The sequence below is a fragment of the Schistocerca americana genome, chromosome 6 (assembly GCF_021461395.2).
Source record: "Schistocerca americana isolate TAMUIC-IGC-003095 chromosome 6, iqSchAmer2.1, whole genome shotgun sequence".
Classification (NCBI taxonomy): domain Eukaryota; kingdom Metazoa; phylum Arthropoda; class Insecta; order Orthoptera; family Acrididae; genus Schistocerca; species Schistocerca americana.
In genome coordinates, this window is record NC_060124.1 from 198350889 (window position 1) to 198422977 (window position 72089).

Here is a 72089-nt window from a genome sequence, read left to right on the forward strand (position 1 = left end):
CTTACAGTATTTTTCATTTCTCTTCATGTCAAAGTTTTTCCACACTTCAATTTTTTTCCCGTTTGTGGTCCCCTGTGGTTTGATATTTGAATTTAAACACAATGTAACTCTGAAATACTATCCTTTCAATTGAAAATACAAATTGCTGTAACCAATTAAAATTATTGTATAATACTGTACACTATCAATTTTGGAGGATTTACCACAATCACCAGGAGTATTTTATTTCAATTAAGAAAGCATGGATTCAATGCATGTATGACTTCTGAGTAACTTGTGAGCACTAAAAGTCATTGCCACATGCCACCAAAAAAGTAGTACATATACTAGATCCACACCTTATTAATTGAACTAAAATTCACTTGGTGGAGGTATAATCCTTCAAAACATGTAATGGAAAGTATTGTATAATAAACGTGATTGGTTACAGCAATTTCTATTACCACCTGATTTTGATAACGATCCCAGTCAAGTCAAGCCTAGCCTAAAATGTTTGCATTTGAAGATGCTGTCCTTTAATATGTGTTATTCTTTCATCATTCTAAGTGGTGTTTGTCCAACTTTTCTCTTTCTCAGTAAAAATGATTCTTTTTTCACCTTATGTTTTTAGGCCTCTGGAGACCTGACTACGTTTTTTAAAATTTTTCACTTTTTTTTGTTACACGTTCCTGAATTTTACTATATATTCATTTCCTCAGTACACCCTACGCTTTCTTTCTCTTAACTTGCTTCTAATTTTGCTAACAATACTGACTACAGTTTCCACCAGAAATTCCTTAAATACAAAATACAGTTGCTCATACCTCATATTCAGGAAGTTGGTCTGTGGTTGCTATCTGATATTCGAACTTCTTTTTTTATCTGGGGTTATGGCTCATATTTGTTTTCTCAGCATGGTGTTCACTGAATTGGCTGCTAGAAACCCTTATTCACTGTCCAGACTTCCTTCTGGTAGCATTTTAATGTCACTAATGTATGCTCCAGCCTCAGTCAAAGATTCCTGTTCCTCATACAAGCTGTACCTTGTGATCTTATAACTCAGCTGCTTTTTAAATCAGGTGATCTTGACTAGTGGACTGATTCATAAGCAAAACCTAGGGAGGTGTTTCATAAGCAAAGGTCAAGGAGGCATTCACTCCTATGTTTTCCATTGCCGTAGTATCAATTTCCACCAGAGTATGGAGGTTTTCCATAAAAAAAGAGTATCATTTTGTTTGATGTGGTTGTCTGCTTCTTGGTGAAAGCCATCTTCCTCTTTTTGACTACACTCTGTCAAGCATGAAAATGGACAGTGTGTTTTTGTCAATTTTCTGGTGCTGCTTAATAATTCATTACTTAACATGTTCTATATCATAAACATTACTGGTGTCCTTACTAATTATAAATGCCACAATATTTTTTGCTTCTTTCTTTTTTCCATGCTAGTAATGTGTGTGTGTGTGTGTGTGTGTGTGTGTGTGTGTGTGTGTGTGTGTGTGTGTGTGTCAATCTTTCTTCTTTCTATGAGATCTGCAAGATACTCACATTCACCATTGAAGGTTACAGTATTTAATGTCACTATTTTCAATCTGCTTCTCCATTTTCGTCTTAAAATAATTCTGTGTAAGTCTTTGCACTGTCATCCTTACTTCAAAGGGATTTTGCTTTCCATGTAAAATCATTCTAAGTACTCTGAGACAAATACTAGCAAGAGATAGGTGGGACAAAAAGTTTATATTGCATGTTTGTCTTCCCTGGTGTGTATAAACATCTTTAACTGTGTACTTAAGTGTTCATAACCTATTTCAGTTTAAAACTGATGTTGAATGTGCATTCTACTGTTATTATGTAGAATTTTAATTCAGTCTTAATGCAATAATTATCAAAAATATTAGTACATTGACTAAAACTAACACTCAAAAAGTTTTAGTATTAACTGAGGGCCTCAGGAAACATCATTTCTGCCTAAATTGTGGTACTAACATTTTGTTTAAACAGAGATGGATTAAAAATCTGCCGTGTAAAATTGTTCATGTGCTATAATGACTGGCATATTTAGAGAATATTAACTTAACGTAAATGAAGCAGCAATCAAATTGTTTACACTATGTTTGTCTGATCCTCCTGTTGTCAGGGGAAAGAGTTTGAAGTTTCAGTATTCCTGATGCTCAGTCATTAATATAATTCATGGCAATTTTAGACCTACAAGTAAACAAAATCTTTGGAAGAATTTGCACATACATGTTTCAGTCTTTATTTAATACAGTCTAATTTACACAAGTTATTTTTTTATTTTTTTAAGCTGAATGCATACAATGACTATTCACTGCAACAACTGCTTCTAATTTGCTTGCATTGTAAGAGGAATTCTGTGTCACTTAGCATGCCAACAGCTGTCCACCAAGAGCTAGCATCTTCAACCTTTAATTAAAAATTTAAGCATTCTTACAAGGATAGTTCTGCCTAAACACAAACAAAAATTTATTCTCTCGTGTCAATATAACAGTAACATTCTACAATCAACATTTTTCAGTTTCAGATTTCATTATCAGACCATAAAGGGCAGATCAAGATTTCGCTTTCCTGAGCCAATATAGACATATCCATGGTCAGGTGTACCAACAGCATGGTATCCCACTGCACCTGGCCACAACAGATTCCTGAGCACAACTACATGACTTCCACACTCCAGCTGAAGACTCCAGCAACCTGCAAGAATTGTGCATATGTTCTTTTTATTCTCACATTAGCAGTCATGAAGAAACTGTGCTGAGAGAGAATTCAAGGGAAATGATGAGAAAGGAGCTATTTATCTACCATTGACAAATAAATGTTGGATGATGGACACGAAACACAAAGTGATAGAAAAAGGCACTTTTATAAAGAGCAATCTGAATAACAAATTTATTAAATGTTACTGTAAATTTTAATAGCTTTTGTTTTATGCTTGCCATATCTAGAGTTGAATGTGAAGTTATTTGTTTGTTCTCTTGTCATGATGGCTACTAGTTTTTACAGAAAGATCTATATAAAACTGACTGGGGCATGTGATTCAGTCCACATAAAAACAGAACTCCATGTTATTTTTTAAAGAAATATGCTAACATATACTTCAAAAATAATTACAAATATGAAGTGAACGAAATTTAATTTATGCAGTTATGATCAAAGTCCAGTGACACTGTTCTGATCTCTCAGCAGAATAATATTGACACATTTGATTCATGTAGTGTGGTGTAGTGGTTAGAGCTGCTAGCTTATGTACCACACATTGCCAGTTCAAACTTGACCACCACCAATTTTTTGTAGTATTTATCATTTCTGAAAGGTTCTCAGAATTTCTTATATTTTTATATTCGTGAATATTTAATGTTTGTCTAAATAAGAGCACTCGCCATCCAGGAAATCTGTTCTCGCTACAGATTGGCGTTCACAATAAAAGTGGTTTCAGTGCCAAGTTTTGTACTTTAATGATAACCCTGGTTTTGGATTTGGACTTGATCCTTTTTATGGTGTGAGATTGTTTGCTGGAGGCGCAGAGTACTTCAAAACATCTACTTAACCTGCCACCAACCAAGCAAAGTGAAAGCCATTGCCTACACAGACAGGAAGCGAATATAAACAGTATATAATACCCAGTGTCCCTATATTCAAGGAAACCAATGGATTCCAAAACACCAAAAAGTCAGCTGCACATTAGGCAACTGTTGAGGTTTCCTGGAGACACTGGTAGGGATCTGACTAAATGACTGAAAGGATTTGACCAAGTTGCCACATACAATAGGTGGGATGACACGATGTATTTCGGCAATGTGCACTTTTACTTGGAGACCATAGCACAGTGTTGGTTTGAGAACAACATAGAGAAGCTTGACAACTGGGACAAATTCCAAGTTGAACTAAAAAGAAAGAAAAACAACTTAGGAACATACAGCTGCAAGTCTGCTTGGTGAAAACATTTGAAGAAGAGGGCCAAACAGCAAGGGGGAACAAAGCAGTTCTACATATAGAATGTTTGGGCCCTGTGCCATGTTGTGAATGAGACAGAAGGCAACGAGATTTCAAACTTGATAGAAGGGGTCATAGAAGACAAGTACCAAGCTCTTCTGGTAAGGAATGTCACATCAACTGATGAATTCATCAAGACATGCCAATGTATTGAGAAAATGCAATACAATAGAGTAGAATGAAAGAAGTATGATCACTTCCGTAATGTATTGGAAGACTACTGCGACCTTTCTTGTTTGCCAGGTTGTCAGAAAAGAGGTACAATATTGTGTGGCAACCAGAATTGTTGGACTCAGTAAGCAAGAGAGAGTAGGCATGAAAGTCAACTTGATACATCAGTAGGTAGTAGAGAATGCTGAGGATGAGGTGTACTGAATTTGAAGTTTAACATATCACTTGATAAAAGTGATAAGATGCCACCTGATTCTGTTAGCGACGAATGATCGATAGTCATTTGTGCATAGAAACTGTATTCGGTGTATAATAAATACAAATATGTATATTGTCCGCAAATTCATTTGTATGTGCATAAAAGTGGTACACTCCAGAGCTCAAGCAAATGAGGACACTGCTACTTATACTAAAAAATAATAGTGTTAAAAATGAGGAAGCCAGGAAACACTATGTGACCCTTAAGAAGTTGTACAAATATGAAATAAAATCAGCTAAATGTAAAGTAAATGATGAATATATTGCAGGCTCAAAAAATGCCTGTCAAGCAGCTTGGAATATAATAAAAAGTGAAATCAATATGAGCAAACAGGAAGCCACAGTGTCTATAGATTGCAACATCCTTAACGAATATTTTATAAATTGTGCCATCTCTCATTCTTCTTCTTCTTTTGGTAAACATGATTCTGATAATATTTCAGCTGCTGTAACCCTTCTTAAACAACAAACATCAGCAATCAAGAAACTCTCTTATATGTGATCGGAGGCTTTCCTGGCTTACGTGTTGTTTCCAGGGCTCTCGATTGTCCAGCCGGATACTATCATTGAAGTACCATGATATTTCGGCTAATAACCTTTCCACCATCATCAGGTGGTTCTGATGGAATGCTCTGCCTGCTCATTGTCAGTGTTATTTATGTCCGTCAGTCAGGCTACAATTCCCTGCGCCGACGGTCCAATTGCGGCCGCCGAACATTCTCTTGGTCAAAAATCACCTCCGGCCATATTATCAAATCTATAAAGAAACTTAAAAACTCAAAAACAGTGGACTATTACGGGCTTAGCAACAGTATTGTTAAACACATAGCCACTGCAATCTTAATGCCCCTAACAAATCTGATGAATCGCATACTTGAGGAAGGTGTATTCACTGAATGGCTGAAAATGACAGTTACACTCCCAATCTAGAAGAAAGGTGACAGAAAAATGCCAAACAATTACAGACCTATATCAATAGTTCCCATTATATCAAAAGTAATAGAAAACTGTGTATATATCCAAATTTACAATTATTTTGAAAGTAATAAATTATTGAGTAACTACCAGTTTGGCTTTCGATCTGAACTATCGACAACCAAAGCAGTTAAATACCTCCTTAGTAATATATATGAAGGATATGAAAACAAGAAACTCACTTGTGCTACACTGTTAGATTTAACAAAAGCATTCGACTCAGTCACACATGAAATAATGATAAAAAACTAGAACATTATGGTATTGTAGATAAACCATTACAATTTTTTCAATCATACTTGAGCAATAGGGTACAATTAGTAAAAATAAACTATCAAAAGTCAACACCCATGAAAGTAAAGAGAGGAATTCCACAAGGCTCAGTGCTTGGCCCTTTCCTGTTCATTGTTTCCATCAATGACTTCTCAAATTATATGCCATGCAACAATGTACTGTATGCTGATGATATGACACTTATAACAGATGGAGAAAATCTGCAAGATATCATAGAATACAACAAAGTAGTAACTGAAATGAGCAGTGACTGGTGCAGAGCCAACCTTTTATCAATAAACAAATTGAAAACTGAAGAAATTTACTTCACCCTGAAACCAATTGAACAGAATACAAAAAATGTCAAGTTACTAGGTTTACATATACACTCCTGGAAATTGAAATAAGAACACCGTGAATTCATTGTCCCAGGAAGGGGAAACTTTATTGACACATTCCTGGGGTCAGATACATCACATGATCACACTGACAGAACCACAGGCACATAGACACAGGCAACAGAGCATGCACAATGTCGGCACTAGTACAGTGGATATCCACCTTTCGCAGCAATGCAGGCTGCTATTCTCCCATGGAGACGATCGTAGAGATGCTGGATGTAGTCCTGTGGAACGGCTTGCCATGCCATTTCCACCTGGCGCCTCAGTTGGACCAGCGTTCGTGCTGGACGTGCAGACCGCGTGAGACGACGCTTCATCCAGTCCCAAACATGCTCAATGGGGGACAGATCCGGAGATCTTGCTGGCCAGGGTAGTTGACTTACACCTTCTAGAGCACGTTGGGTGGCACGGGATACATGCGGACGTGCATTGTCCTGTTGGAACAGCAAGTTCCCTTGCCGGTCTAGGAATGGTAGAACGATGGGTTCGATGACGGTTTGGATGTACCGTGCACTATTCAGTGTCCCCTCGACGATCACCAGTGGTGTACGGCCAGTGTAGGAGATCGCTCCCCACACCATGATGCCGGGTGTTGGCCCTGTGTGCCTCGGTCGTATGCAGTCCTGATTGTGGCGCTCACCTGCACGGCGTCAAACACGCATACGACCATCATTGGCACCAAGGCAGAAGCGACTCTCATCGCTGAAGACGACACGTCTCTATTCGTCCCACCATTCACGCCTGTCGCGACACCACTGGAGGCGGGCAAAACGATGTTGGGGCGTGAGCGGAAGACGGCCTAACGGTGTGCGGGACCGTAGCCCAGCTTCATGGAGACGGTTGCGAATGGTCCTCGCCGATACCCCAGGAGCAACAGTGTCACTAATTTGCTGGGAAGTGGCGGTGCGGTCCCCTACGGCACTGCGTAGGATCCTACGGTCTTGGCGTGCATCCGTGCGTCGCTGCGGTCCGATCCCAGGTCGACGGGCACGTGCACCTTCCGCCGACCACTGGCGACAACATCGATGTACTGTGGAGACCTCACGCCCCACGTGTTGAGCAATTCGGCGGTACGTCCACCCGGCCTCCCGCATGCCCACTATACGCCCTCGCTCAAAGTCCGTCAACTGCACATACGGTTCACGTCCACGCTGTCGCGGCATGCTACCAGTGTTAAAGACTGCGATGGAGCTCCGTATGCCACGGCAAACTGGCTGACACTGACGGCGGCGGTGCACAAATGCTGCGCAGCTAGCGCCATTCGACGGTCAACACCGCAGTTCCTGGTGTGTCCGCTGTGCCGTGCGTGTGATCATTGCTTGTACAGCCCTCTCGCAGTGTCCGGAGCAAGTATGGTGGGTCTGACACACCGGTGTCAATGTGTTCTTTTTTCCATTTCCAGGAGTGTAGATCAAAAACTTACGTGGGACAGACACACAAATTATCTATGTGGCAAACTTGCTCCAACTCTCTTTCTATTACACAAGCTGAGACACATTATCAGTAAAAATCTGCTAATATCCACATAATTTGCTTTTTTCCATTCACAACTGTACTTCTTTGGGCTAACTCAGTGGGTTCAAGTACCATCTTCAAGTGGCAGAAGAAAGCAGTTTGGTGCATTTTAGGACTAGCACCAAGACAAAGTTGCAAAAATCATTTTAAAGAACTAAAGACAATGACACTACCTAGTATATACATTTATAAGTGTTTAATATATGCTAAAGAGAATGTAAAGAACTTTAATTTAAGATCTGAAGTGCATGTTCATAATTCTCAAAATTATAATAAAATAGATGTACCATACACAAGGCTGACATTAACACAAAAGAGGCATAAACGCCTTAGCTTGAAATTTTACAACAAACTCTCAAAGGCTGTGAGCGAACTACCGATGAATAACTTTAAGCAAACAATAGAAGTGTGACTCAAATGTATGCCATATTACTCACTTGATGAGTTTCTAAAGAGTGACACAAAAGAGATATGCTACATGAAACAAAAAACTGTCATATCAATTATAACTATATGTTTGTGACAGTAATGTGCCAACAAAGTCTTTTACATGGATACGTAAGATGTACCATAAATATATCTTGATACTATTGTATATTTAACTGTTATTATTATTATTATTATTATTATTACTACTGTGAATGAATAATTGTTTTATTATCAATATTACTTTAGCATGCATATCTGCTTGCTCTGCGCAAGCACAATTATGTACAGTAATCATTATTGTAATTTTAAAAAAATGTATTGAACACACTGATGATGCCAATTGTATGGAAAACATACTGAAAGGCAAATAAAGATTCTATTCTATTCTAATCAGAAGGCTGGATGCTGTATTTCTACAAGGCAGGGCAGATGTGACAGCTGTTTACCACCATTCATCACTTGCTGGGTTGTCAGCTGCTCTATGGAGGTGCATCCCTTCTCAGAGATATGCAGCACCCCAGAGTATGCTGAAACTCATGACAATAAAAAGGATGGCATCACAGGACAGTGGAAGAATTCATTATGTCTCTATACCATGAAGTGGAAAGACTGTTCAATGAATGTAATAGATATTAATGTTCATTGACAGAAATTTATTAAAAGAAATGTTTCTGCTGTCTCATTCAGATAAAATATAATGTTTCATGAAGAAGCTATATTTCTTATTTCATGAATCCAAGAGATCGTTTGGATTTATGCTTTCAGCCTCAAGATTTCAGTCCATGGAGACAAAGTCAATGAAAGGAATAAGCATGATACGTAAGCACGTCAAAGCAACAGAGGATCACAGGTGACTGTACTACAGTTCCTGTACTCTTTCAGCTCTCACTTTTAATCTAACTACAGTTAGATGAGGGAGAACACATAACACTTCAAATTTGAACACCAATCTCAGCCACAACAGCTCTCACTTTTAATCTAATTACAATTTTTTGAGGGAGAACACAGGTGACACTTCAAACTTTAGCACCAATCTCAGCCACAAGTTGAATGCACCAAAAAGAATGGACTCAGCCAATTCAGACTTATGGCATAGCTGTCAAAAGACAACCCAGCATCTGACCAATGCAGGTACAACCAACTCCACCACCAAGTATAATACCCTGCACCACAGACATTTGGATGACAGAGAACAACATGCCAGTGTGTTTCCACTGTGTACACTCTGCACATGTTGTATCTTGTTGCAGAGAAAGTAGACAACTTTTTGACTACTACTACACCCCAGACATCAACTGTCAACAATTCTATTTGCTGAACCCAAGATGAGGTCACTCCCAATGTGCTGCCGCTGTTCCCCGTCACTCTAAAGAGGTGGCAGCACTGCACTAGCCACTTAATTTAGAAAAAAATCTGTGTCGTGACCATCTCTGGGGGTGAGGCTGTCACAGATGGACCTTCTCCTTGGATGACAGTTGCTAAGATGTCAGGAAATTTTACTGATATTGGCATCAACAGCCAACTTGTCATGTACTTGTTGACTCAGGGGCTCTCTTTTCTGTAATGTCAAATGCTTATCATTGTCAGATGAAGATGACTGTGTTCCCTGACATGAAAGCAATTGTGCTGAAAGTCACAAATGGGAAATATGCCCAGCTGACAGGAATGTGTACGGCAAAAATAACTATCAGCAACAGAACACAGACCTTCGAATTTATAATTTTAACAGAATGTAATTATAATATTGTTGTCACATACATTTTCTTGTGGGCATCACAAGCACTCATAGACTGTGGAAGATCAGAGCTCCAGACTGACAATGTTATTCCGTCAAGTACACATAACAAAGATTGCTCTGAGACTTGTTTGCCATTGAAGTTGTTGTTATCTTGCCGTCATCAATGAGATTTTAGTCTTCAGTCAGTATGCTCAATTATACTGTGACGTGCAGATGAACTCATGCATAAAGGTATGTGCACAGAGATAACTGTACCAGTCCATGAAAGGCAGCTTGCTGCCATCAGTGAAGAGTTGTACTCCACTACCACCACAGACAATGCAGGAGAGGAAGCTACTATTGAACTGTTAATGGGTTCTTGCCTGACCAAGGTACAACAGTTTAGTTTAGCTTAGTTTTAGTTATGTCATGTTCTGTAGATCATTTTCCAGATTATTTTATCGATATGATGTGGAACAAGTCAGACTGTTAGCTGGTCTGCACCAATTTTCAGATGCTTTCTGAGATGGAGTGGATAAAAGACAAAACAACCATCCCTCGATAAAACACCACATTGACTGTGGAGATCATCTACCCGTTAGCCAATGCTCATCTAGAGTGTTTCCAGCTGAACGATGGACAATCCAGGAGGAAGCAGGAAAGATGTTCCAAGATGACATCATAGAACCTTGAGAGAGTCCCTGGACCATTGTTCAACAGCAACGTCTTTTAATGTAGTGATGACTGAGACTTCGCCAAAGAATTCCTTGGAAGGCAATTGGTGTCCTTGCATCTGCCTTTGTATACCACTGTGGTGTTGTACTGCTGAAGCCTCAGTGCCCACATTACTTTACAGTTCCATTAAGCTCACCAGCTGGCACATAGAATGATGGTCAATCACAATGGTTTGTAAAAACATACAACTGGAACTAAATGACTGCTAGACACTCTTTCCTGGTTGTAGAGTACTCCATCTTGCAATTGAAGAGTACTCTGAAAGTATAAGCTATCATCTTTTCAGTATCATCCAGAAACTGTCTTATAATCGCAGATATCTCATAATTGCTAGCACAAGTGTGAAGTTTTGTCTTGGACTTCTTATCACACAATGCTAGCAATAGAGAAGATGATGAACTAACTTAGGGACAAGGAAAGAATCACCAGTAGTATGGGCATGTTCCAAGAAAACACTTCACATGATGAATGTGCCAAGGATTGGAAAATTTGTGACTGCTATTATTTTCTCTGGATCAGGACAGATTCCATTGCTATTCAGTAGATGCCTGGAGACTTTTATTTCTCTGGTATGAGAGAGGCACTTTATTGGATTCAGGCAGAGGCCTGCAGTCTGAACACATTTCAACATGAATATCGGGCAGCTTAGAATTGGTGGTCTTAACAAACAAGACAGTGTGATGGCAGAGAATGGACAACAGGGAAGCAATGTGATTGATAACAAAGCTTTAGAGGTTAAGTTTTTAAATGAACAGAAAGACTTAATGGGGACTGATATGGTAGACAACAGTGGCTATAAATCAGACATGATTGTAACTTTGAATGAAGGGAATGAAAGTCATATTGTAGATGAGATGATAGAAACGTCATCTATATTGTATGGTGATTTGACCGAAATAGTCAAAAACAGTACTGAAGTGGATGAAGTCATTAAGGCTAAGGAGGAAGAATCTAGTAGCAAAGGCAAAAGTTTATGACAGACAGAAAACTGGAAGTGATATTAAGGCAAATTATGAGTAGTTTGATTAGTATGAGTACGATAGAAGACATTAGTAGGGTGGAAAATGGTATGAAAAATGGCATTAGTAGAGTGGAAAATAAAATTGGTTACATTAAAACTGACATGGCCAGCTTAAAGGATGAACTGAAGAAAGAAATTAAAAAGGAAATTAAGGTAGTCGGCCTTAATCTTTCAGAGTTAAATAAGAAGGTTGAGGCAGTAGTGAAAGATTATGATGAAAAAGTAAAGAAAGTAGTACAGAATACTAATGAAAAATTTACATTAATGAATAGTAAATGTGTAGAAGAGAGATAGAAACTTTTTGATGACTATAGTAGGATGGTGGAGGTATCCAAGAAACAGTGTAACAATGAAGTCAAAGAAGCTGAAAATTTTGTGCATAAAATAGCGTTAAACTTGAGAACCGAACTATCAGATCTAAAATGATTTAGAAAGGGAGGTAAAAACCAAGTGTGCAGTAACGGTAGAAGACAAACTGGTAAAAGTAAATAAAAATGTAGATTCAAAATTGGCTGAAATGGAGAAAAAGGTGAAAGAGGTACAAAATCTAAAGCATAGAGTGTGCAGTGTCCCAAACAGTCCTTCATTTGTTAGTTGTAAGAAATATAATACTTTTGAACTGTATGGAGAAGTACATCTACTCGATTTCAATAGAGAATTTAATGATTTGCCTGAAACATGGAATGACAAAGAGAAAATGTCATTTGCAAGAGGCTTTTTGAAAGGGGATGCTTATGGATCGTCAGCTCAGGTAGCTGATAGTTGTACTTCATGGCATAGCTTTAACAAAGCATTTTTAGATGAATATTGGTCCAAAGAGAAATAGCAGAGAAATTTTGAGTGAATGTTGGGGAGGAGAGGTCTGACTCTAGGAAAGGTACTGTGGAAGGTTTCTGCCAGTTTTTGAAAAGCAAACTGAAATATTTGGTCAAAGAGGGAGGTAGTGAATCAATAATTATGGGTTTAGAAACTAAGTTGCCTCAGAAAGTTAAGAGAATCGCTTGTACCTGCTCCTAGGAGTAATATTACTCATTTTTTGAATTATGTTGATAAAGTGGAGAGGGTGAAGCATCAGTGGAAAATCGTAGGAGGAATTTTGATGGTAATAATCAATCAGGGAGAGAGTTTTAGGTAAATAGGATGAACAGAACTAGTTCTAGTAGAAATTCAAGGAATGACTAGGTGGAGGATTGCCAGGATGGGCACAGAAATAGTAGAAGGAATTCAAGAAAAAGAAAAGGAGGAGAAGATGGTAACTCTGGATCAAAGCTTTTGAACTAGATAGCAAGTAGGGGTTTCAGCATTCTACATTGGATTCAATTATATAGCGATAATGCTTACCCCAGCTGTCTTTCTAATTTTTTGTGCTTCCTGAGGTAGTCTAACTCTTCTCCTATCCTTTCAGTAGTTTACAAATGAATCAGAAACAATCTGTCTTTGACTTCCATGTGATTTTGTACAGCAGAATACTTTAGTACAGGAATATTTTCGAAAACGTTTCTCCAGTGTTATTTATGTATATTATGTTCTGTTAGTGAAAAGTCATGGATTCATAAGAGGTTGGAAGAAAAGGCAATAAAAAATAAGTAAATAAAAATAAAAAAAACAGAAGTCACATTTGGTAAAAATCTATGTGATACTGTGTTTATCCTGGTTTTATGAAATGTGGTGAAAGTAAATTGGTGTCAATGATAAAGAATTTCTGTCAGTCAGAGAGGTACAGTAAGCAGAAAATAAAATGTGTCAGCATAAGTGGAGGAAAAGGTGCAGATTATCTGAAAACTATAATTAATGTCTGAAGTAATCAGCTCGTATGTGAAATTAGTATAATTTGGTGCAGCAGCAAAGGCAATATGCAGTAAAAACCATCTTGAATACTAGATATTAATATTAATTGTGGTATAATGGAAGGATCTGTGCTCAGTTCAGTCAGTATGTGGAGATAACTTCCTATAGAAGTGTGTCATGGTACAGCCTGTTCTAACATTAAGGAAATAAAACGTTAAACGTAGTTGCCTGGAGTAATGTGAGTGGAAAGAATAAGCAAGATTTGTATGTAATTGCCCTTCAGGCTAAAATCTCAAGCAATTTGTTGGAATACAGTGAAATAATAGTTTTTCTAAGTGGTAATTTTGTCTGATCAGTAATGAGAATTAAGTTTGCCTTAGCATAAGGATTTGTTACTGTGGAGTGTTTTTCAGTAGAATCAATTTTGCACGCAGAGCAGGTGTTTATTTATTAGATAATGAAGCAATAATGAAATAATAAAATAATGACTAATGTTAGGGTCTTAATGGTTAGGGAGCCTGTCTCTGCAGTAGGGGTATTTTTTGAGAATGCACTCTACTAGCTAACAAGGTGAGAAATGTAAGTGAAGTAATGGAGGTGACAGACATGATTGAATAATGAAGAAGATAACTGTATACAACCAAATTTGGTGTAACTATATTGATAATAAATTCTTGACCTAGGCAATATTGGGTAATGTGTATTTTGTGCAATTCATGACAGTGCAGCTGGGAATGAGAGCTTAACAGAAGGGCAATATTTTAGTGAGGTACAAGTCATATAATGCTGCATTATCAGATCTATAAGTTATCTGAAAACTTCTATTTGTATTCTGAAAAATTATGAGTTTAAAGTGGTAATACTGGAATGAAGAAAAGTTATTTTGCTGACTGTGGTGCTACAGTGATGCGAATATTCTGACAGGTTAACTATTTGGTACCATTTTGTTATTTTGTGAGGATTTAATTTTGTGGCTGAATGAGATAGTACTCAGAGCTGAGTGGAGAAATAGGGCAATGATTTGGTACAACTTCCATCCTTTAATTTTGATTTGAGTAGTAAGTAAGTTATGTGATGATGAGTCTATTCTTTTTTTTTCAAAATGTAATGATCAGTAAATCTATGTTACTACACACCTTGACCATTTGCTACAGGTAATGTACATATTTTGGGCATTAAGCTGATATGAGTCCATAAATTAGGTGAATTTCAAACCAGGATTTGGCATTTTAGTGATGATGCAAATGGAAAAGAAAACCCAAATCTTTCAAGTTCATACAGTTTGAGACTAGTCCCCACCTTTCATACTATAGTCAATATTAGTGCTGATTATTGTGATGTTATGAGAACTGTGTAACGTATATATTTATGAAGTAAGGACTATTATTTGCCATTAGTGTGAAACATTTTTTCCTTATACTTGGAAGTAAAAGTGAGTGTACTAAAGTAGGGTATTTTATCTAATTTTTTATGTATTGTAGTGGAGGAGAACCACCCCCAGAGGAACTGATAGCAGTGCATTTCCTTACTAAGTAGCATTTGGACCTTTTGAAGGTGTGGACAAGTGGGTGAGAAAATGTGTTAAAGCTCAATAAAAGAGTGAAAGTGCTTGTGCAAAATACTAAACATTGAAAAAGTGAAATTTTCTGTCTGAAAATGAACTGCAAGGCACAGTGCAATTTAACTTTTTGCAACCCATGATCATTTATTCTTTGAAGCAAGAGAGGACTAGAAAGTGATATGTATCTTAGATGCAATCTTTGTTTATTCAAAAAAGGGCATCACTTATGATGAAGATGCCTATTTTATTAAATACATAATTTGTGGATTTTTGTGCCATTGTACAATACACTATAGGCAAATATTAGGGATTTTCATATGGAAAGTCCATATATGTAGAAATATGAAAAACATATGTACTGTAATTTTTGATAAGGAGATTTCTTAGGCAATATTCTTTTGTGTGTAGAATGTTAAATCCACTTTCTGGTGTTACTTGTGGTCATTGCATTGCCCAATTAGCTATTTGCAATATCTATCTGATCAATCCAATGAGGAGGTAATGTAACGAAGCTAGCTGGGATCTCTTTACTTCCTCTTTTGTTTTGCCATCTGCCTCCTTAAATTCACTTTATTTTCATTTTTACCTAATTACAATTAACATGTATGAGTATATTCTGTATTTTTATAAATGAGAAAGGTTGTCCCTCAGTCTTCAGTAATATAGCACCTGGTCTAATTTTGTGCTTAGTTTTGTGTATGTAATTTGTTTCCTAATTTATTTTGACCATTCCTAGTAAATATCTTTTGCTACAGATTGTTATTGGGTGAAATCAGTAATCGTTTTGTGACTTAGATTCTATTGTTGACTTATAAACAAATATAAATTCTGTCCTGATTATAAACATTTGGAAGAAGAACTACTAGTTTTCTTAAAGTATTTATTTGGCTCTATGTGAAAACATATTAGCAAAGCCAGTGCCTAATTAATTCCAAAATAGTTACCAGGTTTCACAAAAGTATTGTTTATATAACTATATCTGTTAATTTCATTATTCAAACAAATTGTTTGGCCTAACCTTTGTGGTAGAAGGAACTGTTAAAAAGAAGGAATTTTTGGATGTATTCAGTTAGTTGAATGAGTTATGTTTTAATTGTAATTTCTGTAACTTAAACATTGAACAATGTATAGTTTCAGTGCCTATTATTGTGAGGATATATAAAGGACACAGTCAGTCTGTCCATGGCCGATTTTCAGATGTGAAACATGTATTGGTTAGATTAACAACAATGCATCAACTTAACAGTGGAATAAGTCTAACACAAATAGGCCATGTGTTAGAACAATTAATGACAACGGCTGTTTAATTTATTTGAAAAATAGTGTCACATGTACCACATTATTCTGCAAGAACTATGAACTGAGTGGTTAGGTTTTTACTGCTCATAGATGTTCAAGAGCAACCTATTGTAGCAGTATGCTGATGTTGCCTCCAACCTGTAAATGATGCTTATCAACATTTATCAATTGTGAACTGGCCATATAATTGCGTAATATTGGGGCCTTATGAATGTGAAAGTAAAGAACTGTGAAATGCAATTTTGCAACTGTTGGCTACATCATTTACAGTAGTCAGTGTTGAACTTCCTCTCCCCCAGTTTTCAGCCAGTGTAACAATGCAGTATATTGATACCGAGGACTACCAATGAAGAAATAAGGCAGGTGAACGTCACACGTTCTATTGCACATCATCAAGTTTGTGGTGTATTTGAAAGTCCATTAGACTTGTTTTACTCATGTTTAAGCAAAATAGATTGTTTATGAAGTGATTTTTCAATACAAGTAATAAACAAGAACATTTTTGGGCTAGATCATTCATGTTGGGTCCCCAGTTAACAACTGTTGCGTGATCTCATTGTTCAGTACCTTGTTGTTGTGTTCTGTGGGCAGATCACTAATCTAAATTATGAACAACAAAGGCCACAGAATTGACCCTTGTGGCACACCACCCTTTACTATAGTTGTATTGGAGCTGTATTTCTTTATAATGTCATCCATTTTGTGTGTGACTTGTGTGACCTGACATCTATGTTGTAGGTATTATTGCAAGAGACTTTTTCCTATCTTCCGATATCATAAGTTTTGTGTTTATCAAATAGCAGCTCATGAGGTACTGTGTCACATGCATGTGATGGATCTAGGAACAAACACGGATGGTATCATTATGTTGCAGGATAATGCCCCGCATGCTGCCTTTTTGTTTCGACTATTCTGCAGAGGTTTCACTGGGAAGCCCATTCAGTGCTCATATGTCCCCTTGTGATTTCCATATTTTAGAAACCCTGAAGAAATACATTCCTGGCCATCAACGTCCTTCAGATGAAGAGGTGCACTTCTGGGTATAATAATGGTTTTTTAGGCAACTACAAACATTTCTCCATGAAGACACTGACCACCTTGTCTCACAGTGGGATAAATGTATTAACAGTTGCAGTGATTACTTTTGAAATAATAAACAGTTTACTTACTATTTCCCACCTGTCTTGTTTTCATTTGACTGCCCCTTATAAAATGCCTTATAAAATGACAGACAGCTGGAGCGCATAGGACAACAAGTCACTCTGTTTTCATTGTGGACACTCTAGACATGTTGTGAGCTAATGCAGAGTAAAAAGACGAGGGTTTGATGACTATTATGCACAAGACATCAACCATCACACAAGTCCTATTTATGACAGTTGACTGCAGATGATTATGTCAACCTGTTGGCTGAAGCTCATCCCATACACAGGACAAAGTCCTTCCACAACATGCTGTCACCATACATAATAAATATTGTTATGTTTTACATATAATTTTGCATAAATTTAATCTTCTTTTTATGTTAACTGTACATTTAATTTTGTGTTTTACTTAAAGTATATATTTTGCCAAAATGAAACTTTGTGTGTGTGATCTACATGGACTTGTAAACATTTTGCTTTATGGTATTTTCATTTGCTGCTATGAAGTTTTACTTTCCTGTTTAGTTATATTTCATTCCCTCTATGTTCTATGTGTTTTTGTGCACTGCATAAATATTTTCTTTTATTTGTAATATAAATTTTGTATATGGTGTTGTATAAATTAGTTGATAAACATTGTATTTGTGACGCAGTCTGTCCAGCCACGGCTGGTAAACGACGAAGATATAGTAATAGTAATAAAGTAATAACCAACCACTCACCTAAGGTGAACCAGCCATTCACCTAGCCACTGAATTCAGGAAAACTAAGTGCAGTGGCCAACTACAAAGGTGAGGCCATCACAGATCAAAATGCTCAATCCACAACAGTTACCAAAATGGCAGGAAATCTCATTGATGACCAAGCAGTGTGGGTGCTAAATGACTCAGGTGCTTCTTTTTCCATAACATCAGACACCTATCATTGTCAGTTTACGAAAACTATGTTCCATGATATGAAAACAACTGTGCTGAAAGTCGCAAATGGGAGGTACAGTCAGACAGCAGGAGCATATATCAGAAGAATAACTATCAATTACAGAATGCGCTCTTTGAAATTTGTCTTGTAGGATGTAGTCAGACAGTTATTCTACAATGGGACTTCTTGCAAGCATCACAAGCCATCAATGTGTGTGGAATATCACAGTTCCGAATTGACTAAGCTATTTCAATGAGTGTATTGAGTGGTTGTTTGCCACTGAAAATGATCCCACCATCATCAAGGAGTTGTGTTCCAGTCATCAGTCTGTAACATTTATTTGGTTGCAGATTGAAGTTTCTTGGTGGCACTTGAAAAACTAAAGTATCATAATCTGAAATGCTTTTGTTGGTAGTGCAGTTCAATGACGAACATAATATCCTTGTGTTAAATTTTTCACCAATTCACATTTATTCACATCAAATATGTTCATTTGGAATGATGACCAATCTATACCAACTGAAAGATCTTTACATATTATTCCACTGGTAAATCTAGCTCAAACTATCCTGCTAATTTTCATCCAAAAGAAGGACAACAAAAAATGTTATAAACAATAGGAACATTCAGTGAGTTCACTTGCGCACAACACCACTTTGCAGTCTCTTGACCTCACTCTCAACACAGCAGTTAGAATAGTTCATCAACAAAAGTTCGGTATTTAGTGACAACGAACCTGTCTTTCAAATCACAGTCTATCAAAATGAATACGGTACATAATTATCCATTGCACAAATGTTTCTGTAATCATAATTGTGAATGCAGTAGCATTGAGACATCAGTTTGATGATGACAGTATGTGTACTCACAACAGATGTTAACTGAGTATGAAGGTCAATGCAATCAAACTGCTACCAAAGATATTAACAAAAATACAACAAGATGTCACACAGAGATGTCATCCAGAACTGAAGAATTTTGAGCTGGAAAGGTTATTTAGAAACTAGTGTAATGATATTTTCTGATCTTGAGAATTACATCATAGTTTATAAAACTGTGAGGCGAAAATTGAATAACATTGATGACCTGTTGGTTTAACTAAAAGGTAATTAGTTGGAAAATTATAAAAGTTTTCAGTGCTATTTCATTAGCATATTGTATGCCTCCATTGAGGACTACCAATTTAAAAGGAAAGTTGCCATATTTGAAATTATGTTAATTTTGTCAATCATTTATTTAAGGGCTTAACTGAATAATGAAGTGTGTTATGTGGTTCAGAAAAACAAAGGCAACAAGACTGTGAAGTCATTTCTCAGAATCTAACAGGCATACTGGCTCAAATGGTAAAAATAATTTTGGGTATGTTCAAAACTTAATTAGATATAGCTTTGAAGTTAATTAGTTTTTTGAAAACTGAAGCAGGTCACTGGAAGGAATCAAATGCTGACTTTTTAATGAGTAGTGCCAATCACACTCAAATTTCATACTAGTTTTACCATTACATGCTGTAGTAATACTTCTTATCAGTTCATTAAAATGGTTTCCAGCAAAACAAAATATATTTTTCTAATTAGCGGATCAAAAACAACCCACCTGAATTATAAATTTACATATTTGTTTATATTCACACTTCTTATGAATGACTAAATTCAGATGAAAGTTAAGGAAAAAAATGTTTAATATTTTAAGAGGTGCAGAATAATACCAGGCTGAGTAGTTCTACATTGGTACGTTTCTATGAAGCTTTTGCTGACTGCAAAAAGCTACTCAAGCTCACAAAAGAAATTTACATGCCAGTAATGATCATAAGTATTGTAGATAGTCAAGGAGAACTTTGGCTCACTAATTGTAATGAGCAGCCACAATTCAGCACAAGAGGTATGCTTGGAGGGACAGCCGAACTATTCCAAGAAGGGCAGCTTATTGTCACTGATAAAAATTGTTTTCCATTACCACTAAAGCCAAAGTAAGAGAGGAAGCTACTATAGATAGTACTAGGACAGAAATCTGGCTGAAACTTGATGTTAATGGCAAAGAAATTCTAAACTCTGAGAGGAATGTACATCACAAAGGTAGAGTGAATGCTGATGGTAGAGGTGTGTTCATACCAATAAGGAATATGATAATATGTAGTGAGATTACTAGATTCAAAATACAAAATAAGTTGGCTGAAGATAAATGTGAAAGGTGGATCAAAGATGGTCATCAAATGCTTTTATAGACCCCCTGCCTCAGCAGCAGCCATGGCGGAACAGTTGAGAAATTGGAAGAATATTTTGTGTAAATTTCCTGGTCATGTTATAGTATTAGGTGGAGACAGACTGGGAGACTCAGGTGATTATGATGGTAGTAGGAACAGGAATCTGTATGACTGTTCTAAGTGCATTATCCAAAAATTGCCTAGAGGAGTCAATCGCACAACCGACACACGAAAATAATGTCTTAGACCTGCCAGAGCCAAACATACCATAACTTTTATATTAGATTTAGATTAGATTTACTTTCATTCCAATTGATCTGTAGTGAGGAGGTCCTCCAGGATGTAGAACATGTCAGAAAAACAATAATACATGACAAATATTTACAATTGAAACAAATGAGGTAATGTACCTTCCACAGGTCCCAGGTGGAATGATTGTATTTTTTTTTTTTTTTTTTTTTTTTTTTTTTTTAAATGAAAGCATAATTTTACAAACACTGATGCACTGAATTCAACTCAGCATAAAACAGCAAATCACTGGTCATTAGGCTCTTACAGCACCACTGAATATGGCTGTCAACAGGAATACAAAGAAAGGTAGGAACATGTTTTTGTTTAGCAGGAGGGACAAGAAACAAATTTCCGATTACTTGACAGGTCTACATGTAAATTTCATCTCCAGTACAGATAATGTTGAATACCAATGGACAAAGTCCGACAGCACTGTACAATACATTTTATGCTGATATGTGATGAACAAAATTGTGAGGGATGGAAAAGACCCATCATGATTCTACAGTTGTGTTAGATAACTGCTACAAAGCAAAGAGAGCTTCACTGCAAATTTAAATGTGGCCAAAGTCTTACAGACTAACAAAAATGAAATGAAACCAAAATTAGCAAATGAGGTCCACACATGAAGCAGTCTATCTACTGACCTACAGAAAATACCAAGCTGTTTTGGCCATATGTTAAATTAGTAAACGAACTGTAGCTATCCATCCAGACAATGTGTGAGCACTATGGCTTCGAAACAGGGGATCACACAGAAAAGGCCAAAATACCAAACACCTTTTTCCAAAACTGTTTAACAGATGAAGATCATACTGTAGTTCCTCCTTTAAATTGTTGCATGAACAACAAAACAACAGATATCAAAGTAAGTGACGAAGGGATAGAAAAGTGATGGAAGTCACTCAACAGGGGAAAGGCTACTGGACAGGCAGTATACCAATTCAAATCCATGTAGAGTGTGTGAAATGACTTGCCCCTCTTTGTAGCAGCAATGTACCGCAGGCCTCTAGTGTTCCTAACAATTGGAAAAAAGCTCAGGTCATTTCTGTTTTCAAAACAGCTCATCAAGCAGGTGCACAAAGCTATACACCTACATCTCTGACATTGATCTGTTGCATAATTTTGGAACATGTTCTTCCAGACATTTCGGGGAACTAAAAATCTCCTCTGTAGGAATCAACAGGGGTTCTGAAAACCATGATCATATGAAATCCAGCTCTCTCTGTTCATCCACAAGACCCAGAAATCAGTAGAGACAGGCACCCAGGAAGGTGCTACATTCCTTGACTTTTGGAAGGTATTCGATACAGTCTGATATAGTTCCACGCTGCCATCTAATGAACAAAATACTAGCGTATTGAATACCAGACAAACTGTGTGATTGGATTGTAGAGTTCCTAGCAAATGGAACACAGCGTGTCATTATCAGTGGAGAGAAGTCTGCAGACATAAAAGTAACTTCAAACGTACCCAAAGAGATTTTTATAGGACCATTACTTCTCACAATATATATGTAGGATCTAGTAGATAACATTGGAAGTTCCACAAATCTTTTTGTGGATAATGATGTTGTGTACAACTACGTTGCAATGCTAGAAAATTATAGCAAAATGCATTAAGATATGTAGACAGTCAATGCTTGGTGAGGGAGTGTAGTTGACATTTAACATACACAAGTGTAAAGTATGATTACTCATTTACAATCACTGAAAGCAACCACATCCATAAAATAAATAGAAGTACGCATAGAGAACAATTTAAAGTGGAAGAACCACATGAAATTAATTGCAGATAAGGCAGATGCCAGACTGAGATTCATTGGAAGTAACCTCAGAAAATGTAGTTCATCAACAGTGGAAGACCATATAAAACATATGCTCAACCAATACTTAAATATTACTTGTCAGTCTGGAATCCATACCAGATAGGATTGACAGACAAAATACTGAAAATCCAAAGGGGAGTAGCGCATTTCATTACACATTCAGTTAATAAGTGCAAAAACAATGACAGAGATGCACAGCCAAGACCAATAGCAGACACTGCAAGAGAGGTGTTCTGCATCACAGCATGGTTTACTGTTAAAAGTTGAAGGAACATACATCCCAAGAAGAGTTGTGACATTTGTCTGCTTTATTTCAACGTACTGCATTGTGATAATGGCTGAAAAATGGGGAGTGAAGTTAATAGTCCTCAGTGTCGACATACTGCATTGTCGACATACTGGCTGAAAAATGTGGGGTGGAAGTTCAATACTGACTACTGTAAATGATGAAGCTGACAGGTGCACAGTTGCATTTCACAGTTCTTTACTTTCACTTTTCACATCCTCCCAATAATACACAGTTACGTGGGCAGTTAACAATTCCATTCAATTCAGTCTCTTCATTCACCCGTTAACAATATACACTGTGTGGTGTCACCGCCAGACACCACACTTGCTAGGTGGTAGCCTTTAAATCGGCTGCGGTCCATTAGTATACGTCGGACCCGCGTGTCGCCACTGTCAGTAATTGCAGACCGAGCGCCACCACACGGCAGGTCTAGAGAGACATCCTGGCACTCGCCCCAGTTGTACAGCCGACTTTGCAGGGAAAGGTTCACTGACAAATACGCTCTCATTTGCCGAGACGATAGTTAGCATAGCCTTCAGCTACATTTGCTACGACCTAGCAAGGCGCCGTATTCAATTGATATTTATTATATGAAGCATTCATCATCAAGAGCGATGTTCTACAATTGTGGATTAAAGTTAAGTATTATATCAACTACGTACTTTATTTGCAATTCTCAAGATATTGTCCTGTTCCAGACCTCACGCCAGTCAGTGTGTAATTAAACTCGTGCATTTTGGCCTCCTCTAGCAACACTGTGTTGGCTCTTCTGCCAACACAGCACACTGTATGGATGTAGTCAATTACAATATAGTTTCTTATATTTAATTTGTTTCAAAAACTTGGATAATAAATACAAATATGTTATATCAATATACAGGGTGATTCAAAAAGAATACCACAACTTTAGGAATTTAAAACTCTGCAACGACAAAAGGCAGAGCTAAGCACTATCTTTTGGTGAATTGAGGGAGCTATAAAGATTCATTTAGTTGTACATTTGTTCGCCATTTCAGCCAATAAAGTTTTTGGTCCCTTTTTCTTTGAAGGTGCTACTGTAACTGGACTACAGTATCTGGAGATGTTAGAGAATTGGCTGTTCCCTCAGCTCGAACAAGAAGCACAACGATTCATATTTCAGCAGGATGGAGCGCCACCACATTGGCACTTATCTGTCCGTAATTACCTGAACGTCAACTACCCGAGGCGATGGATCGGCCGCCAGGCAATCCGTGACAGAGCACTTCATCACTGGCCTCCAAGAAGCCCTGATCTTACCCCATGCGATTTTTTCTTATGGGGGTATGTTAAGGATATGGTGTTTCGGCCACCTCTCCCAGCCACCATTGATGATTTGAAACGAGAAATAACAGCAGCTATCCAGACTGTTACGCCTGATATGCTACAGAGAGTGTGGAACGAGTTGGAGTATCGGGTTGATATTGGTCGTGTGTCTGGAGGGGGCCATATTGAACATCTCTGAACTTGTTTTTGAGTGAAAAAAAACCTTTTTAAATACTCTTTGTAATGATGTATAACAGAAGGTTATATTATGTTTCTTTCATTAAATACACATTTTTAAAGTTGTGGTATTATTTTTGAATCACCCTGTATATAAATAATATTACTTTTCCATATTCAGATTTTCTTCAATGTTATAAAAACTATATGCTAGTAAAAATTGTTTAAGATCTATCATGACTTTATGAAATTCTTTAATTTTCTTTATTGTAGAAGGCAATGCACTAAAAACTTTTTTGGTAGAGTGCTCCTTTGTGGATGTCTCTGTGAAAATCATCCTTGTTCCTTGTTTCATGGTTATGAACCTGATTATTTAATGTTGAAAATTCCTGGTGAATTTTCAGAAAGCATACACATTCATAGATGTATAAGCTAGGAAGAGACATTATTTTAGACTCTTTAAATATTTCCCTGCATGACACTCTGCAGGGGACCCCTTTAATTATTCTAATAGCCCTTTTTTGAAGTTTGAAAGCTTGTTTTGCCATACCTGTATTTCCCCAGAAGATCACACAATATCTAAGCAAACTGTTCATGTAAGCATAACAGGCACGTAGCAATGATTCAGTGTTGCAACATTCCCAAAGCATTCTTAGCACATAGCAGCATTTACTTACTTTTTTACTTGAAACTTCTAGATGCTTTTCCCACTTCAAGTGCTCTTTCACCCATATACCTACGAATTTTGTGTATGGAGCTTGTGCAATAACATAGTTCCCTAACTCAGCTTTTACTCTTCTTCTAGCTTTACTTTTAATATTACTGAAATTCATCAATACTGTTTTATCATTATTTATGATCAAAGCATTATCGCTAAACAATTTTCCTGTCTCATTTATTGTCCTAGAGACACTCTGCTGTAGATTATCCTCGGTGTATCCTTTTATGAAAAATCACCGTTTCTGCAACTGTCAAATGGTTTGGCAAATCATACATGTACACCAAGAACAACAGAGGGTCTAGCACGGAATCCTGGGGCACTCCATAGCTAGTTTTTTTTAAACGTGAAAGATACTATTGTTTAACTTTTAATAAGCCTCATTAATAGGTTGCAGGCAAACATCCACATACTGCTACAATAGTTTACTGTTGAACATCTACAAGCAGTAAAAACCTAACCATACATTTCATAGTCTTTCAAATAAATTGAACAGACACTGTCATTGCCTTAACATATGGCCTGTTGGTGTAATACTTATTTCACAGTTAAGTTGATGCATTGTTGTTGTTCTAACCAACACACGTTCTTGTTTGAAACTTGGCTGTGGATTGACTGACTCGTGACCAAAAACTGGGCCTTTATATATCCGCACAATAATAGGCACTGAAATTACACATTGTTTGACATTTAATTTACAGAAATTACAATTAAAACTTAACTCATTAAATTATCTGAATACATCAAAAAATTGCAACCTTTTTAGAGTTTCTTCTACCACAAGAGCTAGGCCAAGTTACTTGTTTAAATGATGAAGTTAACAGATATTGTTACACAAACAATACTTTTGACAAAACTGTTAATTACTGTTAATTACTTTGGAATTATTTATGCTAACATGTTTTCGAATAGAGCCAAATAGATCATTTAGGAACACTATTAGTTGTTCCTCCACATGTTTGTAATTAATACAGGATTTATATTTGTTTAAAAGTCAACAACAGAATTTAAGTTACTTATTTCACCTTATAACAAAAGATAATAACTAGTAATAGTCAAAATAAATTAGAAAATCAATTACATACATAAAACTAAGCACAAAATTGGATCTGGTGTTATATTCTTTAAAACTGAGGGCCAACTTTTCTCTTGTATGGAAATGCAGATTATACTCACGTATGTTAATGGTAATTATTCAGACAGGAAAAAAATTAATTTTAAGGAGGCAGATGGCAAAACAAGAGGGGAAGTAAAATTATCCAAGCTTGCTTTGTCATATCACCCCCTAATTGGATTGACCAGATAGATGTTGCAAATAGCTAACTGGGCAAATCAAGTGACCCCAGAAATTAGGTTAAAAATCTACACACAAAAAATATTACATAATCAATCTTATCGAAATTATGGTACATATGTTTTTACAGATTTATACTTATATGAACTGGCCATATGAAAATCTCCATACAAAATATTAACATAGAGTATATTGTACAGATGCACAAAATATCCACAAGTTATACTTTTAACAAAAAATTAGACGTCCTCATCATAAGTGATGTTCTTTTTGGGTAAGCGAAGATTACATTTTAAGTTCACATCACTTGATACATGTCCTGTCAGACAGAAAATTTCACTTGCTCAATATTTTGTATCTTCCACAAGACAGAAAATTTCACTTGCTCAATGTTTTGTATCTTCCACAAGCAGTTTCACACTTTTAATGAGCTTTTACACATTTTCTCACCAAGTTGTCCAGGCTTTCAACAGGTCCAAGGGGCAGTTAGTAAGGAAATGCACTGCTATCACTTCCCTTGCAGGTGGTTCTCCTCCGTCACAGTACATGAAAAAATTAGACAAAATTCCCTAGTTTAGTACACTTACTTTTATTTCTAACTCAAGTCTAAGAAAAAAATGCTTAACACTAATAGCAAATGATCGTCATTACATCCTAAATAAATACATTACATTGTCCTCATGGCATCACAATAATTAGTACTAAAACTGACTATAATACCAAAGGTGTGGACTAGTAAAAATTTAAAATCAAGTGCACATTACACTACAACACATTACTCTAAGTCATAGCTGTCTGAAACTGGTTAAAATTGAAAGATTTGAGCCTCTTTTCCACTTGCAAAATAGCAAAAGGTCAAGGTGTGCAGTAGCATAGATTTACTAATCATTACTTTACGAAAAAAGAAAAGAGTCATCATCACATAACTTAATTACTACTCAAATCAAAATTAAGGGGATGGAAGTTGCACCAAATACTTGCCCCACTTCTCCACTCTGAGTACTACTCTTGTTCAACCAGAATATTAAATGCTCACAAAATCACAAAATGATACCAAATAGTTGACCAGTCAGAATATCACATCAGTTTAGCACCACAGTGATCAGTTAATCAGCAAAATTACTTTTCTTCATTCCAGTATTACCGCTTTAAACTCATAATTTTTCAGAACACAAATAGAAGTTTTCAGATAACCTATAGATCTGATAATGCAGTATTATATGACTTGTATCTCACTAAAAGTTGCTCTTTCTGTTAAGCTCTCATTCCCAGCTGCAGTGTCATGAATTGCACAACATACACAGTTCCAATTTTTAAAAAAATAAGTTAACATTGACTGTCATAATCATTTATTATTACGTAAGGATTTCATCTAACAGAGCACTCTCTTTGTTTAATCACAAGAATGTATCTTGTGGTATTTCAAAAGCCACTCACAAAGGAACATTCCCAAGTGTCAATAAATGATCTTGAAATGTGGCAGATATGTAGAGGGAACAAAATGATGCAATACATATTTTTTATGTTCTAAATTGTTCACTTTCAAGAGGTAAAACACACCCAGAAAGGTAATTTGGCATATTAGGTTTGGAGGGAATATCCTTTTCAATTTCATTTCATTTCATTATCTTCCCATAAATCATTTACATGATGTAGGAATTATCCCAACAAAGTTATCATACAAGTATAAGTACTACAAACATAATAATATAACTTTCAAGGCACTTTTAAAAGTACAAATTTAGAGATATAAATTAAAAATTATGGCAATAAATTTACACACAATCAAAGTACTCATCTATGTCATAGAAAGTTTTGCTTAAAAGGTAATTTTTAAGCTTAGTCTTAAATTTTACTTCATCTATTATTTCCTTCGTGAAGACTGGCAAAGCATTGTAAAGTTTTATTCCAAAATAATTTACATGCTTTTGGGTTTGTGTTGTCCTTACCCTATCTACACATAAAGTCTTACAACTTCTTGTATTATAATTGTGGCAGACCTCATTTGTACGTACATATAAAAAAGGTTTCTCATATAACAGTTGATATGTAATTAACATTATTGAAAATTGTGTACCTGAATTTTGTAATAATTTGAAATTTTGCAAAATACCCCACCACCATTAATTAATTTTGAAAATTAGAGCTTTTGTTAAAACATTAGGTAAGGAAGCATTCAAGCTACATTCATCTGTGTGTCATGAAGCTGCTTTCTGAAATATTATTTTTGGAAAATAATCTGTCAGATTATTTTCAACAAACCTAATTAAAATATCTAAACATTCATTATTAATCTTGTTATTTATTTTACGTATATTTGTTTTATGTTTTAAATTGTTATTTTATGGTTTACCTTTTTCCATTTGACTTATATGTTTCAATTCAATACAATTCAATTTATTAGTATCCTTGTAGTACATCATCAAAATGACATAGGACTTGTCAATAAACATTACAATTTAAAGTACATGTACATGAAAATTTATAATTGAATTTACTTGTCACTTAGACATTACAATTTTAATAGAACTATAAGAACATTAACATAAAAATATGCAAGTAGGATAACAACATTAAAAAAAATAGTGATTCTCACTTCAAAGATTATTTCCATTCTTACATTAACACTGTTTCACACTTTCATAGAAACAGCAAGTATTTAAATGTGAGCAATTACACATATTTATTACGTCAGGGAAATATTAACTGCACTTCCATTGTCAATGATTCACAAACTCTTCAATACTGTAAAAACTATTGCTCAATAACATGTTTTTTTAATTCTCTTTTAAATATGTGCAGTTTTGGTATTATTTTTAGTTCTTTGGGGAGAGCACTGTAGAGGATTTTGTGTTGGTATAGTACAGTTTTGTGATACATAGCTATTTTATGAATTTCTCTGTGGAAATCATTCCTATTCCTTGTTTTGTCGTTGTGAAAGTCTCTGTTTAATGTAGAAAATTCCTCATGTTCTTTTAAGAAACATTTGCTTTCATATATGTATAAGGAAGGTAGTGTCATGATTTTTAATTCTCTGAAAGCATGCCTACAAGAGTCTCTACATCCTATACCTTTTATTATTCTGACTGCCTTCTTTTGTACTCTAAATGAATGTTTTGTTAGACTATTGTTCCCCCAAAACTGTACACCATATCTTAATAAACTGTGCATGAGTGAGAAATAAACACATAACACTGTTTTAATATTACATGAGCTTTTAAGCATTCTAAGTATATAACATGTTTGACTTAATTTTTTGTTCAATGATATTACATGCTTTTCCCATCTTAAGTGTTCGTCAAACAATACTCCCAAGAATGGAGTGTATGATGCTTGTTCAATCTTACACTTACCCAGTTCTACTGTAAGGTTAGTTTTTATTTTATTTGTAATATGCCTGAAGCTGATCCACGTTGTTTTTTTTTTTTTTTTTTTGCATTCGCAATGAGTCTGTTTTCATTTAACGATCTGTCTGCTTCGTCTGTTGCTAATGTGACTTTTTCCTGTAAGTCAGCTTCACTGTTTGCTTTAACAAACAAACTTGTATCGTCAGCAAACAGTACTGCCTCTGCTTCAGATAGTTGACTTGGTAGGTCATTGATAAATATTCAAAACAGTAATGGCCCTAATACAGATACCTGGGGTACTCCTTACAAAACTCTCTCGAATCTTGATGAATACATTCTATGGCTTATCTCCACCTTCTGATACCTGTCCAACAGATATGATTCAAATCATTTGTGGGCAACTCCATGTATCCCATAGGCATATAACTTCCTAAGCAGTGACTTATGGTCGATGACATCAAAGGCCTTTGATAAGTCTAAAAACAATCCACAATTTGATTCCTTTCTATTTATGCAATTTAGAATAAGTTGTAAAAAATTGAAGATAGCTGTTTCAGTTGATTTATTATTACAGAAACCATTTTGTGCATTAACCAATATTCTATTCTTAATAAGAAATTTGTATAATCTATGATACATTATCCTTTCTATTATTTTAGAAAAACCTGACAACATCGATAAAGGCCTAAAGTTAATAACATCATATTTATCACTGTTCTTGTAAAGTGGCTTTATCGTTGACATTTTAAGTATTGATGGAAACACCCCTGTCTCAAAAGATTCATTTATAATTTCAGTGAGATGTGAGGCTATGTTTCTTGCACTTTGCTTAATGACTTTGTCAGGAATCCCATCACATCCACATGACATTTTATTTTTTAACTTATTTATAGCATTTAGTACCTCTGATTCAGTTACTGGATAAAGGAACAGTGTCATGTCATTCATGGGGATTTTTACCTTGCTACTGGAATTGCATATAGTTTTAATTAAATTTGTGGCTATATTTGTGAAATGTTTGTTAAATATGTTGGCAATGTGAAGTGGGTCCTTAACAGTTTTACCCCCACTTTTAATGACAAAGCTGTTATCTTTTCTTTTGTGTCTACCTATATTTTTATTTATTACCTCCCAAGTTGACTTCATTTTGTTGTTACCTTTCTCAATATATGAATCATTATCAAGCTTCTTAGCTGCAATTATTACTTTCTTGTACAGGCTTCTATAACATTTCACATGTGATTTCAGTGCTACACTCTTCCTAGCTGATTTATTTAACTTTCTGAGAGTGTCTGATGACTTTCTAATCCCCTGTGTAACCCATGTTTTGGTTTTATGTTTAGTTTTGACTCTTTTTATAGGAAAGGCAACATCGAAGCAGTGTTTGTAGCTTTCAAGGAATGAGTCAAGCGTTGTGTCGACATCACCACTTGATTCACTACCACAGTTGTTATTTTCCAGAATGTAGTTAAAAATTCTTATGCTGTCATCATTTATAAATCTCCTTTCTCTGTAATTGTTATTGATAACAGCGTCCTTGTAAGATGTGACATTTAAACTCAATTTGATACCCTTGTGATCCGAGAAACCAGTGTCAATTACTTCAGTGTTATATTCACATTTGTCCTTGTTTATAAATACTTGATCTATTATAGTTTAAGACATATTTCCGCATCTGGTAACTTCATTTACAGTTGCCATCATATTATGACACAAAAACAGATTGCACAGTTGCTGTTGTTTACTACAATCATTCTTAAAGTTAACATTAAAATCACCAAGAACAATTACATTATGTTTAAGTTCATTCAGTAGTCTCTCAAGGTTTTCCATAAAAATGGCAAAGTTGCCCAATGGTGATCAGTACAAACACACAATAGTAATTTTTAATTTGGTTAGCTCACATACACTGTATTCAAAATCTTTATCTATGCATTTTAGTTTACATTTAATTTCTTTTGATTCTACACCTGTCCTAACATAAATACATGTCCCACCCCCTTTATGGCTGATTCTACAAAATTTGCTAATCATCTGAAAATTTGGAATAATTATGCTAGACGCTTGCATTTCTTTTACCCAGTGCTCACTTATGCATAGAATGTTAATGTCTTTTAGATAGTCAGTTAATAAAACTTCTATTTCAGCTAATTTACTTTCTAGTCCCTGCACATTTTGGTATACAACTGTTAAAGTTTCATGTAGTGGATTTGCTGCACTATTTACCTTTGTACTTTCTTGTTGCTGACACTGTAAATATTCTGCCTTTTCCTTCTTCTTTGAATTGCGAAGACCCCATAAAAAATAGTCACTACGAACAGCAGCTCTTCTTATCCTGAGGCTCTTCCTTTGACATGTCCGCAGAGCAGCTGATGAGTTTCTGGATCTAGTAGAATGGTTCTTGGCTGTTGGTGTGGTTGCAGTCCTAGTTACAAGTGAGCATGAGGCATTAAGTGTGTGGAATGTGCTGACAGCTTCATCCTTGAAGGTTTCAGGTGCACGTGAGTTTACATTAGGTTTGTAGGCTTTCTCGTCTGAAGAAATTGTTTCCTCTTCAACTCTGCTGGATGTTTCTGACATTTCTGCTGGTACCCCATATTCTATGACTCCTTCAGATACTGGTACCGGTATGTTAGGTATCTCTCTCATCTTAGACGTTTCCTTGTAAATTTCCATTTGCTCAGTTACTGCTACAGTGAGGATACCAGGCAGTTTGTGTTGATCATTGAGATTATTTATTGTTTTCATAATCTGAGCACAGACATACAGTTGTCCTGCTATTTGGGAGATCTCCACTGTTTATGAAGTGTTGTTTTCTGAAATCTAGCTGGACAAATGTTGGGTAGCACTTTGTTATTTTGTGAAGCAGTCTGTTAGTTTTTTTTATTTCTTCGTTAACTGAAAATAATAAGTAACTCAATATTATGATTTGAAATCATTCCAACAATGAAATAAATGCTTAAAACAAAATGCTTTCTTATATCATGCACATAAAATGAACAAAATTTCTTCATATAATATACATGATGGAGAACACAATATAAGACAAAATTCAGCAGGATTCCAAATTGTTGTGGGTGACACTCTGAATATCTTGATTTGCATCAGGCATGTTTTAGTACGCTGGTAAGCCTTGGTGAAAAGAACTGATTATGTACTAGTGACTGCACCTTAATTATATTGTTTCTCAAGAAGAGATTGACATCAAGATCATTCAATAGAACTATATCTGAAAATCTGCTCACAAAGTTCTTCCAACATTGAACGCCATTTACACCTCACGACTTTACAAGTGTTGTTGAACCCTTTGGGATCACTAGATCCTTGTCCTCTGGTATAATGTTCTGTATGGTTCTTTTACAGTGACAGCCCTAACAATAATACAGATTTTTCATTCTCACTGGGAAAGAAAACATCTTCAAACATATTTTCACTTGGTCAGATATTTATTTACCAGATTTCGATGCTGTCTCAAGAAAATTTGGGGCTTCAAAGAGAGGTTATCAAATTCTTGGTCTAAATCACAGTTAGTTCCTTTTACAGTTAAGATGAGGCATGTTGTCAGTGTGAAAAAACCGTTTTGACCACCATACCCAAGGACAAGAAAACTGTTCACCTGATGATCCCAAAAGCCTCGACAACACAGGTAAAGATGTAGTACATATATGGCTTTTGATGTAGGAAGAACCTTGTGAGTGACTAGATTTTCAGGTCTAGTTCTGTTGAATGAATTTGATGCTAATCGAGATTTAAGAAACAATGTAATTAAGCTGCAGTTGCTATTACATAATCAATTCTTTTTATCATGGCTTAACAATGTACTGAAATATGCCTAATTCAAATCAGGATATTTAGAGGATCATCTGTTCTAACACTTTAGATGACCCGAAGTGATGTGAAGTTGGATTGCAAAATACACACCTCTCTCCCATAGGTTGACTTACTTGGTATGTATAGCCGATCTTCTTCTCTTGATTTCCGGCTACGTCGATCACCAAAAACTTATTCTCCGAAGAATACTGCTGGTTAACAGGAATTTATAAGACTCACTCACTACATTTGAAGTAATTTAGTACTCAAAGAATACTTTTAATTCAGTCATCATATACTTCAACTTCCTCAGAGAACAAATTCAATATTTCTCACATCAATATTCGAATGTTTACAAGTCAACCAATTCGTCTCACACTAGACTCGATAAAATACATCTGCAATAAAGTTGGTGTAACAACCACATAATTTATGAATCCATCTTGCCTCTAGTGAGCCCAATATGTGAAGTACTTAAAAGTCTATAATCAATTGTTCATTTTTCTTTAACAATAATCACAGTCACTAAAACAGCAAAGAATACTACATAATTACTTCTTGTTGTTTCACCACGGCTTCTGTGGCGCTAGGGGCAAATACTTGCCGGCGTCATTCGACCACCACGCTTACAGTCTTCTCATGACAAACTTCCAACCTGCACACAGAAACAGGTGGTGCAGTAGATATGATTCCACTCTCCCACTTATACACTCCTGCAAATGGAAAAAAGAACACATTGACACGGTGTGTCAGACCCACCATACTTGCTCCGGACACTGCGAGAGGGCTGTACAAGCAATGATCACACGCACGGCACAGCGGACACACCAGGAACCGCGGTGTTGGCCGTCGAATGGCGCTAGCTGCGCAGCATTTGTGCACCGCCGCCGTCAGTGTCAGCCAGTTTGCCGTGGCATACGGAGCTCCATCGCAGTCTTTAACACTGGTAGCATGCCGCGACAGCATGGACGTGAACCGTATGTGCAGTTGACGGACTTTGAGTGAGGGCGTATAGTGGGCATGCGGGAGGCCGGGTGGACGTACCGCCGAATTGCTCAACACGTGGGGCGTGAGGTCTCCACAGTACATCGATGTTGTTGCCAGTGGTCGGCGGAAGGTGCACGTGCCTGTCGACCTGGGACCGGACCGCAGCGACGCACGGATGCACGCCAAGACCGTAGGATCCTACGCAGTGCCGTAGGGGACCGCACCGCCACTTCCCAGCAAATTAGGGACACTGTTGCTCCTGGGGTATCGGCGAGGACCATTCGCAACCGTCTCCATGAAGCTGGGCTACGGTCCCGCACACCGTTAGGCCGTCTTCCGCTCACGCCCCAACATCGTGCAGCCCGCCTCCAGTGGTGTCGCGACAGGCGTGAATGGAGGGACGAATGGAGACGTGTCGTCTTCAGCGATGAGAGTCGCTTCTGCCTTGGTGCCAATGATGGTCGTATGCGTGTTTGGCGCCATGCAGGTGAGCGCCACAATCAGGACTGCATACGACCGAGGCACACAGGGCCAACACCCGGCATCATCGTGTGGGGAGCGATCTCCTACACTGGCCGTACACCACTGGTGATCGTCAAGCGGACACTGAATAGTGCACGGTACATCCAAACCGTCATCGAACCCATCGTTCTACCATTCCTAGACCGGCAAGGGAACTTGCTGTTCCAACAGGACAATGCACGTCCGCATGTATCCCATGCCACCCAACGTGCTCTAGAAGGTGTAAGTCAACTACCCTGTCCAGCAAGATCTCCAGATCTGTCCTCCATTGAGCATGTTTGGGACTGGATGAAGCGTCGTCTCACTCGGTCTGCACGTCCAGCACGAACGCTGGTCCAACTGAGGCGCCAGGTGGAAATAGCACGGCAAGCCGTTCCACAGGACTACATCCAGCATCTCTACGATCGTCTCCATGGGAGAATAGCAGCCTGCATTGCTGCGAAAGATGGATATACACTGTACTAGTGCCGACATTGTGCATGCTCTGTTGCCTGTGTCTATGTGCCTGTGGTTCTGTCAGTGTGATCATGTGATGTATCTGACCCCAGGAATGTGTCAATAAAGTTTCCCCTTCCTGGGACAATGAATTCACGGTGTTCTTATTTCAATTTCCAGGAGTGTATTTAAAATATCATGTGCTCAAGATGGTAGAAGGACAAGTGGTTCTAGAATTTATGCGGAAATTCTCGAAGCGCTACACTGTGACAATTTGAAATCCTGCTGATTTTGTTTTGTGTTCTCTGTCATCTATATTATGTGAGGAAAATCCATTCATTTTATGTGAATGGTGTAAGAAATTGTTATGTTTTAAACATCTATTTACAGATTATCATTGCTGTAATGATTTTGTATCATAATAATAAGTTACTTATATGAATATAATGGAGGGAAACATTCCAAGCGGGAAAAATATATCTAAAAAGAAAGATGATGAAACTTACCAAACAAAAGCGCTGGCAGGTCGATAGACACACAAACAAACACAAACATACACACAAAATTCTAGCTTTCGCAACCAATGGTTGCCTCGTCAGGAAAGAGGGAAGGAGAAGGAAAGACAAAAGGATATGGATTTTAAGGGAGAGGGTAAGGAGTCATTCCAATCCCGGGAGCGGAAAGACTTACCTTAGGGGGAAAAAAGGACAGGTATACACTCGCACACACACACATATCCATCCACACATACACAGACACAAGCAGACATTGTTAAGGCAAAGAGTTTGGGCCCAAACTCTTTGCCTTAACAATGTCTGCTTGTGTCTGTGTATGTGTGGATGGATATGTGTGTGTGTGCGAGTGTATACCTGTCCTTTTTTCCCCCTAAGGTAAGTCTTTCCGCTCCCGGGATTGGAATGACTCCTTACCCTCTCCCTTAAAATCCATATCCTTTTGTCTTTCCTTCTCCTTCCCTCTTTCCTGACGAGGCAACCATTGGTTGCGAAAGCTAGAATTTTGTGTGTATGTTTGTGTTTGTTTGTGTGTCTATCGACCTGCCAGCGCTTTTGTTTGGTAAGTTTCATCATCTTTCTTTTTAGATATAATAAGTTACTTATAATTTTCAATTAACGAAATACATATATGTCAAATTGAAAAAAAAGTAAAACATAAAATAACAATTTAAAACATACAACAAATATATGTAAAATAAATAACTAGACTAATAACGAATGTTTAGATATTTTACTTAAGTATATTGAAAATACTCTGACTGCACTATGTGTGCAGCTTATTTTCCAAAAATGGTATGCCAGAAAGCAGCTTTATTACACATGGATGTATATAGCTTTACAGCTTCTTTAATTTATACTGTAACAAAAGTTTTAAGTTTTCAAAATTAATTAATGGTGGTGGGGTACTCTGCAAAATTTCAAATTATTACAAAATTTGATTACACAGTTTTTAAGAATATTACTTGCATATCAATTTTTATATGAGTAACATTTTTTATATATCATCATTTCAAAGATATTCCCTCCAAACCTAATAGGCCTGCTACCTTTTGGGGTGTGTTTTACCCCTTAAAAGTGAAATTGGCACAAAAAAAATACATAGTTCATTATTTTGCCCCCCCCCCCCCCCCCCTCCACACACCCGCCAAGTTTCATCAGAATTGTTTATTGACACATGGGAATGATAGCTGTCAGACATGAAAAACAAGCTGCATATTTCCTTTAAATTCATATGAATATTTGTTTCCTTGTTGCATAAATCTAATTAATTTTTTTATAGTGATTATGTTTTTTAGTGTTACCAACTTCAAAGATGTTAGGCCCAATATTGTTTCTTATATACATTAACGACTTCCCACAAAGTATCAGACATGGCGAAAAAATACTTTTTGCTGATGACAGCAACATAGTAATAACAGGTGAAATTCCAACACAACTGTCAGAAAGAGCAAACGAGGCTCTCAATGATGTCCAAAACTGGTCATTAAAAAATAAAGTAACCCTAAATGTAAAGAAAACTAACTATATTAACTTCAAATTGAACAAAAAACACAATGCCACTAGAATAAAAGTTAATAATAATGAATTAGAATGTGTAACAAGTACCAAATTCTTAGGGATGAATGTAGACAGCCAACTGAAATGGACAAACCATGTCAACATTTTAGCAAAGAAATTATCCACAGCATGCTATGCTCTTAGAATCCTTGCACCGGTATGCAATAATACCTGTCTTAAAATAACATATTACGGATATCTACACTCAGTCCTCAGCTATGGGATCATGTTTTGGGGAACAAGTGCCAGTAACATACAAACTGTGTTCAAAGTACAAAAAAGAGCCATAAGGATAATAACAAATAGCAACAACAGGGCACACTGTCTAGAATTATTTAGAAAGCTAGGAATTCTAACTGTTTCTTGTGAGTATATCTTTCAGAACATAATGTTCATTAAGAAAAATCTCAACATGTACAACACAAACAGCCTAATACATGACCATGAAACAAGAGCTTGTCACCACCTCCATCTAGATAGAAAGAACAAGGCAAAGACGCAAAAAAGTATATTTTATAATGGGATAAAACTGTATAACAAATTACCACAAGAAATTAAAGAAATAAATGAGCCCCTCACTTTCAGACAAAAGCTTAAAACCTTTTTAGTAAGTAAAAGTTGTTATACTGTGAAAGAATATTTAACATAGATGTAGATTATTAGCAACATATGACATTATCACCAAAATATTATGTAATTAGAAACCTGTTTAATTGTAAATGTATGTGTGCTCATGTGTTGTAATCTGACGACATCCATACAATATTTATTGTTCCACGAATGAATAAATAAATAAATAAATACTTTCATTGTTTTCCATAAATATAACAAATTAGAAATAATATAATGACAAAAAATTCATACCTGGTGGAAAGTCAGTGTCAACTGAATCAAGGCAATCAATGGCTGGATTAGGTGACGCAGCAGTAAGTAGGCACGTATTCCAGGGTTTGCGCGGAGGTCTCAGGTGCAAATAATGTGACAGACTGACTGCCTTGCTGTGTCCCAGACCAACGAAACATGGATTCCATGAGAGACAACCATCATCAGAGTTAACTACAAATACACCTCTAGGCACTACTGCTGCAGCTTCTGTTACTGCCCAAACCGTTGCTGACAGACGATCTTCTTCCTTCAGTGGAGCCACGAGTCCTTCATTCTATTAACAGTTTAGTACAACAAATAAGAACAACCTGTTTCGTGTATGACTAATTTTTTGTATAGGTTGCTACATATTCAGATTTTTTATATGCTGCTATTGTTGTTTTAGGTAACTAACTGGAAGATTTTAAAACATTTCCAACTAAAAAAAGTTTACACAGAAGAATATTGTGAGTTATTGCATTGTTAAATGACATAGCATGTAAAAAGTAAATAAATACTTCCATTATAATCATTTAAAATTCCAAAGATTAATGGATGTCCTATTCTATGCAGCTCAGCTGAAATGTGTATCAACAACAAAGAATGAGTCAGCATAAGTTATCTGACACAAATCTTAAGACAAAACACAAACAATAGGAACTTTCTGCATTTCACTGTAACTCATTTCACACTGGTTGTGATCCACTGCGTTGCCAAGCTGAAATATTAATAGGCAAAGTAACAAAAAGTTTTTTTTAGTTTCAGTCTATTTACTTACAGGCTGATTACTCAATGTTTCCCAGTTATTATGTATACCAGTCTTATGTATTCCAAATTTGTTTGAAATTTCTCAAAGAGTTGTAGTATTAGACTTCACATTTCATCCTTTTCTATTGCCATCCCCACCAATAAGGATGGAGGAAAAGGACACCAATCAGCTTAGAGAACCCCAGAGCTATGGTTCTTACACCAGTACTGATCATTTTTAAATTTTTTTAAAATAACTCCATTGCACTTACACCCCACCCCTAAACACACTAGAAATTTCTTACTGCTGTAATGTTTTAGATCACATATTAGAGACTTCACTATTGAATCAGGTTGTGTATCAGATACTTTAACACTTTTGTGCTATGTATTTAGTTCTTTACTAACTAAAAGTTTGTGAGCTCAGTTGTTGGCATATATTGCCCTTAGATGAAGGAATAAATATCAGGATACTATCTTCAACATTTATATTTAGGTATTTTATAATATTCAATTTATATTCTCACAAGTTAATAAAGGAAAGAAAAGTTTCTGATTATCCGCAATCACGATTATGCTTGCGACATTTAAATATCTAAAAATAAAAGCTTCAGAAGCAATGACAACAGTTTGTGTAAGAAAATGAAAATCCATCTAAACTATCACAGAACACAAATTGATACATAATCTAATAAAACACTTAGCTACAAGATTTACATACTTACTCATATAAAAGTTATTACCTTTCAAAAATGTATAGCTCTTAGAAAACTTAGAGGAAGGCATATTCACAATGAATTTTAAATTATATCAAACTTGTGTTATGCTATAATCCAAGTATTTAAATGCATAAATTACATCTCAAATAGAAATTCTACAGCATTACCTGTTTCACACAAATACTGATACTGTCCTCATAATCAGATTCTTGTGATACTAAAACAATGCATAAAATTTGGAAAAGTGTCTTTAGAGAATAATAAAAATTAAATTGTAATGTTGTTTCAAGAATAGTAAAACAACTTGTCAGTTTGAAGTTCTTTGTACTGTAAGAGCAGGAATGTTAAATTATATTTTTTATATTTTCTACTCGTTGCAAAAAAGGAGAAATATTATATAAAAATTACCAGTCTCTGTATTGTATTTAATGTAAATCTGAACTTGCATTAGTAACCTGCATAAATAAATTAAAATGTAATAAGTGTATTGACCTTGCAGTGTGTGTACCATGTTTATAACTGAAAGTCAGAGGGTCAGAAGCTTGGTAGATGGTTTAGGAGGAGACGCTATGTGTATGTCATGTATGGTATTGTGCTTATGGTGTAATGTTCATAACATCAAGTTATCTGTGCAACAAGAAGCTTAAAAAAAGCATGATGGTTAAAACTGACTGCCAGCTTTATTTCTAGAAACCAATTCCATTTTTAAAGAAGATGCAACACTGAAATTTTGAGCCTCTAAGTGATAACTACACAGTTTTGACATGTACAAGAACTTCAAAAACAAAGATAAGCAGCAAGTTCTTACTTAGTTCATTGTCTAATACATGAAACGGTAAGGCTGAATTCATGTCAAGTGTGATATATGCTAATTGTAGCCAGGAAATCAAGTGGAGGTCACAATCTGTGAATATTCCTTTCCAGAGAGTAAATCGTACATATTCCAAATTCGTTCATAACTGCATCAGGCATTCCAGAACTGTGGTTATGTGGCACCATTTCTTTCTTCTCACTACCACAAAAAAGGGATGCTGATGATATCTTTGCCCCATAGAATTTTCTCTTAGGAAGTAATCCATATGCATTCACCAGTATCAGGTTGATTTAATTTCTCTATGTATTCAACACCTATATTTACATGTAGACCCTCCTCCAGCCGCCACCCTTTCCAACTCATCACTTTGAGCATTGCAGGAGTTCTAGCTGTACAGTATATTTCCCAGTTGGTAAGACAAATGTGTACCAATGTTAGCTGAAATTGGTCTGAACGTTCTGGAGCTATGCTTTGCATATCACACCTTCCCACCTACAGCACCAGCCCTATGGATTAAACATCACTGGCAACCACTGCCACTAGTTAGCTTAGTGATTCCAAAAACTATGAATTCAACACCAGTATATATCATTTCTGATTATGTTCACTTCACAGTCCCTTCAGACAAACCCATCACTAACAATATTATGAAAAGGAAAGTTGCTACTTACCATATAGCGGAGATGCAATAGGCACAACAAAAAGACTGTCACAAATAAAGCTTTCAGCCATTAAGGCCTTCATTAACAATAGACAACACACATACACACACACACACACACACACACACACACACACACACACATATGAGACTGCAGTCTCAGGCAACTGAAACCAACACTGCGAGCAGCAGCACCAGTGCATTATGGGAGTGCCGACTGGATGGGGGTAACGAGGAGGCTGTGGTGGGGAGGGGGAGGGATACGATGATGGGAGTGGCGGACAGTGAAGTGCTGCAGGTTAGACGGAGGGTAGGTGAGAGGTAGGGAGGGGAGGGGGGGGGGGGAGATTGGAAAGGAGAGAAGGATGAACAAGTATATTGTGTAGGTTAGGCGGATGGCGGAATACCACTGTGGGTGGAATGAGAAGGATAGTGGGCAGGACATTTCTCATTTCAGGGCACAGATTTGTTTTTGTACAAAGTTGGGAGGATAATTACAATCTGTGAAGGTTTCAGTGAGAGTCTCGGTATATTTTGAGGGGGACCGCTCCTCACTGCCGATGTTACAACCACAGGTGGCTAGGCTGTACGGAAAGGACTTCTTGGTACGGAACGAGTGGCAGCTGTGAAAGTGGAAATATTGCTGGTGATTAGTAGGTTTGATATGGACGGAGGTACCAATGTAGCCATTTCTGAGGCATTTCTTTCATTCTCACACTGATACTTCTGGATTTCCTACAGCCATCATCATTTGGATTCAACAGAGAGACACCTAATATAAAAAAACCCTGTGTGCACCCCACACACAGTTAGCTTCCTGAGTAGCAGCTTCTGATGCTTAGTGGACACCTGACCCATTTAGGGGGACCCTACAGTTCTCAACCCTATGGCATAAGTCCAGGAAGTTGCAGTCTAGCTTGTCATAGAACTTTTCAAGTCTCTGGTTCAGTTCTTCCACTCGATTGAAGACCATGGGGCCCTGATCAGTCCTGGGGACAATGGTGCAAATTGTGAGATTCATTGAAACTCCATGTGCAAGGCTGACCCTCTCAACCTTCTCTGTCAGTCATCGGAATGTACCAAGAATAAACTCTGAGCCCAGATGGCAGACATCATTTGTTCCAACGTGTGCCACAATCAGCAGTTGGTTGCACCCTGTTGCCTCAATGGCTGCCGGAATAGCTTGTTCAACACATCGAATGAGGCCCCCAGGCATACAACCTGAGCGCACCTGGTGTCCTTTCCATCATTCTCCCCCAGGCATACAACCTGAGCGCACCTGGTGTCCTTTCCATCATTCTCCGTACACTTGAACTGTTGACAATTAATAGGCCTCTCCCCTTTTGTGTTTGCCTTCTCCTAACACTGGACAAAACAGGTTTCCCCAAAACAGGTGAAGTGAGTCCCACTGGCTCAGTTTTGGTTTCAGTGAAAGACAGCACCTCACCTCAAACTTATTGGTTAGGAGGATCAGTACAACACCCAGAGTCCTCCCTGTTCCCTGCACAGGATGCCTAGAGCTACCATTGACATGCCACTCACAGTCAAGTGGATGGGTAATGACAGATATTGTACTTTCTGCAGAAGAGATAGGATCCATGGGAGAGGACAGTACCTGAAGTATTCCTGGTACAGGTGTCACAAGTAAATGGCTCTCAAGAGCTCTTCTAGCACTCTGATCGCAGTGGCTCCCACTCGTTTGACAGTAGTCAGTGCGATTTCCAGCTGCTTATGAATGTCAACCAACTCATCCCATGTGTAAGAGCAGCATTTACAGTGGGACTGCATTTTGGCTGGTGCAATGTGCTTCAAGGTAGTGAACAAATAACATTAAATTAAGCCCACTGGATATCTTATAATCTGTGAAGCTAAAAAGTTGCTAATTTCCTATAAGAATTGAAGCAGATATACAAAACAAGTTTTCTATTAAGTTTTAAGTCCTGTTTTCCACCATCTTTCTGTGTTTACTCTGGTCCAATCCTCAACTCTCTCTCTCTCTCTCTTTTCTTTTTTTTTTCAACACATTCCGCCATTCCATTCAGCCAGCCATCTATCCCTCAGTCTTCCTCTTGGTCATTTCCTTCACATCTCCATTTCAAGTCTCTTCTTGGGAATCCACTTGTTTTCCATTCTCTTTAAGCGCCTATACCATCTTAGCCTTGATGTTTCTGGCCTGCTCTGCAATAATTCATCATTCACTATTTCCCTTACCCTTTCATTCCTCATTCTACAAGGCATGTTTTTTAAGTAAGTACCATTTTGAAATTAAAAAAAGACATGCTAAGATATCTCAATAATTTTATTTTTACATGAAAGCCTGTACCTTAATCTATGCACTGACACCATTACAGTCTGATTCTTCCTTGTTTACATTGTGTACTGCGTGTTTAAGATGCCTCCAATAATCGTGAGTCCCACCGACTGTGAAGTACAGGCTGTTTTAAGATTTCTTAGTGCTAAAGGCCTAAAAGTGATCTATATTCATCATGAGATCTGTGCAGTTTATGGAGAAAACATTATGAGTGATGGAATGGTAAGAAAGTGGGTGAGAGCATTTAAAGATGGCTGCACAAATGTGCATGATGGACAACAGAGTGGGTGTCCTTCAGTCGTTAATGAAAGTTTGGTGCAGGAAGTGGACAATAAGGTGAGAGAAAACAGACACTTTTTCCTCCTTGTGGGATGACTTTCCTAATGTTTCTCATAGTGTTTTGTATGGCATTGTGACCTAGCACTTGAATTACCGAAAATTGTGCGCACGTTGGGTACCGAAAATGTTGACGGATGTGCATAAAACCAAACATTTAGACAGTGCACTGACTTTCCTTGAGCGGTACCACAACAACGGTGATGATTTCTTAAGCCAAATTGTTATGGGGGATGAAACATGGGTAGCCTATGTCACAATAGAATCAAAGCAATAGTCCATGGAAGTTGAGCAAGGGCATCTTTTTGCTGCAAGACAATGCCTGTCCACATGTGGTGAATCAGACCAAAGATCTCATCACATCTTTTCGATGGGAAACTCTAGATCATGCACCCAGTGACTACCATCTGTTCCTGCACCTGAAGAAACACCTGGGTGGTCAGCATCTTCCAAGACGATGGTGAAGTCAAAACAGTGGTGATGCAGTGGTTAACAAGTCAGGTGGCAGACTTCTATGAGGAGGGTGTTCAAAAACTGGTACAACATTATGACAAGTGCCTCAATATTGACGGAAATTGTGTAGAAAAGTAGATTAAGGTACAGTCTTTCATGTAAAAATAAAATTATTGAGATATCTTAGCACGTCTTTTTTAATTTCAAAATGGTACTTACTTAAAAAACACGCCTCATACCTCCCCTTGTTACTCCTTCAGTATTGGGATGTAGTAACTTGTACATATTAATTCATGCTTTTTTTGTGCGACTTCTTTTTTTCAAATCAGCCTTTAACAATGGAACTAGCCATTGTAATCAATGACAAAAAAACCTTCCTTACACTTATTCAACATAACTACCATTTCCCTGCATGTATGTGCTTCTTCTATACCATATGATTGAAAAAATGAATCTGTTAGATCTGTCACAAAATTAAAAAGACTTCATGCATTACTGACAAAGTATTTTTTGTGCTGTATTAGTGTTAAACTGTTTTTGAACCTCAAATGACACTGGTGAGTTAACATATCAGCACTTGCTTAACAGTGAGTTAGTCCACCTTTGGAATGCAATACAGAAATGACTCTGCATAGTATGGATTCAACAAGTAGAGGGAGACCAAGAGATGAATACACTAAGCAGATTCAGAAGGATGTAGGTTGCAGTAGGTACTGGGAGGTGAAGAAGCTTGCACATGATAGAGTAGCATGGAGAGCTGCATCAAACCAGTCTCAGGACTGAAGACCACAACAACAACAGTATGGATTCAACAAGTCCTTGGAAGATTTCTGGAAGTATATGACACCAGATGTCTATGTGCAGTATATGCAAGTCCCATAAATTATGGGCCAGTGGTTTGTGAGCATAAAGCTGGTGTGCAAAAGAATCCCAGCTGAAACTTCCTGGCAATTTAAAACAGTGTGCCAGATGAAGACTCTATCTCAGGATCTCTGTCTTTCACAGGCAACTGCTCTACCGACTGAGCTACCTGAGCATGCCTCACAACCCCTCCTCACAGCCCTACCTCTGCCAGTACATCATCTCCTACCTTTAAAACTCCACCGCAAAACTTGCAAGACTAGTGCTTCTGGTAGAAAGGATATTGCGGAGACGTGGATTAACCACAGCCCAGGGAAAGTTCCTAGAACAAAATTTTCACTCTGTAGTGAAGTGTGCACCAATATGAAACTTCCTGGCAGATTAGCACTGGGTCCTGGACTGATACTTGAACTTGGGACCTATGCCTTTTGTGGGCAAGTGCTCTACCGACCGAGCTGACAAAGCACGACTCATGACCCATCGCTGAATAACTTCTGTGAAGTGTGGAAGGTCAAAGATGATGTACTTACAGAGCTAGGGCTGTGATGATGGGTTGTTAGTGGTGCTTGGGTTGCTTAGTTGGTAGACCACTTGCCCACAGAAGCCAAAGGTCACAAATTTGAGTCTTGGTCTGGCACACAGATTTAATCTGCCAGAAAGTTTTGTACCAGCCCACACTCTGCTGCACAGTGGAAATTTCAGTGAGTATCCCAGATGTGTTTCACTGGTTTCAGACCAGGTGAATTTGGTAACCAAGACATCAACATGAGTTCACTGTCATGCATCGCAAACAAGTGCACCACAATTCTGGCCTTGTGATATGGACAGTTATGCTGTTAGAAGATTCCTGCACTATAGGGAAAGATTGAAGCACAAAGAGATGCAGGTGATCCACACTAATGTTCACATAATCCACAGCTGTCATGAAACAGTCCCATGGACTCCCAAATGTATGTCTTCCATTGCACAATACTGTCCCCACTGACCTGCATCCATGGCATGTTGCATGTTTAGAAGAGGTGTTCACTTGGATAATGGCACATCTGGGTATGACTGTCAACTTGATGTGACAAGAAACATAATTCATCAAACTAGGCAACATGTTTCCATTGGACTTCCAAGCTCTATGATTGCAAATGTTGTTGGGTCAAGGTTGGAACATGTAGGGAGATTGTCTGTTTCAGATGTCTATGTTCAACAATGTGCAGATCACCACCTATCCTGCTTTACAGAACAGGCAAGCCTCTGACATCCATATTCTGTCCAACACCTTGTCACCCACTCTTGGCTTCATCACCCCTCTAACACTTCCTGTAGATGCTCATAAAAGCAGCACACAAAAAACTGACTGGATTTGCTGTTCACAACATACTCATTCCCATGTGCCAGGCCATAACAATCTGCTCTTTGTCAAAGTCACATGTCAGTGGTTATCCTCATTTCTGGCCTGTATCATTGCTAGAATGACTTCCCATCTGCTTCAGCTGGCACTCAAACTCACAGTGGGCAGTGGTCATAATGTCTTGTCTCATCAATATGGGTCTCTGCTCTGTGTGACAAGTTTCAATTCCCTTGGTGAAGTCAGTCCCAGTACTAAAGTGACTGCCTGCACTATGCTTGTCCATCCTCTGCTGCTGTCTATATGGGATCCTCACCAATTGGACTGATGAGGACATCAAAAAAGTTCAAGGAAGGGTAATTTGTTTAGTATTATTACAAAACAGGGGAGAGAGAGAGTTGAGGTGGCAAATCATTAAAACAAAAGCTTTTTCATTGCGGCGAGAACTTTTCATGAAATTTCAATCTCCAACGTTCTCCTCTGAATGTGAAAATATTTTGTTGACACCCATTAACACAGGGAAAAATGCTGATTGAAATAAAATAAATCAGAGTTCACACAGAAAGATTTAAGTCTTCATTTTTCCAGAGCACTGTTAGAGAGTGGAATAGTAGAGAAACAGTGAGAAAGTGGTTCACTTAAGTGTGACTTGTGGATTAGTTATGTAGATGATATAGATGTAGTTATATAAACAGAAACTACAGACATGTTTGAATTTCCCCTGTTTGCAGCTCACATTGTTTCTAAAACGATTCACCTTATGTTTCTGCTCCATTTCCTATGTACTTTCCTTACTGTGTCATGTGCCCACAGTATCGCCAAGCAACATTAAATCTTGTGGCAGGCAACGGTCTTAATGTAATGTAAGACTTTAGTCTGTATGATTGATTGATTGACTTATTTATTCATCCATAGAGCAATATACATCGTATGGATGTCGTCAGATGTTTGTACAATATTTATTATTAATATAAACATTCCTCTTATAGTATTTTAATTAGTTCTACTTGTTACATAGTGCAGTATTTATGAACATTAAGTTACAATCTATAATTATTTTAATTATTCATTTAAAGTGTAGTACTATTATTTAGTAAATATTTTTTTAGGCTTTGGCTAAAGGTGTGGGGATCATTTGCATCTTTTATTTCTTGTGGCAGTCTGTTGCACAACTTTATTCCATAGCATAATATACTATTTTGAGTTTTTGATTTATTTCTTCTGTTTCAGTGTAAATACTGTCTGGATTTGGTTCAAAGGTCATGTACTGTGCTGTCTGTAGTGTACAGATTAAGATTTTTCTTACATACATGATGTTTTGATAGATGTATTCACACGGAACTTGTGACATTCGCCTGCTTTATTTCTTTGTTGATAGTCCTCGGTGTTGGCATACTGCATTGTTATACTGACTGAAAAATGGGTGGGGGGGGGGGGGGGCAGAAGTTCAACACTGACTACTGTAAATGATGTAGCTGACAGTTGCACAATTGCATTTTACAGTTCTTTACTTTCACTGTTCACAACACCCCCTACCCCCCCCCCCCCCCCCCCCAATATTATACAATTATATGGCCAGTTCACAATCTGCAAATGTTGATAAGCCTCATTAATAGGTTGCAGGAACATCAGCATACTGTTGCAATAGTTTGCTGTTGAATATCCCTATGAGCAGTAAAAACCTAATCACACAGTTCACATTTCTTGCAGAATAATACAGTATGTGTGATACTATTTTTCAAATAATTTAAACAGACATTGTCATTAACTGTTCTAACACACAGTCTGTGTGTGTCACACTTATTCACTGTTAAGTTGAAGCATTGTTGTTAATTTAACCAATACTTATTTCCTGTCTGGAAATCAGAGGTGGACTGACTGACTCAGGACTAAAAATCGGTTCTTTATACATCCTCACAATAATAAATTACAATTAAAACAAAACTCATTCAACAATCTGAATACATCAAAAAATTCCTTCTCTTTTAACAGTTCCTTCTACCTCAAAGGTTAGGTCAAATTATTTGTTTAAATAATGAAATTAACGGATATAGTTATACAAACAATACTTTTGACAAACTGGTGATTATTTTGGAATTGATTGAAAGCTGGCTTTGCTAATATGCTTTTGAACAGAGCCAAATAAACACTTTAAGAATCCTAGTAGTTCTCCTTCCAAATATTTATAATTATGTGGTGTCGATAGTTCATATCGATCACGGAACTTAATATCTGTGAACTCTAAGTGATCTGTCAAGCCCCCATCTTAACTTTACTTCAGTCAGTTCTTTGTTATACTTCATTCTGTATGGACACAGTGTTAAGTGTAAATATATATGAGCTACGACATATATTAGAGAGATTCGAGCGCGCACGGAGGCTTTCCGGCAGTCATTCTTCCTGTTAACCATACGCAACTGGAACAGGAAAGGGAGGTAATGACAGTGGCACATAAAGTGCCCTCTGCCACAGACCGTTGGGTGGCTTGCAGACTATAAATGTAGATGTAGATATGGGAATTAAGTTTTCTATATCCTGATTACTGATCCCGTTCCCATAGTGGTGACCCCGCAGTTCGTTCATGTTTTGCGTCTTCCGCGCCCATGTTTATGCAACAGATTATATGCACTACACAATGACAACACCAAATAATGCCTTGTTCAAAGAGGTGGAAGCACAACTCTGCTCACCGAGTTTCGTCATTTACGTACAATGATTCGTGTTCTCAACCAACGCCGTGTGCTAACCTCATTAGTTTTCAATGGTTGACAACTACGTCATTAGAGTGAACAATGGACTCAGATTTCACGTCACCAGGTATGCCCATCCGACAGTGAAATGTGAACTGAACAATATTTCGAATTGTGTCTCTTCAAATCAAGTGTTTCAAGAACAAAGTGATCTCCATTCGAACATGTGTTTAGCCACCCACCAGCATGCTACATCAGTTACTTTCAGGCCGTGTGCAATGCCTCCATTACTACAAACTGCACTGGATCCATTCTGCACACGTGGTGTTCCAGTTGTGTCCAATTTACATGCACAATTCAGTGTTTTACGTAACATGGACCCCTTACCCCGCCTCAGTGGCCCGCCAAATGCACTACAGGCATGTTATGCGTCAGACAGTTTCCACGCGGGTGGCGTTCTCAATCCCCCCCTCACTTCCGTGGGTCTCGTTTCTGGTCAGTCAACCACCTGCCGCTCCCACAGCACCACCTGTGTCTGCCGCACCGGTCTCTCGCCCTGTTCCAGAAGCAGGTCATTTCCATCCAGTACTCATCACTCACAGTCCAGTTTCTGAGCCCCCCCTCATGTGCCATCCATCTGCTTGTTTCCACGGTACCATCTGTGCCTGCCACACTGTTTTTTCGTGACACACAGTCAACTATGCCAGCTGCCGCTACTACGGATTCGCTCGCCTAGTATAAATCCGGGCCTACCGCACCGGCCTCTGACTTAACCTCAGTTCAGCTGCTACCCCAGGAGACACCGAAGCCGCTGTTGTCACCCCCTCCTGGCCGCCTACCAAAGCTACCACCCTTATACTAGGACAAACCGGCAAAATGGTTCGCGTTCGTTGAGCATCTGTTCGAGTTACATCATGTGTCTGATGACAACTCAAACTTTCTCTGCCTCATTACACACCTCGACGACCACTCAGATTTGGTTTGTGACCTGCTCCTTTCACCGCTGCCTGCATCAAAATACGAGTTTGCAAAGAAGACTATAATGGAATGACTTGCCTGCTCGACACAAGATTTAATAATCAGATTCTCTATGAGGAGCACCTGGGGGAACGTACCCCTCACAACTCTGGCACCACCTCCAATTGCTCGTGAGTGAGCATACCACGCCTAACACCATGCTATGGGCTGTGTGGTCTGCCAAACTACCTACTGATCTACAGATCCATCTGTTACCACACTCATTCAAGTCCATCGGCTTCCACCTACGCATCGCTGACCAGTTGTATTCACTTCTGTGGCAACATCAGCCAGTTCATTCCACACCGTTCATCGGCACAGCCGCCCCACATACCGACCTTCAGCCAGCAGAGTCAGGGCTCTCTCCACCATCCCCTTGTCTACTTCTCCTGGCAGCATCGGCTCACTCTCTCCGCTGTCTGAGCACTCTAGGATCGCAGCTTATGTACCGGTCTATTTACCGGAACAGATCAACAAGGACAAGCTGCCCCCACTGTCACAGTCTCCACCTCCTCCTCACCCTGCTCAACCTTTCTCCTGGTACCACAAAGTGTTCAGTGATGATGCCAAGAAGTGCAGCTTGCCATGCCAACACCCAAATGCCGACCGCAGGAACTAAGAGATGCTGAGTCCTGCGGGAAACCTAACAGGTGTCCTCTTGCATTACAATCCGTTCACTCGTCCGCCTGGCTGGGTGGTTGTCTCTATGTGACTGACATTGTGTCAGGTCTAGCTTTTCTGGTCAACACTGGTGCTGACATGTCAATCATACCTACTTTGATGGCTTCACACACTTCATCACAGACGAAGTCACTTCTACGAGCTGTCAACGTGTCATCGTTACCTACCTCAGGCTCAGTAAAGGTTATTGTGACCCCATCTCCTTCTCTACGTATTCCGTGGGCGTTCTACATTCCTGACATTGATGAACCGATCCTCAGTATGGATTTTTTGTCTCATTACGAACAATTTCTGAATGTCGTACAGGGTTTGGTGCTCCACCATCCTACGAACACTCACATACCGTGCAGCCGCACCTATGTCCAACGCTCTGTTTGCACCGCAACATACGATATCATACATGAGGGCTCCGCCCTCGCGGGCACCATTGTGACCTGCATTACCAACCTACTGTCAGAATATGACTCGGCAATGCAACTCTGCCAGGACAACAAGATGCTGAAACAACACTTTGCGTCCACTTACAGCAAGCTCATTGTGGCTCGTACCTCGCTTCTGCAACTGCAGTCAATGGCACCGCCACGTAAACAGGATTGTTCGGCCAAGCCTAGCTCAAACTCTCACCAGGTTATTCCACAAACTTTACATGTGTGTGACATTCCAACCCCCATGTCACGCTCGCCTCTTCCAGTGCTGTGTGTTTCAAAAAGTGCTGCTAATGAGATTTTCACTCTGCAGCGGATTGTGCGCTGATATGAAACTTCCTGGCAGATTAAAACTGTGTGCCGGACCAAGACTCAAACTCAGGACCTTTGCCTTTCACGGGCAAGTGCTCTACCAACTGAGCTACCCAAGCATGACTCACGCCCCGTTGCAGGAGAGCTTCTGTAAAGTTTGGAAGGTAGGAGACAAGGTACTGGCAGAAGTAAAGCTGTGAGGATGGGGTGTGAGTCGTGCTTGGGTAGCTCAGTTGGTAGAGCACTTGTCCATGAAAGGCAAAGGTCCCGAGTTCAAGTCTCGGTCTGGCACACAGTATTAATCTGCCAGGAAGTTTCAGTGCTGCTAATGACAGTCATGTCCACGTTGCGACCATGCCCACCTCTCGGACAGCTACCACGCATGTTGCTAAAGATTCCCCCGCTCTCACTCACCGGCCGCATGACCCAGCGGCCATTGTGGCCCCACATGTGACGCCAGCGCTGCTCTCGTCTGTGCCAGTTGTCCAGTGCAAGGTTAACAGCGGACAGTCACCGTCCATTCCCCTTCGCTCAGCGCTGCGCGTGCACCCACCCCCTCCACACAAGTGCATGCCATGTTCCCGTAAGAGACATGTGACTTTCGTGCTACCTTTCCCCACTCATTCTAATGGGTACGCCTCATCACACCCTACTTGTCCAAAGACTTGGAGCCAGGACGTTAATCAATCTCATGTGCAGTTCTCAGTATCTTCCATCAGTGATGGACCGACACACAAGATAGTTACCACTGCCAGCCCTCCTATTAGGCATAAGGTCCAATGCCTCAAACCTATCAATTTACACGTGCCCCGGCAGCAGATTAATGAACTTTTGGTGGCAGGTGTTCTGCAACCTTCAGACAGCAACTGGTCTCCACCAATCCACCTTGTCCAAAAACACGATGCATCTTTTTGAATGCGCAGCGATTACAGAAGCTTAAATGCTCATACCGTCATGGACAATTACCCAGTGCCAAACATCAATGACTTCACTCATATGTTATCGGGTGCCACAATTATCAATGTTATTGACTGTAAACACACCTACCACCAGATTCCCGTGACACCTGAAGACATTCCTAAGACGGCTATTATCACGCCACTCAGTTTATTCCAATACCACTCCATGCTGTTCGGCCTAAAGAATGCAGCACAAACATGGCAATGCTTCACTGACTCTATCTTGTGACAGTTCGAGTTTTGCTTTGCTTTCTGGATGACATTCTCGTTTTCAGCAGCTCAGCAGAGGAACATGAAAATCATCTGTCTACGGTCCTCCAGACCTTGAACTCCAATGGTGTTGAGGTTAACAAAGACAAGTTTCAGTTTTGCCAAGCATCAGTCTCCTTCCTAGGTTACACCATCTCCACTGACAGAAAACAGCCTTCCAAATCTCGTGTGCAGGCTCCATGTCTCTGCTGCTCCTGGCTACTTACAAAGAGCTGCGCTGTTTCCTCACCACCATCAATTACTATCATCGCCATCTGCCTTCCACCGCCGCTGTTCAGGCACCCCTGTCAGACGCGCTATCAGGCAAACAAACTTCCGGTATCAAACCCATCTCTTGGACTGCTTCAATGCTAGAGGCCTTCAAGGCTCTGAAGACTTCTTTCGCTCACGCTGTGACACTCGCCCACCCCGACCTCTCAGCCGAGTTATTCATCACTACGGATGACAGCGACATCGCGGTGGGGGTAGTGTTGCAACAACGCAAGGGCGACACTGTTTCTACCCTTCATTTCTTCTCCAAGAAACTATCTATGGCTCAGAGAAAACATTCTACATTCGATAGAGAGCTCTTTTCTGTTTACAGGGCACCAAACATTTCCGCCCCGATGTCGAGGGACGTCCTCACCAATCACAAACCACTGGCAGAAGCGTTCTGCAACCCACCTTAGGACCCACCTCCTTGACGTTACCACCACTTTGACCTGGTTTCTCAATTCACAACGGACGTCTGTTACATCAAATGTGAAGATAACGTGGTTGCGGATTTCTTCTCGTGGATCAGTGCTGTTTCCTGCATCATTGATCTTTCCGATCTGGCCTCCCTGTAAGCTTATGATGAAGGTTCTCAGGCTCTCCTACGAGACCCACAAACATCACTTGTTTTCACAAAGGCTAAATTTCCTGGAGTTTCTGACGAGGTGGAGTGTGATTCTTTGACTGGCACCCTAGGCTCTTTGCTCCCACCCGGGCTGCACCGACAGGTTTTCAACGCCCTGCATAACCTCACCAACCCGGACATTCGAGCCACCACACGTCTCATGTCAGAACATTTTGTTTGGAAGAATATCAGATGGGACTGTCAAACTTGGGCACACAGCTGTGTCATTTGCCAGCGCAACAAGATCAGCTGCCACCCTGGGCAAGTTTGACATTCCCACAGGACGATTCCGTCATGTACATACTGATTTGATCGGGCCTCTTCCTCCTTCGGAGGGCCATAGATATATCTTATCAACTATTGACCATTTGTCTCATTGGGTCAAGGCTGCCCCTCTCTCTAACATTACTGCTGAGATGGTAGCCAAGGTTTTCATTGGCTCATGGATCGCTCATTTCTGGTGCCCAGCCCCTATCACCACTGATCAAGGTCGACAGTTTGAATCCTCCCTTTTCACCATCCTCTGCAATATCTGTGGAATTAAAAAAATACACACTACCGCCTATCACCCACAAAGCAGTGGGTTGGTGGAGAAATGGCACCGCAACCTCAAGACGGCTCATCAATGCCATGATTGTCTCTGGTTGGAAGCTCTCCCGTGGGTGATACTTGGTCTACGCTCTACGCTTGACCTATAAACCTGACCTACAGGGGACTATATTCGAATTTGTTTTCGGGAGAATCTGGTCCTACTGGGGGAACTTATTCTTCCTCAGGTTAGCGAGGATCTTCCCCCCTTGCCAGATTTCATTAGCCGGATGTGCACACATTTTCAACAAACGCGTTTGCACCCGTCCATCAGCCACTCACCGTCCGAGACTTATGTTCCCACCGCACTCTCCGACTGCTCCCATGTCATGCTGCATGACGATACAGTTAGGCAGCCTCTTCAACCTCCTTATCTTCACCCCTACAAGGTCCTGCAGTGGGGGGACATGACTTTTGATATCATGATTCACGACCACACACAGACAGTTTCCCTGCATCGCCTGAAACTGGCTTTTGTTGACCCTGATGGTCTCACACTGCCGCAGTCGGACTCTGCACACGATCCATCCTTGATTAAAATGAAGACGTGCTCCCATCAACCTTACCGCACACCTCTTCCAACGAAGACTGTTTGCCACCACTCGCTGTTATCCCGACCTCGCCCCCTGTTTCACCCTGCACAGGTTTCGCGCCCTCACCTCCAATGTCGGAGATGCACACACCTACTACCAGTTAGTCCTGCAGACTGACACCGCACTGAGTGAACGATGTTTCTATAGTGACATTCAATGACTGAGTGCTCATTCTTTTGACAGATACCGAGGTCCCACTATCGGACGGACCCTTACACATCAACATTCCACAAAACCTCACACTCCCGCGCGAGTGTGACCGAGCATCTCTATGTGTTTTCATTTCTGCGGACGGCTCGATCCACTTAAGGGCCACACATGCCTCCACCACACTGTCGACTGACCCATCCGCGTACTCCCAGGCCGGCCGCAGTCTCATCCAGCCACGGTGGCTGACTGACTACGAAGTGGACCTGCCTCTCGGTGCTCCACCTGCACAACCCACCTTATTCGAGATGGAAGTACCTGTGGTGTGCCTGCCTACACGCATGATTTCCACCGACATCGACGCCCGCACGCCCTCATCCTTGGACATCTGTAGTACTCTGTACTGTCGGGGGGGGGGGGGGGGGGGGGTGTCTGTGTGGCATCGATAGTTTGTATTGACCATGAAACTTAATATCTGTGAACTCTAAGTGCTCTGTCAAGCCTCCATCTTAATTTTACTTTAGTCAGTTCTCTGTTATACTTCATTCTGTACGGATGCAGTGTTAAGTGTAAATATGTACGAGCTACGACATACACGGGAATTAAGTTTTCTGTATCCCGGTTACCGATCCCATTCCCATAATTATTACAGAATTTAAGTTTGTTTATAAGTCAACAATAGAATCTAAGTCACAAAATGATTACTGATTTCACACTATCTGTAGCAAAAGGTATTAACTAGAAATGGTCAAAATAAATTAGGAAATAAATTACATACACAAAACTAAGCACAAAATTAGACCTGGTGTTATATTCCTTACGACTGAGGGACAATCTTTCTCTTTTATAGAAATGCATATTATACTCATGCATGTTAATGGTAATTAGGCAAAAATGAAAATAAAATGAGTTTAAGCAGGCAGATGGCAAAACAAGAGAGGAAGTAAAGAGACCCCCAGCTTGCTTCACCACAGTCTGTCAGAATTTCTAGCTTTTTGAATAAATCTTTACACTACACCCTGTTACAGCTGTTTGTTACTATTCATACAGCTCTTTTCTGTATCTTGAATATAGTCTGTCTGTTCCCAGCACTTATTCCCCAAAACATTAGCCCATAATGAGGATTGAATGTATATATCTAAAGTAGACTACTTTGAGGCATGAAATGCTGCACACAGGTGCAAGGATTGGCAGGGCATAACACACTGAGGATAGCTTCTTTGCCAAAATTCTCGTATGTTCTGTCCGTTTAAACTGGTAATCTACATTCATCACCAAGAATTTGGTGTCAGTTATACAATCTAGCACATCATTATTTGCTTTTTATATAATATCACTGGGTTTTTTATTTAGTCAGGAGTTTATACAGTTTGTCTTTTTCACATTTAAAGTTTCTCTATTCCTTAGGCCCAGTTAGGGATGTCTCTGAGAGCTTCATTGGCTTTTTCTGCTAACTGAGTTGAATTTTAGTCTGTAACCATTGTGGTGCTCTCATTGGAAAATAGTATTTTTTCTCCATACCTGACACTCTGTGGAAAATCATTTACATATATAAGGAAGAGGACTGGGCTCAATACACTTCCCTGGGTATGCCTATATTAATACATTTTGGATCAGATAAGTGTTTTGCTACTAGTCTTTTAAAAGTATGTGAGATTTCAACTCTTTGCACCCAGTTTTCCAAATATGACTTAAACCAATTCTGTGCCATACCCCTTATTCCTAATACTTCTAATTAGTGTACTAAAATTCTGTAGTCAGCTGTGTTGAATGCCCTTGATAGATTCAAAAAAATGCCTGTTGCATTCTTGCCATTGGCTACTGCTTCAGGTACAACTTTAGTAAAACGTGCTGTAGCTGACTGTGTTCTTCTTGTTGGTCTGAATCCAAATTGTTCACTACATAGAAGGTTGTATTTATCCAAGTACTTTATTAATCTATTTTTTATTATGGTTTCTATTGTTTCGGAAACGCAAGATAATAAAGAAATTGGTCTGTGGTTTTCTATGTTTTCTGGATCACCATTTTTTTTGTAATGGTAATACACTCCTGGAAATTGAAATAAGAACACCGTGAATTCATTGTCCCAGGAAGGGGAAACTTTATTGACACATTCCTGGGGTCAGATACATCACATGATCACACTGACAGAACCACAGGCACATAGACACAGACAACAGAGCATGCACAATGCCGGCACTAGTACAGTGTATATCCACCTTTCGCAGCAATGCAGGCTGCTATTCTCCCATGGAGACGATCGTAGAGATGCTGGATGTAGTCCTGTGGAACGGCTTGCCATGCCATTTCCACCTGGCGCCTCAGTTGGACCAGCGTTCGTGCTGGACGTGCAGACCGCGTGAGACGACGCTTCATCCAGTCCCAAACATGCTCAATGGAGGACAGATCCGGAGATCTTGCTGGCCAGGGTAGTTGACTTACACCTTCTAGAGCACGTTGGGTGGCACGGGATACATGCGGACGTGCATTGTCCTGTTGGAACAGCAAGTTCCCTTGCCGGTCTAGGAATGGTAGAACGATGGGTTCGATGACGGTTTGGATGTACCGTGCACTATTCAGTGTCCCCTCGACGATCACCAGTGGTGTACGGCCAGTGTAGGAGATCGCTCCCCACACCATGATGCCGGGTGTTGGCCCTGTGTGCCTCGGTCGTATGCAGTCCTGATTGTGGCGCTCACCTGCACGGCGCCAAACACGCATACGACCATCATTGGCACCAAGGCAGAAGCGACTCTCATCGCTGAAGACGACACGTCTCCATTCGTCCCTCCATTCACGCCTGTCGCGACACCACTGGAGGCGGGCTGCACGATGTTGGGGCGTGAGCGAAAGACGGCCTAACGGTGTGCGGGACCGTAGCCCAGCTTCATGGAGACGGTTGCGAATGGTCCTCGCCGATACCCCAGGAGCAACAGTGTCCCTAATTTGCTGGGAAGTGGCAGTGCGGTTCCCTACGGCACTGCGTAGGATCCTACGGTCTTGGCGTGCATCCGTGCGTCGCTGCGGTCCGGTCCCAGGTCGACGGGCACGTGCACCTTCCGCCGACCACTGGCGACAACATCGATGTACTGTGGAGACCTCACGCCCCACGTGTTGAGCAATTCGGCGGTACGTCCACCCGGCCTCCCGCATGCCCACTATATGTCCTCGCTCAATGTCCGTCAACTGCACATACGGTTCACGTCCACGCTGTCGCGGCATGCTACCAGTGTTAAAGACTGCGATGGAGCTAGGTATGCCACGGTAAACTGGCTGACACTGACGGCGGCGGTGCACAAATGCTGCGCAGCTAGCGCCATTCGACGGCCAACACCGTGGTTCCTGGTGTGTCCGCTGTGCCGTGCGTGTGATCATTGCTTGTACAGCCCTCTCGCAGTGTCCGGAGCAAGTATGGTGGGTCTGACACACCGGTGTCAATGTGTTCTTTTTTCCATTTCCAGGAGTGTACTTTTGCTTGTTTCAGGTATTCAGGAAAGCAGCCAGATCTCAAAGATGCATTAATTGTTAATGTTAAGGAGTTTTTTATGTTGTTTACACATTTCTTAAGGACACTTACTGAGATCTCATCTAACCGTGTGGATTTTTTTATTGTTTAATTGGTTTATTACCAGTGCCACCTCTTTCTATGTTGCCTGCAGCTCGTGGTCTCACGGTCGCGTTCTTGTTTCCCAAGCACGGGGTCCAGGGTTCATTTCCCGGCGGGGTCAGGAATTTTCACCTGCCTCGAGATGAGGAGGAGGAGGATATTGGTGTTTAATGTCCCATCGACAACGAGGTCATTAGAGACGGAGCACAAGCTCGGATTAGGGAAGGATAGGGAAGGAAGTCGGCCGTGCCCTTTGAAAGGAACCATCCCGGCATTTGCCTGGAGTGATCTAGGGAAATCACGGAAAACCTAAATCAGGATGGCCGGACGTGGGATTGAACCGTCGTCCTCCCGAATGCGAGTCCAGTGTGCTAATCACTGCGCCACCTCGCTCGGTGCCTCGAGATGACTGGGTGTTTGTGTTGTCCTCATCATTTCATCATCATTCATGAACGTGGCAAGACTGGGCTGAGCAAAGGTTGGGAATTTTTACAGGCACTGATAACCGCACAGTTGAGTGCCCCACAAACCAAATATCATCATCGTCATCATCTTTCTCTGTTGTCGGAAACAGCACCAATGAGTGTGGTGGCTGGTCCTGGTAGTGTAGAACATTATGTGTCTGCAAATTTCTCTTGCAGTTTCTTAGCAGTGCCACTGAAATATTCATTCACAAAGTTTGCTAGTTCGTTTTGGTTGCTGATTTGAACATATTTGTTTTTAATCTGTGTTTCCAGGTGTTTTGGTACAACATTTGTTGCCTCCTGTTTTATTATGTTCCTGACTAATTTCTTTTGTAATCTGCCTTCATTAGAGTTTTAATGTTTGTAAGTTTTTTTGCAGCCACCTACACCTTTATTATACAAGTTCTTCTGCAATTTTTGTAAAATTCTGAAAAGGCAGTCGGTCTGGTTATTTTTGATGGATGAGAGATACCTTAGAGTTTCAGACAATTTTTTGATACCTCTGGTCACCCATATCGCTTTTTTTATTTTATTTTATTTTATTTATTTATTTTATGCTCCAACGGAATGCAATGTTTTGGGGAATGTTTCCTCAAATTCTAACTTAAATATTGTCATGAACTTATTAAACATTTTGTTTACGTTTGTTTCTGAATACACTTCCTCCCACCTTTCATGTTGTAGCTGAGCTGAGAACTGACACAGGTTTGGTTCTGAGAAGACCGTTTTGTATGCATTCAATTTATCAGACTTTTCTATGTAAATATTTGCTTTTAGTATGTGACAGAGATGATAGCCGTAGATTTTTCAATCTACTTAGTGAAGCCAATGGCAGTAGATCAACGTTTTACTGCAGATACGTTCTTGTTAGGCTTACAATATTTTTTGGGTCCAACCCAGGACACATTTTTAAAATTACTTGAGATTTTAGCAGTTCATTGAAGACATTAACCTTAATTTATTCAGTAGTGTTTTTCACTAGACATGACTTTTCAGGAATGGTTTAATTCCATCATAAAATTCACAGCAAGAAAGATGTATTCGTGTTGTAGGTCAACATTAAACAAACTCAAACTTTCTTTTGCCCACTGCTAAATGATGAGAAAAATAAACAGAGATAAAATGATCAAAAACCTGTAGATGAGTTACTTTACACATAAAAACAACATAAACACATTGCCTCTGTTATGTTGCCAAATGATTAACAAGTAAGAGAAAAGTTGTAGTGAAATCACTAGCCAAGCTTCCCCATCAATGTAAGCACTTGCTCCAAGATCAGCTGAGAGAGAAACATCTGTAAAAGAATGTTTAAAACATTATGTTAAACATTTAGGTATAGAATTTTAAAATGCCTTCCCAGTCATAAAATTCCCAAACCCCAGACTTTTTCCAACCCAGACATTACCTCAAACAACATTAAAAATCCAGTACTGTCCAGGAGAACCCTGGACATATGGTAAGCTTAGTTCTTATGTTCTGTCTGAAATTTTCCTTTTCATATTATTGTTATATTCAGTCCTGGATTTTCCATTGTTTGTTCTTATAATTTAATTTCCATTTAAAGGACTCATTTTTCAATTGTGAAAGAAAGAATTGTAGTCAAAAACAGAAGAGCTTGTATATGGACTTGGTGCAATGTCAGTACTAATAATTTACAGATATCCTGAAAACTAATTTGTTCCACATATTTTCAGTAAAATAATCATTCAAATAATTTATGGAACATATAACTAACTAACAAAACACACAAACATTAACACCAGTGAAAGGAACAAATGTAGAAGTGTATGGACACAAATGGGTCCTTTTTTAAAGGAGCCTACAACTAAATGAACATACTCAGTGAGTACACAGATTTCAGCATTAGTTTTGTTGTTTTGCCACTGTCTTGTCAAATGCAAGTGGACACACACTAACAAACCTAAACACTGCAGCTAGGATCGACTCCCCCCCCCCCCCCCCCACTCACACCCGCCTACAAAAAAACTTCTTTAGTTTTTTCAGTCATTTATCATCTTTTGCAGAACCCATTTTAAACATTAAACGACCTGGAATGACGAAAATTATTTGTACTTCAGCAACACATAAACCGAGCGAGGTGGCGCAGTGGTTAGACACTGGACTCGCATTCGGGAGGACGACGGTTCAATCCCGCGTCCGGGCATCTTGATTTAGGTTTTCCGTGATTTTCCTAAATCACTCCAGGCAAATGCCGGGATGGTTCCTCTGAAAGGGCACGGCCGACTTCCTTCCCTAAACCGATGAGACCAATGACCACGCTGTCTGGTCTCCTTCCCCAAACAACCAACCAACCAACCAATACATAAGAAATTTGTTAAATGTAAATAAAAGTTTTAATCATTATTGAAAGAAGTGGAAGGAGAAGTTTCATACTTGCAAAACTGTTTATGCTTAGCAAAACATTACTTTCAACACACAAGAACTGAGGGAATGTGTATTCATGGTTACAGACTGGAAACATATTGTGCAAGGTCCACTCAATAAATAAGCAGAAAAGTTGCATAAAAAATACAAAATTTTTACAGCTCTCTGCCAACGCATGAGCTCTTACTTTCTCGCTCCTTTTTTCCCCATCTCCCTGCCCCACAATGTCCTGACACTGCACCTGTTGGCAGACTAGCCACTGCACACTCCATCAGACAGCGTTCATCTCTCTCCCCACCTGTACACTACTATCCAATCCCCTTCTCCAGCCCTCCAGATTGCTGCTTGCATCCCATGTGCTGTTGCATTTGGTCCCTAGATGCTGTTGACGTCTTCTTTATGGTAGGTAGCAATCTACCTTATCCTACATTGTTGATATTCCTTCCTGAAGTTTCAGTTGCTTGATTTAAACTTTGACAAAGTTTATGCTTCTTTGTCATTTTTAGGTGGTGTTGTAGAACTGTTATCAGATGGATCTGACACACCTGCCTCACAAACAGTATGCTGGGAATCGGTGAAGCAAGATGGCAGCACCCTTGCAGATTTGCACCAATGCAGAAGAGTGAAGTGTCAACACACTTGTGTTAGCTGAAGGGTCGAAACCAATCAAAATTCACTGTCTGATGGCAGTGCAATGCAGTGACAGTTGTTTGAGCCAAATATAGGTGTACAAGTTGCCAGAGTGTAGCAAGTGTTGATCACTCGCCATGCTCAGGACGCTCTGTCTGTGCAGTCATGGAGGACAACATTGTGAGAGTTGATAAGAGGAAACAGATGTATTATGATGAGTGATATTGCAGAAACTATGAACATTAGTGTTGGATCGGCCCACCATACCAGTCATGACATACTAATGTTCAAGAAAGTGTGTGCGAGACGGGTTATAAAACATTTGGCTTCAATGAAAGAAAGGCAGCTGGATGTGTGCACGGAGACCTGGAGTTCATCTGCTTGCCCAACTCCATATTTGACACCTTCAGATTATCGCATTTTTAACCCACTGAAAGAAGCTTGAATTTGTAGACACTCCTGCATGTATTAAGGTGTATGTGAAATTTTCACTAATTTTCTCTCCAAAATTCCGATGTAAAGTTTCTACATTAAGCACACATCACGCAAATTATCAAAGCAATTATCAAAATGATAGAAACAAATCCCCCTCCCCCCAAATTTCATTATTCAGATCATACAGTATGTTGTCCTGGTTGGAATGAGTTGATTACTTTCATCAGAACTTATGGCCATCAAAAGTTATTGCAATTATAAAATTTCATACATCTAGCCATGGGGAAAATCAGGAAGAAAGACCACTTTCAAATTAAAGAGTTATTTTTCCTCTTTCCAGTAAAATGTTTATGATAATCCAAACTTAATTAGTTTAAAAGATACTGTTATATAAAGATTTCACTATCCAAACTTTCAGGGCCAATTATAGACGAATTACTGTAAATTTCCAGGAGCTGTTGATATCCAAAAGACTTGTGGAATGGTGGCACTGCACTCTCAAGACAGCGCTTGTATGCCACGATCAGGAGTGGACAGAGGCCCTCCCCTGGGTACTGCTGGGAAAATGAGCTCCATGCAAAGATCTGGACACCTCGCTGGCAGAGGTGCTCTACGGGGAACCGATCACCTTCCCAGGAGAGTTCATATCATAAACCACCGACTCTGTGGACGTCAATCTGCCAGACCTAGTAAAACGTGTCAGGGACCACACCCACCATATCCACATCCTACCACACCAAACCAACCATCTTTGTGCACAAGGACCTTCGATCATGTATACATACTACGCTCAGGACTGACGCCATCAAACCCATCCTCCACCCTGCATACAGTGCCCCATACAAGGTGTTGAAATGACAGCCAAACACTTTTGATATCTTGCAAGCTGAAAAAATGACAACAGTGTCACTGAACTGCCTAAACCTGGCGTCGACTTTAGCAGACACACCCATCGGCCCCAGATGTGGCCCTCAAGCCAATTTACGGTCAGCCTGGACCTGCAAGACTACCTCCAAGAAGACATTTGCGTAACACGGCAGGAGTCACTACTTGTGGTTATGGCCAAATTCGACAATAGACAATTGGGCTACAGCATAGTCTTGAGATCATTAGAGCACTCCACGCCCATTCCGCCTTCAATTGACACAGCAGGTCTGAAATCCACTCTTTCTTTGGATGGCTACTTCCTTGTGTGCCCCGGAGCACTTCATAACTTAACGGACACCGCCACCGCCCCTTCGGCACCATCACAGATGTCATGGGCTGGCCGCCCTTTACGGCCACCCAGGCACCTGGTGGACTATGATATGTTGGCCCTCACCATCGCCAGCACAAGAACACATCGCGACGTACACCGTCACCATGCTCCGCACTTTTGGGGGGAGGGGGCCCTCTGTGGGGATGTAGAACCACTGGCTCTACCCCCCAATAATATCGCTGCCCTACTGCAGCAAGAACAACTGTATCTTTGCCAGATCAGTTTTCTGTAGTACATGCTATATGCTATACGCATTGTGTATATACTGAGAGAATAAAAGTATTCGTAGTAAGTGATGGGAGTTCGATTGATTATTTATCATCATAATTACCATGCCACTCCCCACTACCACAAATCAATATTCGATGTTAACAAATTTCTCTTCTTCAGAAACACTTCCTTTGCCACTGCCAGCCTGCATCTTACCATTAGTCATTTTGCTGCCCAAATAGCAAAACTCATCTACTACTTTCAGAGTCTCATTTCCTAATTTAATGCCCTCAGCATCACCTGACTTAATTATACTTTATTCCATTATCCTTGTTTTGCTTTTGTTTCTTTTATCTCATATACTTGTTTCGCAACACCTTCCATTTCATTCAATTGCTCTTCCAAGTCCTTTGCTGTCTCTGATAGACTTAATGTAATTCACAAACCTCACAGTTTTTATTTCTTTTCCCTGAATTTTAATTCTGACTCCAAACACTCCAATTTTTTTGTTTCCTTTACTGCTTGCTTAATGTACTGATTAAATAACATGGGTATAGGCTAAAACTGTCTCATTTCCCTCTGTGGCGATAACAGATCAGAGGGTCTCACAAAACATAACTGTATCATACAAAATAGCACCCCTCGAACACTGACTGAGCTAGGACCAACCGTGTTCCACTCATTACTCTGACGGACAATACTCCAATCCACCTCCCATACATTTCTGCATTTGTCTCTCTCACTAGTGACTGGACATTAACTTTGGTGCCACTAACAGCCTTTACACACAATCAGAATATCTTTGGGTTCTGTGAAAGATCACCTGACAATATTCTGCTACAGCAGTCACTGAAGGCATCACACTTTGCTCTCTTGACAGCCAAGCGCATTTAATTCAGCATCTCTCCACCTATTACCTTAAACTCTGTTTCACACCTCTATCTCTTTAAAAGTTTCTTTATATTCACAGTTAAAGTTCTTCATATCAATGTAATACATGAAATTGTGTTACCATATTTTCTGTTTCATTCCACAATCCATGGTATGCAGTAAACAGTTTGTGCTGCCTATAATCGAAAACAGTACCTTTACAGTGTGAAAATAGCTTACTGGTCTTCATATCAAAGTTTTATGTTTAATGAGCAAAACACAGTTCTGGAAAATGAGCAGCGCAACACATAAAGTCACTAAGTCTTTAATCACGGTACACACCAAGATCTTAAATGTAGCACTGACCAGACACTGATATTTTTCACCAGCTGTGAACACAATGTGTAGCAGTACATACATGGCACAACAACCACCTCCACTGTCCACTTGTCATTCCTGACTCTTTGTTGCTGCTTTCTATTTCAACAACTCAGTTGCGTAAAAGATGGAATACGAATGTGGAGAGGCAAACGTTGGTGAGACTGGCAGGCCAATAGCAACTTACATTCAGGATCAAGAGCGCTATATTTGTCTAGGGCAACACAACAAATCTGCAATGGCAGAACATCAGCAAGATTGCAGAAAAAAAAATAAAATTCAGGGAAGCCCATGTGTTGGCCAAGCAGCCGGTTATGACGAAACACCAAATCAGAGAGGCCATCAAAATACTTAAGCACACTAAGAACATGAATAGAGAGGATGGACCAGGGCTTGCCCCATCTTGGCTGCCGGAAGAGCACAACAGACCGCACTGTCAACACGAGACATGACCACTACCGGCGAGTAACAGCCACCACATGGCTGATGTCCAGCATTTGATAAAAAGGAGCCAACTTCTCATTCGCCAGTGACCACCAATCGTGGCGCATTACACAAGAGCCAATAGACAACAGAGGTTACACTCTCCCTCCACCCCAATAACCTATTAAATAAAATTCCCTCTCTTTCATCCTTGTGACCAATGAAACGAACTATTTTTTTAAAATCATGACGTAATGGCTTGCACAGTGAATAGTAATAACAAAATATAAGGGACACTGCATAGCTGGAATGCACCAGTAGATCCAGAAGAAGGCCACTGTAACCGTGGCCAAAACTTTGGTTTTTCTCCAGCAGTAGTTTTATACAATATGATGCGATTCCATACCCAGAAAACTTTTATGTCGAAAGTTACCGTACTTGCACAGAAAACCACAAATACAAGTAATTAGCCTGGGCCGCAGTGATTTAAATAACTAACAATAGCAGTGGCTCAAATTTTAACTGTAAGTTTTTCAGATTTTCATATCGAAACACCATTTTCCTGTTTTTGAAAATCTGTATCCGTTATCAGGAAACACATGTAAAACCATTATTTTTGGGTACTGAAAGTACCAACTGTGAGGATGGTCACTTCTATAATTTCTATTCAAGGCAAATCACCAAAATTTTTGCCATATGTTCTTAAAATGATGTCCTTGGGGAACACTGAAACTTTTTCAATATCATTATCTGTTACCAAGGTCTGGAGGTTCAGAGTTACCGTGCTTATGTAGATAAAATATGCATGTAATATCTGGTTTGAGGCATAAATATAGCTTTAACAGACATAGTGAACACATGGAAAGGATTCTAGTCATTGCAAGCATTCTGAGGTCACCAAACTATGATTTTAGCAGTATTTTTCCACTGATAAAACTTTATGACACACTGTCTCTTAACAATGGGTACTTCAGGCGCATACATATATGCCCCAAAGTGCTACTGCAGTGACAAAAAGAGGGCTAAAAAGGTATTAACATCCCTGAAAAGAACTTAAAATGACTACAAAATTTTTTGTAAAATTGGAAAGACTGCAAATTCAGTAAAATATTTCTAACATTTTTACTCTTTTAAGATACCAATTGTAAGTGGGGTATTCCGATGAATTGCAGTCCATGAGCAAATTATCCAAAAAATGTAAAGCAAACGATTTTTTGTTAACCGCACACTGAGGTGACAAGACTCATGGTACAATGATATATACAAATAGCAGTAGTATCTGCAGAAAGTACAGGATCTGTCATTACCCATCAACTTGACTGCAAGTGGCTTGTCAATGGTAGACCAACGCGTCCAATACCAGAGAGAACTCAGGGTGTTGTACAGATCCCCCCAAACCAACAAGTTTGAGGTGCTGTCTTTCACTGAAACTGAGCCACTGGGACTCACTTCACCTGCTTTGGGGAAACCTGCTTTGTCTCATGACAGGAGGAGGCAAACACAAAAGGGTAGGGGTCTATTAATCGTCGTGCGGCGAAACAAGCACTGTATCATTTGCGAGATACAGAGGCGAGCGAGTGTGTCGGGACTTACCCCAGTTCACTGCTAGTAGCGCCTGTACATAGCATACACAGTGTTGTGCTATAATCTAAGAAAGAAATTAAAAATGAAAACAGATTTTCCAAATTTTGCCAACACATGCTTCAGTGTATTAATTTTTTAATTGTTAAATCTGATGGTAATCAGATGGATATGTTTCCCTAACTAAATTATTTTGAGAAAGAAACAAGTGGCGCTAAATAATAAAACTATAAAGCCAAAAATTGTTCCGAATATGCAGATGTATGTCAAAATCAACTGTTACAACTGTCAACTTGATCAGAGCAATATTTCGGTCAAAATCGTGTTTTTACTAAAAATTGAAGGTGCTCAATAGTAATCTCAGAAAGATGAAAATTGGTATGAAGCTTCAGTTTGATATAAAAACATTAACTATGTGACTTATAGTTTTCAAGTAATTTACCATAAACTAAATTTGGAAGAAAAACGTCCTTATTTGTAGTAGATTAAGTATCATTTATATTAATGACAGAAGGTTCTGATTACAGCACTTGATTACATGCATTAAATAATGAAGATCTACCACGTTTCAAGACTTTGATGTAAATAACAATCAATAAAAGGTCTCTTAAAGAAGTAGTTCAGAGGTGATGTTACACTGTCATTCAGTTCTAAAAATTCTACCTGGCATAGTTTAAACCCAGCCGAGCTAAAACTTTTTCTGTAATCAAAGCCAATTTAACTCCATTCATATAAAAATTACAAAGATTGCAAATTGATACACAACAGAATTATTAAGTAATGTGTCCGAGAAAGCAGCCACTTAGATACTGCTACCTGGACATATTGCAGATGACGGCAGATGTTCCCATACGCCGTCCGCTGCGCCCATATATAAATACTCCCTGAGAGGCAGTGAGACACTCTTTGCACCAAGCTATCACTCTATCCATGTCAATTGAACGCCAGCTTATGCTTTGCCTCAGATGACGTCACAGCCAAGATGCAGCTAAATGCATGTTTTTGGCACAAATGTGAAGTGAACTCACTTGGACTGTACACCATCCTGGATCGCTTAGATTTCATGGAAGTAACTGTGTGCTGCCCATAATATTAGCAAAACTGCGTGGCAAGTGGTGACATTATTTTCCAGTTTTGTGGCGAGCAATTAACTTTGATCGTTAGAAGTCAGGGCCAAAGACCGTTTAACTGGAACTTACCTAGAGGTCGCCTCTAAAGTGCTCAGAGTGCTATTTAACATAGAGACATTATTATTATTATCAGGAATATTAATATGTTGAGCGTGTGACATTTTATTGAATATATGGATCAATTAGAACACACAATTTTTATTTATATCGTAGTTCCTGATCCCGATGGGTAAATAGAGAGAAGAAACAATTCTTTCAGTGAGCACAAGGAAAATGTGGACTTGCAGACTGGAACTATGGCCCATATGTTCTCCATCGCTTTCTGGCTGACCACAAAAATACTTTTCAGGCTCCTGTAAAGAGACGGCGAACAATAATTCTTAATAAAAATTAATCCGCTGCTCCACATATGGTGTATTGGCTGGGAAATTGAACAGTGAAAGAGATCGGTAGAAAACAGAGAACTTGTTAGGCCCTAACAGGATATTGAAGTGAAATAGGCAGAAACCAGTGTGAGAACAGTGCTAAGAGTTACTTGTGAGTGTGGAAAATAAGCTGTGAATGTTAGCCACAGCAACCTTGATAATGGCAGAAGAAGGGAAGAAGACGACACTAGATCGCGGATACACCGGCGCTGAGAGGAAGATGGTGCATCCTCATGGAGCTGCGTAGACCTGCGAGCTACTGCGAATACTCACCGGTGCTAAGGGCTCCCCTCGTTCCGTCCCTCTGGAGCTATGCTACTGTAGTAGGCGATACACAACGCCATCCTCACTGCCACAGCTGCTGCTACTGCCTGTGTTATGTCACGTCGCATCACTTTTGGTGGTACACAGCACTGGCATCGTTTGTCATGGTCAAGCAATTAAGTCAATCAAGAATATTTAAAGTATTTGTTAATTGTTTCCAATAGGCTACTAACAATGGTTGGTTGGTTGTTCCGGAGAAGGAGACCAGACAGCGAGGTCATCGGTCTCATCGGATTAGGGAAGGAGGGGGAAGGAAGTCGGCCGTGCCCTTTGAAAGGAACCATCCCGGCATTTGCCTGGAGCGATTTTAGGGAAATCATGGAAAACCTAAATCAGGATGGCCGGATGCGGGATTGAACCATCGTCCTCCAGAATGCGAGTCCAGTGTCTAACCACTGCGCCACCTCGCTTGGTTACTAACAGTGGAAAATACTGATGAGAATAATGTCAAAGATAAGATGGAACCAGTCTCTAACGATGAATCCTGACAATCAGAAAATGAAATTAATGAGGGTAGTTCTATCAGAGTAATAAATCCAAAGTCGGAATATGATTTGTCAAAAGTGGAATCTGAAATGAATTTCAATGTTATGGCAAAGTTAGAACCTTTTTCTGATGACGTGGTAGTTGAAGTTGACTTCAAAAAAGGAAATGGTAGAATTAATAGAGTCATCAGATAATGAAACTGAGTTCAATATGTCTGAAATTCACCAAGTCAGGGAATTCAATTCAATTCAATTCAATTCAATTCAACTTTTATTATCACATAACATGCCTTATACAATCAAAGATTGTGACATAGGTGACTTGTCAGTTTTTACACTATATATAACAATACTAAAAATACAACAAACTAATAATATACATGGTGTAACATCTTCAAAGAGGTATTTTAATTACAATTATAATGCATTGTTACCATTCATGAAATCTTCTACACTATAGTAACATTTATCTTTCAGATGTTTTTCCAGGTCTCTTTTGGTGCCTTTTACATTTGGGTCATCCATATCTTTCCATATTTTATTTACAAATTTCATGCCCATATAGTATGGGGTTTTTTCATATGATTTTAAACGGTGGGTAGGTAACATGTAGCTCGTTCTATGTCTTGTATCATATTGATGCAAGAAGAAGTTGCCCTCAAAAAGTTCTGGGTTTCTTTTCGTGAAAGTGAGAGTTTCATAGATGTACATGCTTGGAATGCTCATTAGATCCAGTTTTACAAATAAAGGTTTGCAGTGTTGCTTTGGTTTTGCTCCCACCATTGCCCGGATGATTCTTTTTTGTAGTCTAAAAGCTCTAAGTAAATTTGTTTTTTCAGACCCCCAGAAAATTATACTATACCTAATGACTGAAACAAAATATGCATTATATACAGTTTTTCTTACAGCTAAATCAGTAATACTATACAAGATATTCATAATATATACAAGGCTATTCAGTCGACCTAGTATGTTGTCCACATGGCGACTCCATAACAGGTTTTTATTGACTAACACGCCAAGGAATTTGACACAGTCTGCAGTCTCTAATTTTTTGTCCATATACCTTATTTCACTTATAGACTGTGCAGATTGTTTTGTGGTAAAATGAACAATTTCTGTTTTTGTAAAGTTTAATGTTAAGTTATTGTTTTTGACCCATGCCTCCACTTCCCCAAGTGTTTGTTCAATATGACGAATTAGGTCTACCTCATTTTTACAACAGACTACGGCTGTTGAGTCATCTGCATAGAGGATAGTATCAGACTGGACCTGACATGGCATATCATTAATATAATATAGAAAAAGCAGTGGCCCTAATATTGAGCCTTGTGGAACACCTAATTGAGTGTTTTTCCAGCCAGAGAGAAATTTCTTGCCGTTGATGTTAATAAGTACTCTTTGTTTTCTGTTTGCCAAGTATGATGACATCCAGCTAAGAGATTTGCCTTGAAAACCATAGCGTGCCAATTTTTGGAGAAGCAGGTCGTGATTTACTGTGTCGAAGGCTTTGGACAGGTCACAAAAGATGCCTGACACACACATTCTATCATCAAGACATCTGCTGACTTTTGTGACTAATTCATTTATTGCATGGATTGTGCTGCGGCCTTTTCTGAAACCATATTGATTGCCTAAGATAATGCTGTTAGATGAATTGTGATTTTCAATCTGATCACATGCAGCTCTTTCAAATATTTTTGAGAAAATTGGTAACAGTGAGATTGGCCTATAGTTGCCCAATTCATCTTGTTTGCCTTTTTTGTGTATGGGCCGAACTTCTGCATATTTTAATCGATCTGGGAAAAATATGCAGAAGTTCGGCCCATACACAAAATGCTAGAAACTCATTTAAAACCAGTGGAAACATCAAATGGCAGCGTAGAGGCACCATATTGGATGCAATTACCGTATGCTAAACTTGAATCACATCATGAAGAACTGAACAGTAAAATGGAGTCCAATAATAAATAAACAGTAAGACTGAATCTAACAGTAAAGAACTAAAAGATATTAGTAAAGAACTGAAAGAGAGTAATAAAGCATTAAAGGATGAAATGATCTCAAAACTGAATAGATATTAAATTATAAAATTGATGCCAACCACCATAATCTGCAAGTCAAAGAAGGCCAACATCTAAATAAAATGCATAGCACATTCAAAAGCGAAATTAACAAAGTTCCGCAAAGATTTCAAAGACCCACATGAACATGTGGAAGGGAGGTTATCAAAAAGCAACAAATCCAAACTTTGCTCTAATCGATTCAAAGAAGTAACAACTAAAGTAAATGCTTGTTGTAATAATATTAAGAAAGTAAAGTCTGACTATGTGAAATTATGTGAGGATGTTGGTAAAAGATTTTCTAACAGGG